At 33.6% G+C, this 70,963-nt stretch overlaps 7 protein-coding genes across 8 annotated transcripts; all 7 read right to left on the bottom strand.

The window, feature by feature from the left end:
* Positions 1–12,836: 12,836 nt before the first annotated feature.
* Positions 12,837–16,907, bottom strand: LOC133320255 (O-acyltransferase like protein-like). The gene is made up of 13 exons (XM_061528114.1): positions 16,749–16,907; positions 16,542–16,681; positions 16,160–16,472; positions 15,976–16,087; positions 15,483–15,567; positions 15,245–15,411; positions 15,093–15,171; positions 14,846–14,949; positions 14,491–14,664; positions 14,189–14,339; positions 13,584–13,770; positions 13,367–13,509; positions 12,837–13,234 (listed from the first exon to the last, which is right to left on the bottom strand). The coding sequence occupies exons 1-13, from the start codon at positions 16,831–16,833 to the stop codon at positions 13,091–13,093; spliced, it is 1,884 nt and encodes a 627-aa protein (XP_061384098.1). The 5' UTR covers positions 16,834–16,907; the 3' UTR covers positions 12,837–13,090.
* A 3,113-nt stretch (positions 16,908–20,020) lies between these two features.
* On the bottom strand, positions 20,021–22,262 carry LOC133320272 (O-acyltransferase like protein-like). The gene is made up of 7 exons (XM_061528155.1): positions 22,117–22,262; positions 21,871–21,974; positions 21,516–21,689; positions 21,214–21,364; positions 20,611–20,797; positions 20,394–20,536; positions 20,021–20,259 (listed from the first exon to the last, which is right to left on the bottom strand). The coding sequence occupies exons 1-7, from the start codon at positions 22,219–22,221 to the stop codon at positions 20,116–20,118; spliced, it is 1,008 nt and encodes a 335-aa protein (XP_061384139.1). The 5' UTR covers positions 22,222–22,262; the 3' UTR covers positions 20,021–20,115.
* A 528-nt stretch (positions 22,263–22,790) lies between these two features.
* LOC133320302 (uncharacterized) lies at positions 22,791–23,985 on the bottom strand. Its single transcript, XM_061528248.1, has 5 exons — positions 23,774–23,985; positions 23,567–23,706; positions 23,185–23,497; positions 23,001–23,112; positions 22,791–22,917 (listed from the first exon to the last, which is right to left on the bottom strand). Exons 1-5 carry the CDS (start codon positions 23,856–23,858, stop codon positions 22,791–22,793), a joined length of 777 nt encoding a protein of 258 aa, XP_061384232.1. The 5' UTR covers positions 23,859–23,985.
* A 1,946-nt stretch (positions 23,986–25,931) lies between these two features.
* On the bottom strand, positions 25,932–28,174 carry LOC133320270 (O-acyltransferase like protein-like). The gene is made up of 7 exons (XM_061528153.1): positions 28,029–28,174; positions 27,783–27,886; positions 27,428–27,601; positions 27,126–27,276; positions 26,522–26,708; positions 26,305–26,447; positions 25,932–26,170 (listed from the first exon to the last, which is right to left on the bottom strand). Exons 1-7 carry the CDS (start codon positions 28,131–28,133, stop codon positions 26,027–26,029), a joined length of 1,008 nt encoding a protein of 335 aa, XP_061384137.1. The 5' UTR covers positions 28,134–28,174; the 3' UTR covers positions 25,932–26,026.
* A 2-nt stretch (positions 28,175–28,176) lies between these two features.
* LOC133320301 (uncharacterized) lies at positions 28,177–29,838 on the bottom strand. Its single transcript, XM_061528247.1, has 6 exons — positions 29,686–29,838; positions 29,479–29,618; positions 29,097–29,409; positions 28,913–29,024; positions 28,419–28,503; positions 28,177–28,347 (listed from the first exon to the last, which is right to left on the bottom strand). The coding sequence occupies exons 1-6, from the start codon at positions 29,768–29,770 to the stop codon at positions 28,177–28,179; spliced, it is 906 nt and encodes a 301-aa protein (XP_061384231.1). The 5' UTR covers positions 29,771–29,838.
* A 1,711-nt stretch (positions 29,839–31,549) lies between these two features.
* LOC116771941 (uncharacterized) lies at positions 31,550–41,434 on the bottom strand. The gene is made up of 19 exons (XM_061528246.1): positions 41,275–41,434; positions 41,068–41,207; positions 40,686–40,998; positions 40,503–40,614; positions 40,009–40,093; positions 37,124–37,369; positions 36,283–36,548; positions 35,758–36,150; positions 35,382–35,691; positions 35,019–35,253; positions 34,579–34,888; positions 34,169–34,357; positions 34,017–34,095; positions 33,770–33,873; positions 33,415–33,588; positions 33,113–33,263; positions 32,509–32,695; positions 32,274–32,416; positions 31,550–32,141 (listed from the first exon to the last, which is right to left on the bottom strand). The coding sequence occupies exons 1-19, from the start codon at positions 41,357–41,359 to the stop codon at positions 31,998–32,000; spliced, it is 3,666 nt and encodes a 1,221-aa protein (XP_061384230.1). The 5' UTR covers positions 41,360–41,434; the 3' UTR covers positions 31,550–31,997.
* Positions 41,435–49,169: 7,735 nt separating this feature from the next.
* Positions 49,170–53,102, bottom strand: LOC133320252 (O-acyltransferase like protein-like). 2 transcript variants are annotated; one of them, XM_061528105.1, is made up of 13 exons: positions 52,943–53,102; positions 52,736–52,875; positions 52,354–52,666; positions 52,170–52,281; positions 51,676–51,760; positions 51,438–51,604; positions 51,286–51,364; positions 51,040–51,143; positions 50,685–50,858; positions 50,383–50,533; positions 49,777–49,963; positions 49,542–49,684; positions 49,170–49,408 (listed from the first exon to the last, which is right to left on the bottom strand). In XM_061528105.1, the coding sequence occupies exons 1-13, from the start codon at positions 53,025–53,027 to the stop codon at positions 49,265–49,267; spliced, it is 1,884 nt and encodes a 627-aa protein (XP_061384089.1). In that variant the 5' UTR covers positions 53,028–53,102; the 3' UTR covers positions 49,170–49,264. The 2 variants fall into 2 exon arrangements, with proteins under 2 accessions (XP_061384089.1, XP_061384090.1); XM_061528106.1 differs by lacking the exon at positions 52,736–52,875.
* Positions 53,103–70,963: the final 17,861 nt, after the last annotated feature.

The raw sequence follows: 70,963 nt of genomic DNA, 5'->3' as shown, positions 1-70,963 counted from the left end.
AAAATCGTATTTTTAAACAATTATTTACAAACTATAATTTGATTACTTTGATTCAAAGATTAAAAATAAATACAGGACAATTGAGAGATTAACACCATTCAATGACGACAAGAAATACATTTATATTTTTAATTTTAGATAAACTCTGAGATATTTTGAAAGAGAAAAGAGTAAACATTGTAATATCACTATTTATAGACAGTATATCACAACCAAATTTGTAAAAAAAATTAAGAATTAAAAAAATTGGTTTCGTTCGAACAAATCTTTTCAGATATTCCCATTTAATTTGACTTCATATATAGGACAAGAATTTCAAACAAATACTAATATTAATAGTTTCAATTATATAAAATATGATCTATCTGTCCATAGCTTTGCTAATGCTGTCTATAGCTTGGAAATGAACTAAAAAAAGACGAAATAAAAACATTATGTTCATTCGTGTTTCGACTTCCTTTATAAATAAAGTTTATATTTCGATAGCAAATAGTTTCAATAGATTTCAGATTTTTCAGATTAACTTGCAAATAATAAAAAAATAGCTGAATTGAATTAAATGCAAGTTGTGTCTGAAAAACAAGTATTAATTGTATTGTCAATGACTGCTACTACTTATTTATATTTTGCTTTTATTCGGGAACGCTATAATGAATAAAAATACCTTCAAATAAAATTAAATTTATTCTTAAAACGCCTACCAATGAACCGAAAAAAGTACGAGCAGTGGATTTAACAGTAGAATAATTTTAATAACAATATACATTGCATATAAAAATTCACGAATGTGAAATAATATTTTAGTAAATAAACAATAGTGCCATTTTTCTTGGTTGAACATAAATTTTTATTGCCAACCGTTCACGCTTGTATTTAAAGTAAGCGATGAGTTCATATGAGTAAATATTGTCAAAATATATTGTTACATAATATGAAAAATTTAACAAATTAGAATCCATCGTAATATTACCACGGAAGAACAGACAGATAGAGCAAAATAAAATTGTTTATGAGTCACAGCCGTTTTCCTATACACATATCTCTTTTGGAAACTTTAACATATATATTTTATTTTATGTTTGTTTGATTGGTAGTTCCAACTTGTTACGCATACCTGCTTGTAATTTGTTACTTACAAAATAAATCAGTCTGTTTTTAACATCGAAGAAGCAACAGAAAAGACCATATTATACTATAAACCGAAAATTGAAACGTAATTCTTAACAGGAACGAAATTAATGAGCTCAGCTTGTATGAACAACATAAATATTTTGTGAAGGATTTTAATAAATAAGCACAATATTTATTACTAGGTGATATTGAATTATTTTATAATATTTTTTTATTAAACTCGGAAAATATAGAGCTTTTTTTTAATAATACGATACATAAATTGTTGGTAAATTTTTGTTAATAATTTTATATATTTTCACCTATAAACTAAACTATGAATTTAAATAATTTTAAGGCTTATTTTATTTTTAATTTAATAACATTTAGATGAATTTATTGAATATATATTTTTGTTTTTAGGAAGTCGTGGTGGCCTGGAGGTTAAAAGGCCCGCCTTTCACACGTGAGGGCGCTGGTTCGAAACCTGGCAAGTACCAATGTGATCTTTTCCGAATCATATGTACTTTCTAAGAGTATTTAGACACCACTGACAGACGATGAAGGAAAACATCGTGAGGAAACCTGGTCGTATAATTTCTAATTATAAGATTAAATCGCCAACCCGTCTTGAGCAAGCGTGGCGATTAATGCTCTAACCTTCTCCATATGAGAAGAGGCCTTTGCTCAGCAGTGGGCTTCGACAGGCTGATGATGATGATGATGATTTTTTTTTTATATAATTAATTTATTTTAATAAAATAATTGAACAATTTATTTCAGAATATCATCTGAACGTATTCTTTGAAATTACAATTTAAATAAAATATTTTTTAGACTGCCGCATTCACTATTTTAGTATGGAAATATTTTACAGAATAATTTAACTCAAACGAGGCTTTTTGAATATATTAATTGTTCGTTCATTCAAAAAGAATTGAACTTTATTTTTTAAATATCTAAATGCAATCCGTATATTAGTAAACCGTTTGAAACGGCTTTTAAAAATATGTGTAACATTATAATGTAGTGTAATTCAATTTGTTTTAGAACAAAAGAGAAGTTTAGAATTAATAGAACGATAAATTTTGATCTAGGCTACGTAGTATAAATTTATTTAATAGTTTTTATGATAAAATAACAATATCGTTTCATAAACCCTCAGACTCGTAGTTTTTAAATTCCTTTGCTGCGTGTATCGTGGAGCTACGAACAGTGCCTCTTGAGGTCGTCGGTCAGGGCGTTCTGTGTGAAATAATGGGCGAGAAACTTAACAGTTATTCTGTTCTAAATGTATTTAAAATATTTTATTTTTGTTCGTGACTTTTTTAATGTTGAATCTGCAAATAGTTTGTAATTTTTTTTTAAGTTCAATCTGCAAATTCACTTAAACAGAATTTGAAGTTGATGTACGACCTTGAAAAGAGATATAAAATTAAATATTTTAGTATTCCCGCCCCATGACATTCCTAAATTCATAATCTTTATCTGCTTTAGATTCCGCAGTTTGCCCTCCAGTGGGACGATTTAAATAAAAAGTGCAAATTAATTATGTGTAACTTTAGCACAATATCGATTGAATATTAAAATAGGTAATTAATTATATTCTTAACAAGGATTTTACTATAAGAAATAATTAAAAATAAACTATTAATTTTGGAACAGAATCAATTTGCATTTAATATAATAACAGGCAATAAAAAATAAATTATTTAATAATATCATAATATCCCTTCATTACCCACAATGCTTTTACTTAGAGCATAAATAAGAATACTGTATTTTTTATTTGTTACTCTCTAAATCCGGTTATAAATTGTATGTGTACTAAATATTTTCGTATAATTATTTTTTAATACATATACCAAAAACTTTTTACCATGAAACTATGTTTCAATGAAATGTTACAAAAACCATCAATGAAATGATAAAAAATTATGTTACTGACTGTTATCGAAACATGTAAAACCTCAAAATCTACGAATTATAACTGTGAGTAACATTTATAGACGAGCGTTTATTCGCGTGTAGTGTCTAATAACCGCAGTCTAGCTATCATTGATCTTATAGACGGAGATACATCATCATGAATACACATTATGATAAGCTATGTCACTATAGTTCATAGCTAACATTCATCATCATCATCAGCCTATCGGAGCCCACTGCTAAGCAAAAGCCTCTTCTCAATTGGAGAAGTTTAGAGCATTAATCACCACGCTTGCTCAAGACGGGTTGGCGATTTCAATCTTATAATTTGAAATTATAAGATCAGGTTTCCTCACGATGTTTTCCTTCACCGTCCGTCAGTGGTGTCTAAATACTCATAGAAAGTACATGTGACTCGGAAAAGATCAGATTGGTACTTACCAGGTTTCAAACCCACGCCCTCACGTATGAGAGGCGGGCCTTTAACCTTCAGACGACCACGACTTCTGCTAACATTATTATAGCTAATAATGTTAGCAGAAGTCGTGAAGAACATTAAAAAGTATAAAATATTTCAATATCCTACCTATCGATCTGGAGGAAAATGGGAACGTGAGAGGGTTTTGCTGAATGTTTTTGTTAAAAAAAACATCGTCATTTGAAACGGAATAAAATAAATAAATTAAATAGCTCCGGTAATGATATGATAAGCTCTCAAACAGGAAATTCAAATTAACTATTGAAAATATTTTATCAAAATCGTTTCACTAGAATTTATGACAGAGTTGAATGTGTGTATTTGCATCTGTATGAAGGATATATTGTGTAAAAATATTGAAAGGGTTTAAATAATATAAATTATTTATAGAGAATTTTTGCAACACGTCGGCATTTTATTTTAAAAATTATAATACATAAGAATAACTAACCTGAAATTAATTTGGTATATTAATGTCATTTCATAGAAAAACGGCAGTAGAAAATGTAAATATCTTGAAATCTCTTATTTTCCAATTTCCTATTAATAAATACAAAAACAATATTGCCAGGGTTAAAAATCTTTTGTATTTTAACTAAAAACCAAAGCATTCTATTGTTTTATACATTTTTGGCAAAGGCTTTGTATTAATCAGGTAGAGTTATATAAAAACATACAATGTACCAGTGAAAACTGTAAAATGAGACTAAACCTCCTAGCATTCAATGGATTCACCATGCGGGTGCTGGGTCCATCGCGTTGCAGGGAGAGGAACTTCAACAGTGCAGTGTAGGTTTAAAGGGCCCTATCTAACGCGCGTTAAACGCTAACCTCTACCGTCCAAGTTGTCCCTCTACCTAACCAAATTTGAAAAGAACCTACTAGGGCTGGCTTCGAAGTACGTTCCAAGAATGAATTGATATTAGTTCTGGACAGACCCATGACTTTTAGTAGGTTGTAGAGAGATTTTACCGTTATACCTCTCGCTCCCACTTCTATCGCTTACAAATCCACGACGAACCTATTTCGAGTGAGTTCGTTTGTCAGCTCGTAATATTTATTTAACTTGATGGCATGGTCTTTGGAGATGTTGGTTTCCCAAGGAACCGTAAGCTCTATTATCACAACGCGCTTTAAAATTTGCGAATACATAAATATGTCTGGTCTGGAGGATGACGCACAAATATCTTCTGGGATTTTGTATTGTTTTTCATACGTATCCATCATTATAGTCCAATCCGAAGCCGCTTCAAGGATAGAGTAAGACTTGAAATTTGATTTTGTAGCCTTACTGCCTTCTCTCACAAAACCTACTGATCGCTCTTTTGTGGTTACTTTTGTTTTGTTATTCTTCAATATTTATTTGATTAATATTGTCGATTTTTTTTTATGTCAGGCTGTGAGATAAAAAAAACTGAAGCGTTTTTCAGTCTCAATTTTTATTGTTAACACTCAGCCCCGCAATAATTATTGGAGATAAGTTATTACAAAATTCCTTCATACCTAATATATACATCACATATAGAAGATTTCTACTAAATTTGGAGCATGTACGAGTTATGTTTTAAAAACGGGAATTTATCATTGTTAACGCTGTTAAAACAAACCTTGTGAGTGGAAAACTTTAAAATTCGTTCTTAGCTGACCTTTATTCGGCGTAAGGAATATTCCTCGCAAATTTCGAGTCTCCGAACCGCTTGGTTCCAGAGATTTAGTGATGATTCTATATATTGGCGGAAATCTATTATATATAAATTAATTAATTATTAATTAATTAATCGAACAGGTCCAATCCCTATAACAATTTGAGCGAGATTGTTTTTAATCTGTACCCTCGCCTCTATTTATATCAACTCACATTCATTGTTGGGACTGCACTTGCACAGGTGACTACTCAGGTAGATATGCAGGCAAAACGCGACAATTTTAACTATCCATAATTATTAATTACTTTAATATACTTTCCATATGTATGTATACCAGTGAACTAGTAGAATCAGCGATTTTTAAAGGATTTGAAAATGAATATTCAACTGGACAAACGGTTTAAATTACAGTGAGTAGTCGTTAGAACATACATGAAGGTAAAAAAATATGTACATCAGTATAAATGTAATAACCAGTTCATAGATTTCTTGATTAGCGCCACTTTTAAATAATCACAACATTCATAACATTTTGTACAGACATTTCAGTCACGTAACTGATAAATACACGTCCTCGCTCCATGAAATGCATAAAAAATTACTTCCAACAATTGGATTTTTGTTAATATTATTACTTTATTCATTTAACAATTTTCATTTTCAGAAATAGAATTATTCAAGATAGGGAAAAACACATTCATCACTCACTCGCTGTTCTCTATTGGAGTAAGATTTGATAAAATCATTAATAAATCAATATATAGAAAAAGAACAAAAATGTAATGTCAGACACAACATTAATATTTTTTTTCCTAAAATCCTTATAGGAGGAATAGCATCATAACGTTAGAGAGGAATAGTATGGAAGTTTTTATACCCAGTATATACTTGGAAAATTGTTTAAAATATCTAAATTGCTATGTCATCTAATTAAATTTTGAAAATTTTTTTTTAATTACTTTATCATCAAAAAGAATATATATTCTTTTATAATTAAAGTTGATAAATTTCGGCTTGATCAAAAGGCACAAAAAATTTTAAAACTTTTCTCAACATTATTTGCTTGTGCTATGAAAAAAAATTTAATAATTTCAAAAAAAAAAATCTAAGAATCCTCAATATAAGTTATTTAAATTCGTATTCTCAATGTTCCTTTTAAGCTATAATCATCTTAACGAGTGTTGAAGACTATTAGCTCAACAATATTTAAATATTTAAAAATAAGCATCGTTTTATAATTTCAAGAATATTTTAAGCCATTTGGTGTGATTAATTTTATATATTAAATTATTATCAGTAATTCCGAATATTTTATTCAGACATCCATTCGACATTATAAGGCATTTAATATTAATATACAAAAAAATTACACAATCATTTCCCATGTTTGTTAAATAAGTATGAAAATATCTTAGTCATTTTGCAATAGATTGTGTTTATTTTGTTTCGGTCTTAATGTAACATAAAATGTATCGCGGAAAATGTAACATATAGCATGACATTAACTGAACAACTCTTGAGTTCTTAATAAAATAAAGCGTAATGGACCCCCATGTCATGAGAACCACTCTCGAGCTTTTAACAGCTTAATATTAGGGATCACTTCGTGCTTTTATTTTCTTAGAAGTATTATGTATATATTTGGTTATATTTTATAAAAATATACATAAAGAGTTGTTAAAAGACTTATTAAAGGTATATATAACTGATTTTTAAAAAAAATATTTATATCATATTGCTGTAAGTTAGTCATAGAGTAGGGTTAAATTGATCAGCTGACCGTCTTGCTTTGATTATTCTCATTCATTCTATGTCAAAATATTAGCCTACCATCCTAATGATTGTTCACACTATGTACAGTTTGATGTCTTATTCTGTCTTGACATCTATTGTTATTCCCATTTTACATAAGGTATTTATATAAAAAAGCGCACGGAGCTCAATACCGTCAATCTTATAATTTCAAGGAAATTTTCATTTTAATCTAAAAAAATTAACTTACATGGTTGTTTTATGTTTTAGTAATCTCCGGCACTTAATGTATGCGTTCATGTATCTTAGTAGTTTTTTTAAAATATAATTTATTAATATTATATATTTTTTTAATATATCTCAATATTTACGATAAGATCCAATGCTATAATTTTCTCTGTAAAAAACAACATGAATATGAAAGTAATACTGAAGCTTTCAAAATTTTTAACATTTATTTTCAGCCTTCTCATCTCTGTCATAATATGTTTTAAAATAAAAAAAAAACAATCAGCTAGAAGGATATACGACGTTAAAACGAAAAAAGAACAATAAACACACTTATTATATTAAAAAATAAGGTAAAAACAAGGCCCTTTTAGTTCCAAAACCGTTCTTGGTATTTTTTAAAATCATATTCTTGAAATTTTTCCTTCTTATTTGACTAAAATAAGAATGTAGTACAGTAATGGGTTTGTCACAGAAGAGTCGAATGTAGGAACTGTCTTCTCTAGAGGCTATTACTTCCAAAATATCTTTGGGACATGCTCGCATCCCTCGCAACAAATCATGGCATAAACTGCGAATTACAACTTTAAAACAGTCATTGTGATAGAACAGTGAACTTTTGTTATGAACTACAAAAGCGAGGAAGGCCCAAACTAACCTAACCCAACATGTTATTGTTTGGAATCTGAAAATTATTATATGTTTTTAGTAGTAATTAATCCACGCAATGCACCTATAGACACAAGCAATATAGTTGCTCTGCACCGCGTCAACCTACATGCTTCATATTGTACTCTAAGTCTAAGTGTATACTTTCATCGGCTGGTAATAAAAAAAAACCTTTTTTTATAATAAATTAAGTATCTTAGAAAATGTTTTAAAAATGGATTATCAAAAAAAAAACCTGAGAAAAATATTTATAATTATTTTTTAAAAATGATTTTTTATATATCAACGTATTTGGAGTGTTGAGAATGCCCACTACTCTTTCTGCATTCGAATTATCATTAAAGGACTCTGAGATTCGTCGGCCCACATGATTAAATTCATCCACTCTCGAGTAAAAAAGCTGGATGAATTACGAACTAAGCATACGATCTTATATAAATGTGTCCTGAATAAGTTACATAAGATAATATACATAATCCTGATTAAAAATAATAAAATTATCCGATTATTACTAGAATAGGTATTGATTTATTGCGCTGTCAGTCGTGACAAATGTATAATATGCTAATTTTGATGCACAAACGATTTAACATAATTTATCAATGCTTCATAAGATCATAATTTATTTATTATATGATTAGTGTAACAACAGATAATTTCTAAACGAAACAAACTACCGATTGTGTGCTTATGTTATTTAATAAAAATATATTTTCCATTGAAATTACAAAAAGACCACACTTAAATAATGTTATTGTCTTTACATCATTGCCTTTTTTATATATAAATCTTCAATTTATTTTTCGAAAATAACAAATTAAACCTCTATGACAATCCATTGTAAGAACATGCAATATACACATAGAGATAATAGCGAATTTTACATCAATATTCTAATTTTCAATTTTTATTTTAAATTATATATTTTTGTATATTGCACCAGAAACATTGAAAAAGTGAATAAGACAATAAATGATCCCGGTGTAATTCATAACAAATTGCTGTAAAAACTAATCCTTTCATGAATTCAAAGCTGGTGATATTTCTATTACAAATCCTCTTTCACTCTTGGTGTATTTATTTATTTTGATATTTTAAATAACTTTTTGTATAACATTTAAAAAGAATTTAAAGAAAAGGTGAAAGTAGTCGTAATTTAAAATATTCACATCTTCACCGTATAATACAAAAGTTTAATCTGTACAATCATTATAGAATGAGGTCGAAAACAAAGTTCATAAATAAATATAGTATCAATGAATAAAACATGCTTTAAAGCGACATATTACCTACCGTAATACTTCGTGACGGTCGTTTTAAAATTCAGAGATGTAAATTCTAACATTTCCATGTTTTAAGGAACGAACTTAAATAAAATGAACAGGCAGGCTAGGACATCAAAAAATATATTATATACATTTTCTTATTTTGTTTCTTGTGTGAAATAATTAGTTTGTAATACAATAACTGACATCGTCTTGGGTTTTAATATGCTGTTTTAACGTTATAGTTCTTAGGAACTCAAATAAGATGGTGCGTGAGGCAGACTTAAATTAAAAATTTTAAATTAGAAAGAAGTTTCTTGAAGATTCTAAGTTTATTGGACAGTCGATAATTACTTATTAAGACTCGACTGTTTTATATATCAAAGACATTTTAATTAAAAAAATTATAACAACTATCAACACTTCAGATTTAGAGTGTTGGGGAAGTATTTGCGTGTTTTTCATGTACAAAACTTCATCGATACGAATATAATAATTATCAATTGCTGGATAAAATATTGGTATGTTACTTATCTATTAAGACATAAATACTCTTGAAAAACTATCATATACACTAAATTGTTTTAGTAAATATTGTAATACATACACGTACATAAACATATATTTTAATACCTTTTGTTTGTTCATAACTCGACTTCTAATGGATAGTATGACCTTTTGTTTCTTTATTGAAATTATTTTTGGAAGAAAATCTATGACTTTGTTGCAAACTCATTGTTCAATGCCGCCTCTGTGATATACAAGATTATATTATTGGTCTCCGTTGCAGGCCGTTGCTGTGTAATCACGTAAAATATATAACGATCACTTTTATCTCCCTGATATAACAGTGTCGTTCATTTTTAAAGAATGAATTGTGTTAATCCTTTCATATATTAAAGTAAACTTAAACAATTCAGTAACTTTTAACCCTGCAAGCTGTTTGTTGTGGGAAACATCGAATGGTTATTCTTTTGGGAAATTCCTACACATGTCAATTTCTTTACGAATTTAGTAAGGCAATGAAAATGTTTAAAAACACTAATTTTTTTTTGTGTTTCACCATTCGAAAAAATATATTTTTATATTTGTCTAGATTAGACCTGTGGCTCAACATATCATTTCCTCGTGTTTTTTTTTTTGAATTTTGTTACAAGGTGAACCACTTCCTTGTGGCTCGATTAAATAAAGTTATAATAATAATCATGCTTAGTCTCATTTAATCTATAAACGAGTAACAAGCGCACCCGCTCTTCATTTAAACGCCATTTAGACTGTTAAACCCACGTTATTTCGTTTCAAGTATCAGGATATATGATATAAATATATCATAATATAATAAAATAATAATTAATTTTCATCTTTATGTAATTGAATAGAAAGTTAGATTGGATGATTATAAGATCTACAATTTGAAAGTTTTTCGTATTCTATCACATTATATATTCTTGGATGTTTGTCTTTACAACAATTGAAACACTAAATCCGTTTTACGAAAAAATTACACTGCCTTTAACCTAATTTTCTTCTCACTTGACAAGTATTAAAGTCCTTCCATCAAAGCTATGGCGCTATTATTTCCGAAATGTTTGGTTCATTGTTGTTTTAAGTATTTGTGTCTGTTATTTAATATATGTGTTTTAATATCAGTCATTTCATTTAATTAATAGATTTAATTAAATATTTCAAGAAATTTACTCTTCTTAACACTTTGTTATATATGAAAGCCAAGGAATATATTTTTTCAAACAGTTTATTATTATTTTGTTGAAAGTTTGTATCAACTTTATTGAAATTACTTTTCGTTCATATGACATTCGCTTCTGTGTTTAGTTTTCAATAACGAATTATCTAGCAAACTTATAAACTTAACATCCTCATTGAAAAAAATACATTTGGAATGATAGTCAAAGACTAAAATTTATTTTGGTTTTAAAATCCTTTTCGAATTTTAGGTGATTTTCATTAGCATATAGTTTAAGGAACTTCGTCAACCTAAAGCCTTCAAAGCATTAAGAATGAAAATTTGAAACTTTAAAAAATATATGGAAACTTAAATCAAGCTCGAAATATTAGCAGCAACAAACTGCTGGCTTTTAAAGAAATATCCATAAATATATAGATTATTTTAAAAACAGTATACCGTGCTATGCCATTTTGATATCTCGCATCCTTAATAATTTAGTTCTTGTAAAACGATTTTTATAACATTTAATTTATAGAGGGCGAAGCAAGGGTCTTTCGAAAACAGTCTAGATTCAATCAAAATATTCTTATACAAAATTCTGCAGCATTCGTGAGCTAGAAATGTGTTGTGGTTATAAATAATGACTCCGTTAAGATTAAACATATCAGACTACATGAGAAATATGAAGTGGGGAAAAATATGTGGAAAAAAGCGACTCGTCTTGTAGATGCTATACATCTTTAAGCAGAGGAAAAATTTTCTGATAAAACACTCGGCAATAACTATTTTATATAGAAAAAATCGGTAAAGGGCTCAGATTAGGTTGGACAGAGCTCAAAGCGTTGTGTATAAAGAGACATCAGAGGTGAGCCGCTGCGCTATGGCTTTCAACAATTAGCATACTGTTTGAATTTAGTATGTTATGTTTATTTGTTTCCAAGTTAAATTAAAACGTGGCACAAGTTCATTTATACTTACTTTTTTTGTAATATATTGCCCAATCATGTGGTTTCATCAGTTTTATCTGTCTGTAGACAATCAGACACCTTGTAACACTTGACTCCCGTGTGACGAAATGTATTGCGGGCTACTTATGTACTACTACTACGGGCTACTATTGTATTTAATAATACTGATATTTAAACTGTATTTTAACTATCAATAGCATGTTCGGAATCAATAAAAGCTTAATTTTGAATCATATAAGTAATTTATTTACAGTCACATTGGTCTACCGCAACTGAGGTTAAAATGTTATCTGTTTTATTATGCTTAAAATATCTTCGTTACACGACATACATATGTAGGGTTTCTCCAAATATACATATATATCGGCGCTATCGGCTTTAATTACGAGGCTGTCATCAATTATTATAAAAACTAATTGGTATTCATAATTACTGTTAAAAGTAAAACGAAATCAAAGACTGTTAAAAAGGAGTATAGAACTATGTTTGAATTCTGGTATAAATACGACCTCTGGACGCACGACAGCAGAGTTCAGTGAGTGACCATTGAAGAATATGACGATGAAGAACTTTCGAGAATTACAAGAACATTTAGAAGAATTGAAGTTTCATTTTAAAATAACATGGAACGTACTGAAAGAAGTGACATTAGTGACGTAAGCGAGGCTGGCGTCTCTCTTTCTTTAAAAACAATGCTTTGTATTAAATCCTATAAATATTATATAATGAGTTAATTATGATTTAATTAATTTTGAATTTAAAAGATCATTCTCATAATATTTTGTTTTATTTGTTGTTTTTTTGTAGTGTTTGGTTTTGGTAGTTTTAGCTTCCCATAAGTGTGCTAATGTTTCTAATGCTTTTTATGAAAAATAATCATGAGTTCATTTCATTGGCCGTATTAAAAAGGGATATATAAATTTTCTTTTTGGTAATATTTATTGAATATCTCTTAAATAACAATGTAAACAAGATAAAACTCTTAAAACATCAAACCTTATAAGAACCACAACTTGTAACAAATGATTATAATCCTACTTTTTCTATTGAAACTATGTAACTCAATTTTTAAATGAAAGTTACTATCGTTGTAGTATACCAGATTGTTTGTCGCTAAACAATCTAAAATTATTATTATTAAATAATACATCTCAATCAATTAAAATAAACAAACAAAAAAGTAATTATTACGAAATCAATATAAAATTCAGTAAAAATTACTTGAACTAAATTAATATTCTACTATCATATAGCTATGTTCGTTATAACAATAATGTACTTTGTATCAAACAAATATGCAATTTCATCTTAGTCTTTTGCTTTAGCTTTTTGTCAAAGATATTATTATTATTATTTCTTTACAATGATTTTTCAATTTCTTTTTTCTTATTATTTCCAATCATGTAACATTTGAAGACTTGGAGAAATGGAATCTCAATCAGCAAACACAGTGGAACGGCGACGATTAATGATACTAACGTCACGCCAACAGTCAACAAATTCTGAAAAAAAGAAGAAAGATTACTTAATTATTTTTTTGATAATTTTCTGACATTAAAAATAGACACATAGGAGCTGATAATGATCGAGTACGTCACAAGCATGTATAGTGGAAAATCAATTTAAAAACTAACCATGTTCGTATGGGAAACAAAAAATAAAGAATGGCTCAATCCTATATACAGTCTTATTAATACCATGTGATTTATATAGACGGAATAAGACAGACGGCTTGGTATTATCCACATGTCCCATTCTAATACTCTCCGAAAAACATCTGAAAAATACAATTTTATCGACACAAATCTTAAAGTGGCCATACGAAATAAAATATTCAGTAATGAGTCTTACTTTCTATTTTAAATATCATTCCTAATAAAAGCATGGCTATCAGGGATGAGAATATGGGTTTGATTAGAGCCGCATACGCGACGCGGACTGAAAGTGGATCGCGGGGCGCATCACGATAGAACAGCTCTCCTGAGAACATGACAGCCATTGCCAGGGGTACTAGCGCCCAGTAAATATATCTTAGCCCCTGTAAATAATAAAAACCTATTAGAGGAGTAGAGAATAATGCTTACATATATCAGTAGATGTTAAGCGATTAAAATTAGTTAGAAGTTCATTGATTAAAGTCGTTATTGATTTTTTTTAATTAAAAATCCATGCAATTTATGTTGAAAGTAAAATAAACAAAAAGTTATTCTTTGAATTTTAATATAAAATTTGTAGTATAGAACGTTTGAAGGAAATTGTGTCAGCCAATTATTCTTAAAATGAGACATAATGATCTCCATGATACATACATGCTCAAAATATTCAAGAATATAAAGAAATATAACTTTGGACGTAAGGAAAATTATTGGTCATTAGGTGTTTATTTAATCTTTAGCAAACAATCATTCATAAACCATATTAAAACTACAATATAGAAGCACATTTCCATAACTCACTCTACTCTTTGGTACTTGTAATCCGGTTTTTCGTTTTTCATATACGTAGTAACCAAGCATCATACCAATGATAAAGCTGGGTATATTAGCGTGGCCCATTTTATACGTCTCGTTGAAAGTGGGAGCGGTCCAAAACAGCGTCTTAACTTCTCTAAAATATACGTAACATGTAAAAATAAAAGTAAGCTGAACTTATAACACCTAATTAGTTTGAAAATAACTAATTTATAATAGTATTTTGATTGTAGGCAGTAATTTATTTATTTATTCAAATAATCTATCATAATAAATTACATACATACCCCGGAGACAAAATTAATATTGGATCTAAATCACGAACGTAAGTGTGAATAGCTATCGCAGCAATCCCTAATAATAAAACACCAGCCAACACAGGTTTCCTCAGACTTTTCTTCTTCAAAATCACGCATAGAATTATTCCCAAGCAATACAATTGCATATCCGCTCCAAGATACCTACGGAGACATTATCCTGTATTTATTTGATATATAAAATTTTATTGTTGAATATAAATTATTAGTTGTCACAATTTATAGGTGGTATTATTTACAATAACTGTTTTAGTGCGGAAAGAGTTAAGAATTTAGACGTTTCATTTTCTCATATCTTTATAAGAAGATAACTCTAATGTCATACCAAGAGTGCGGTAAGCATTGGGAGTTATATTTGTAGTTGTTTATGTACAGTAGATTGCGCCACCATCCACTCCTACAGTGAGAGTACAGCACATTCCCAGTATCCTAACAGTTATATAAAAAAAATAAATAATAATATTGAATTATTTATATGTAATAGTAAAGGACATTGCCTCATTTTGAGAACAAAAGATAATGAATAATAAAAAAGTCAATTTATGAGGATCACAATAAAAATCTTTAGTTACCTGCCACAGTGGCCCAGGTCCTAAATATTTTATCCAAGTAGCACTTACTGCTATAACCACGGCATAAACTGGTGTTATTCTGATAAGACATAAATTGCCGTGCATTATTTAAAATATAGGTACAAGAGCTACACATATAGAGTGGATGTTACCTGAAAAATCGCGATATAATACTTTTAGGGATGGAGTACCAGTTAATGCTATTATTTTCCATATACATCTCGGTATTGTGTGCCAACAGAAATCCCGAAATAAGAAAATTTATCTGAATTCCAAGTGATCCAGTCATCAATATATTCTGTCGTACTTTATAAAATGACTGTAACAAACAATAGTTGAAGTGAGTAAGAAGTTAATTGATTTTTTTCTAATCTACGTTAGGTTACTAACTAGTTCCAAAACATGAAGATTTTCTCCTGCTCGCATGTATGGCCACGTGTTATGAACCATTATCACACCGACGAGAATGATACATCTAAAAAATATGGAATCAGTTTTTTATAACATTTTTTTAAGATATTCTTTATAATGTCATTAGTATCTATTTTCATCATCATCAAGAAGATTGCACACCACGCTTGCTCAAGGCGCATTGGCGATTTCAAAAGTATAATTTGAAATTATAAAGTCCAGGTTCTTCACTATGTTTTCCTTCACCATCTGTCAGTGGGTTCTAAATACTCTTAGAAAGTACGAATGACTCGGGAAAATCACATTGGTACTTGCCAGGTTTCGAACCCGCTACCTCATGCACTAGAGGCAGGCCTTTAACCTCTAGGCCACCACTTCTGTTTTTGTATCTATGTTATTAATAATTTCTTAAAACGTATCGACGGCAATCAAAATGTTGTCAGAAAACGTATGTATGTTTAATTTTTTATACCGAATTCCATTTAGTCCCTTAAGGTATTCTATTTGACTTTCTGCATTTGAATTATAAGATGTAAGCTTCTTCCAGTTTCGTGCAATTGAGAAACAAAGAAGATATTTTTTTTCTGTAACAAATGTTTATTTTATACGTATACTAAACATTTATAATAAATAATACCTTAGTTAATAATTAGTACCTTTTATATTTTCTTTTCTGTTGTAATCATAGATAGTTCCAGCAACGTTTAACAAGACAATCGTCAATAGAAGGATAGCGACTGCTATATCGGATTTGTCAAGCTCTCGCTTAGTGTCAGATAGACCGTGACAATTGAATCTTGTCACTTGAGTACTCAAACCATATTCCTTCATAAACGTATCATTAAGGCATTTTTCAATTGATGTCTTCATCTTCGTATGGTCTATGTAATTTTGGCATCGCTGAGTATAGCAGATACCGTGATTCAGTTGGGAATGATTGTAATGTGTGCATGTGTGTTCCGAATATTCCTAAAATATTGAAATTGCTTCAATAGACGGTGATTTAAAGTAAAAATATATTAATAAGGATAAACATACGTGAATCATTGTTAGCCGTTCATTTTCTGTGTCGGAAATCAAATTGAAATCCACGTTACAATAAACATCGGTTGGCTTTTCAAGACAGGTTTTGTAATCATCAAGTTTATAAACAGGAGGCATACGGTTATACTCAGTGTCTATTAATAAATTAGAATTAATAATATAGATATATTAAATAACTCAGTGAGAGTGATATTTACTCACCATTTAGAAAATAAATCACCCCTTTTATTTCGGTTACTAGCATCGCTATTGTTAATAAGCATATCTTTGGACACATGTTTAACATTTCACTTATCAAAACACTATTAAAAGTTTGAATATCACAAATGCTGCATCCTTAATATATAAGCGTGTGTACGGTTCAGCTAAAAGTAACAAAGTAAAAATTTTTATTTAACGAAACTCCTTATAAGACCCACGTAACTGATGAGAGTAATATTTTTCAAGGACTGAAAAAATATATACTAATAAGTCTAAACTTTTATTCGGATATGGAGACTTGAGATTTTATTTATTATATTAGGTCTTTATTTTCATTTTGGGCTGATCGCCCGATGAGCCGCGGGGTTAAGGCCCTTCTGCGCTCGGCGCAAAGGGTGCCCGCGGTGAGGGTGGTTAGGGGGTACCGTACGGTCTCCTGGGCCGCTGCGACGGCTCTTGCCGGCGATTTGCCTTGGGATCTTGTGGCGTCGGTTCTCGCCGAGGTGTTCTCTTACGTCTCGGGTAGGAGGGCTCTCGGAGAGAACCCTTCGTCTGAGGAGATTCGGGCGGTCCACCGGCAGGGGGAGTCGCGCCTAATGCGGGAGTGGGGGGAGGACCTAGCGGGCCAGCCGTACGGTAAACGTACAACGGCTGCGCTTCGTCCGGTCCTAGAGCGTTGGATGAGGCGGAAACGCAAACCCCTCACTTTCCGTCTGACGCAGGTATTCACCGGGCACGGCTGCTTCGGGGACTACTTGTGTCGGACGGCCAGGAGAGAGCCGGCTGTAGGCTGCCATGAGTGCGGCGCTGCGGTGGACTCGGCCCAGCACACCCTCGAGGTGTGCCCGAGATGGGCTGCGCAGCGCCAAGACCTTGTGGCGGCGCTCGGCGGAGTGGGCTTGTCGCTTTCGAGTGTCGCGGAGAAATGCTTGAGAGTGACAGGTCCTGGATGGCGGTGTCCTCCTTCTGTGCGACGGTCATGTCCACGAAGGAGGCATCTGAGCGGGAACGGGAGGTTGCGGCTGATGCACCCTCCCTCCGCAGACGACGGACCGGGTTGCGCCGGAGGAGATATTCGCAACGCCTCCACTAGCGCCCCTCCACTACGGGCTGGGTTCGGACTGGTAACCCGGCTCCTGTGAAAGCCCAGCGTCGTCGGGGCGATCCTAATTGCCGTGATCTTTTCTCCGTGGGAGTAAGTCCGGTCTTTGCCAGGACCGGCCAGTCGCTGGTGTGCCCTGTCGCTGACAGATCCGGGGTGCACCAACGTAGCGGCCGATGGCTTTCACAGTGGTTTTAGTGAGTAGGGACCTGCCCAGGTCGAGTCTCACACATCCTCTCCGGCCCCACCAAGGCCGGCGAGACGGCTCGCAAAAAGAGTTTCCCTGCGTCATTAAAAAAAAAAAAGGTCTTTATTTTCATCCTATAAAATAAATATTTATCGACAACACAACCAAAACAACAATGTATATAATTGATTTCAAATACATAATAATAATTTTTAAGATTTTTATTAGTACCTACTTAAATAAAACTGTATTTTCGGTTTACTTATTTTTCATTTTACCGTTTTGATTACGATAAAGTAAGTGTTGGACATTTTCGTCACATTTTATAGGTTTGTAAATATTTATCGAAACGTCTCCGCTTTGAATAAAATGAATAATAATAAATAAATTTTGTTTAAATTCATTATTTTCTGTTTGTCAGCCCTTTCATAAATGTCGTTAATTTAGAAAAGTATATATTTTTCCTTTCATCCGACTGTAAAGGAAGGATCTGATTTTCTCGCGTATTTAAATTTATAGTTGAGTTATGAAAAGTTTGAGGAATGAAAAGTTTTTTGGTAAAAATATGATTTATTCCCTTGGATCAGAATATGTGGTCTTCAAATAATGCTAATATATAAATATAGCCGAACTTACCTAACTGCCAGGTAGATTCAGTGGTGTTTTTTCTCGGTCAATTTGAGTAATGTTCACATAGGTAGATTAAAGAATCTGATGTTTATAGATTATGATTACGGTTTTATGATGATGATCACAAAACGCTAACATTTGTATCGTGATTTTTTTTGTAAGAATCAAGGGTTTTGATGGGGAAATATGAGATACTGGTCTGGTATTTCGTAGGTGATGAATACTAGATGCAAGGTTCGTGCACATCACGTGGTTTTATGAGATTCACCTTTGGGCAGTTCCAGCTGCTCAGGTTTCGGGGAGGCTGATGTATAATCCGCAGACATCCTTGAAATAAAACTATCAGCTCGAGATAAAACTCAGTCACAATTTAAGACAGCTAGGAATTGATTTTATTCCATCTAAAGATAGAAAAAATAAAAAGTTAATCAAGGTAAAATGATAAACAAGGATTTACAACAACATCATGGGATCGCTTTTCGTTTCGATGGTCTCAAGTAGGGGCTTTCAGAGAACTGTTACTTCTTTTTATTTTTCCATTTATATAGAAAAAAAAAAATGTCTATAAGAGTACACATGTAGAGTCTGAATAAGTGGTTTATTAAAATAGTTAACCTTCAAAGAGGTGGAATTCTTAGTAGAAAATACTTCCTAATAGATTTATTACAATTTTATAGTATACGTTGCTATAAAACATAAGTGTGAAATATAAACTTTGTAGTAAAATATTGTGAAAGCAAAATATAAATAAGGAGGTCATAATTTGAGCTCATCGGATTATGAGCAAGGTATAATAAATTCGATATTTGTATTATCTTTTTAAATAGTAAAGCATTGATATTAAACGAATCTCATGATAAAAATAATTTGTTTGATGGCGTTTTTAACATTGCAGTAAAGTCTAGCACATATTTGATTAAAAATGTAAACTATAAAATGGTATAAAATGAAAATTTCAACGAGCACCATTTGAACCTACAACCTGTTTTTAACAACAATATAAAACTAATCTTCTTGTTAATGTTTATTGAATATCTCTTAAATTACAATGTAAACAAGATAAAACTCTTAAAACATCAAACCTTATAAGAACCACAACTTGTAACAAATGATTATAATCCTACTATTTCTATTGAAACGATGTAACTCAATTTTTAAATGAAAGTTACTATCATTGTAGTAGTACCAGATTGTTTGTCGCTAAACAATTTAAAATTATTATAATTAAATAATACATCTCAATCAATTAAAAAAAACAACAAACAAAAAAGTAATTATTACGAAATCAATAAAAAATTCAATAAAAATTACTTAAACTAAATTAATATTCTACTATCATATAGCTATGTTCGTTATAACAATAATGTACTTTGTATCAAACAAATATGCAATTTCATCTTAGTCTTTTGCTTTAGCTTTTTGTCAAAGATATTATTATTATTATTTCTTTACAATGATTTTTCAATTTCTTTTTTCTTATTATTTCCAATTACGTAACATTTAAAGACTTGAAGAAATGGAATCTCAATCAGCAAACACAGTGGAACGGCGACGATTAACGAAAATAGCGTCACACAAACAGTCAACAAATTCTGAAAAAAAAGAAGAAAGATTACTTAATTTTTTTTTTTGATAAGTTTCTGACATTAAAAATAGACACATAGGAGCCGATAATGTTCGTGTACGTCACAAGCATGTACAGTGGAAAATCAATTTAAAAACTAACCATGTTCGTATCGGAAACAGAAAATAAAGAATGGCTCAATCCTATATACAGTCTTATTAATACCATGTGATTTATATAGACGGAATAAGACAGACGGCTTGGTATTATCCACATGTCCCATTCTAATACTCTCCGAAACACATCTGAAAAATACAATTTTATCGACACAAATCTTAAAGTGGCCATACGAAATAAAATATTCAGTAATGAGTCTTACTTTCTATTTTAAATATCATTCCTAATAAAAGCATAGCTATCAGGGATGAGAATATGGGTTTGATTAGAGCCGCATACGCGACGCGGACTGAAAGTGGATCGCGGGGCGCATCACGATAGAACAGCTCTCCTGAGAACATGACAGCCATTGCCAGGGGTACTAGCGCCCAGTAAATATATCTTAGCCCCTGTAAATAATAAAAACCTATTAGAGGAGTAGAGAATAATGCTTACATATATCAGTTGATGTTAAGCGATTAAAATTAGTTAGAAGTTCATTGATTAGTCGTTATTGATTTTTTTTAATTAAAAATCCATGCAATTTATGTTGAAAGTAAAATAAACAAAAAGTTATTCTTTGAATTTTAATATAAAATTTGTAGTATAGAACGTTTGAAGGAAATTGTGTCAGCCAATTATTCTTAAAATGAGACATAATGATCTCCATGATACATACATGCTCAAAATATTCAAGAATATAAAGAAATATAACTTTGGACGTAAGGAAAATTATTGGTCATTAGGTGTTTATTTAATCTTTAGCAAACAATCATTCATAAACCATATTAAAACTACAATATAGAAGCACATTTCCATAACTCACTCTACTCTTTGGTACTTGTAATCCGGTTTTTCGTTTTTCATATACGTAGTAACCAAGCATCATACCAATGATAAAGCTGGGTATATTAGCGTGGCCCATTTTATACGTCTCGTTGAAAGTGGGAGCGGTCCAAAACAGCGTCTTAACTTCTCTAAAATATACGTAACATGTAAAAATAAAAGTAAGCTGAACTTATAACACCTAATTAGTTTGAAAATAACTAATTTATAATAGTATTTTGATTGTAGGCAGTAATTTATTTATTTATTCAAATAATCTATCATAATAAATTACATACATACCCCGGAGACAAAATTAATATTGGATCTAAATCACGAACGTAAGTGTGAATAGCTATCGCAGCAATCCCTATTAATAAAACACCAGCCAACACAGGTTTCCTCAGACTTTTCTTCTTCAAAATCACGCATAGAATTATTCCCAAGCAATACAATTGCATATCCGCTCCAAGATACCTACGGAGACATTATCCTGTATTTATTTGATATATAAAATTTTATTGTTCAATATAAATTATTAGTTGTCACAATTTATTGGTAGCATTATTTACAATAACTGTTTTAGTGCGGAAATAGTTAAGAATTTAGACGTTTCATTTTCTCATATCTTTATAAGAAGATAACTCTAATGTCATACCAACAGTGCAGTAAGCATTGGGAGTTATATTTGTAGTTGTTTATGTACAGTAGATTGCGCCACCATCCACTCCTACAGTGAGAGTACAGCACATTCCCAGTATCCTAACAGTTATATGAAAAAATAAATAATAATATTGAATTATTTATATGTAATAGTAAAGGACATTGCCTCATTTTGAGAACAAAAGATAATGAATAGTAAAAAAGTCAATTTATGAGGATCACAATAAAAATCTTTAGTTACCTGCCACAGCGGCCCGGGTCCTAAATATTTTATCCAAGTAGCACTTACTGCTATAACCACGGCATAAACTGGTGTTATTCTGATAAGACAAAAATTGCCGTTCATTATTTAAAATATAGGTACAAGAGCTACACATATATAGTGGATGTTACCTGAAAAATCGTGATATAATACTTTTGGGGATGGAGTACCAGTTAATGCTATTATTTTCCATATAAATCTCGGTATTGTGTGCCAACAGAAATCCCGAAATAAGAAAATTTATCTGAATTCCAAGTGATCCAGTCATCATTATATTCTGTCGTACATTATAAAATGACTGTAACAAACAATAGTTGAAGTGAGAAAGAAGTTAATTGATTTTTTTCTCATCTACGTTAGGTTACTAACTAGTTCCAAAACATGAAGATTTTCTCCTGCTCGCATGTTTGGCCACGTGACATGAACCATTATCACACCGACGAGAATGATACATCTAAAAAATATGGAATCAGTTTTTCATAACATTTTTTTAAGATCTTCTTTATAATTTCATAAGTATCTATTTTCATCATCATCAAGAAGATTGCACACCACGCTTGCACAAGGCGCATTGGCGATTTCAAAAGCATAATTTGAAATTATAAAGTCCAGGTTTCTTCACTCTGTTTTCCTTCACCATCTGTCAGTGGGTTCTAAATACTCTTAGAAAGTACGAATGACTCGGGAAAATCCCATTGGTACTTGCCAGGTTTCGAACCCGCTACCTCATGCCCTAGAGGCATGCCTTTAACCTCTAGGCCACCTCTTCTGTTTTTGTATCTATGTTATTAATAATTTCTTAAAACGTATCGACAGCAATAAAAATGTTGTCAGAAAACGTATGTATGTTTAATTTTTCATACCGAATTCCATTTAGTCCCTTGAGGTATTCTATTTGACTTTCTGCATTTGAATTATACGATGTAAGCTTCTTCCAGTTTCGTGCAATTGAGAAACAAAGAAGATATTTTTTTTCTGTAACAAATGTTTATTTTATACGTATACTAAACATTTATAATAAATAATACCTTAGTTAATAATTAGTACCTTCTATATTTCCTTTACTGTTGTAATCATAAATAGTTCCAGCAACGTTTAACAAGACAATCGTCAATAGAAGGATAGCGACTGCTATATCGGATTTGTCAAGCTCTCGCTTAGTGTCAGATAGACCGTGACAATTGAATCTTGTCACTTGAGTACTCAAACCATATTCCTTCATAAACGTATCATTAAGGCATTTTTCAATTGATGTCTTCATCTTCGTATGGTCTATGTAATTTTGGCATCGCTGAGTGTAGCAGATACCGTGATTCAGTTGGGAATGATTGTAATGTGTGCATGTGTGTTCCGAATATTCCTAAAATATTAAAATTGTTTCAATAGACGGTGATTTAAAGTAAAAATATATTAATACGGATAAACATACGTGAATCATTGTCAGCAGTTCATTTTCCGTGTCGGAAATCAAATTGAAATCCACGTTACAATAAACATCGGTTGGCTTTTCAAGACAGGTTTTGTAATCATCAAGTTTATAAACAGGAGGCATACGGTTATACTCGGTGTCTATTAATAAATTAGAATTAATAATATAGATATATTAAATAACTCAGTGAGAGTGATATTTACTTACCATTTAGAAAATAAATCACCCCTCTTATTTCGGTCACTAGCATCGCTATTGTTAATAAGCATATCTTTGGACACATGTTTAACATTTCACTTATCAAAACACTATTAAAACTTTGAATATCACAAATGCTGCATCCTTAATATATAAGCGTGTGTACGGTTCAGCTAAAAGTAACAAAGTAAAAATGTTTATTTAACGAAACTCCTTATAAGACCCACGTAACTGATGAGAGTAATATTTTTCAAGGACTGAAAAAATATATTCTTATAAGTCTAAACTTTTATACGGATATGGACACGCTTTTTATATATTATATTAGGTCTTTATTTTCATCCTATAAAATAAATATTTATCGACAACACAACCAAAACAACAATGTATATAATTGATTTCAAATACATAATAATAATTTTTAAGATTTTTATTAGTACCTACTTAAATAAAACTGTATTTTTCGGTTTTATTTTTCATTTTACCGTTTTGATTACGATAAAGTAAGTGTTGGACATTTTCGTCACATTTTATAGGTTTGTAAATATTTATCGAAACGTCTCCGCTTTGAATAAAATGAATAATAATAAATAAATTTTGTTTAAATTTATTATTTTCTGTTTGTCAGCCCTTTCATATCTGTCGTTAATTTAGAAAAGTATATATTTTTCCTTTCATCCGACTGTAAAGGAAGGATCTGATTTTCTCGCGTATTTAAATTTCTAGTAGATTTATGAAAAGTTTTTTGGTAAAAATATGATTTATTATCAAAGATGTGGTCCTCAAATAATGCTAATATATAAATATAGCCGAACTTACCTAAATGCCAGGTAGATTCAGTGGTGTTTTTTCTCGGTCAATTTGAGTAATTTTCACATAGGTATATTAAATAATCTGATGTTTATAGATTATGATTATGGTTTTATGATGATGATCACAAAACGCTAACATTTGTATCGTGATTTTTTTTGTAAGAATCAAGGGTTTTGATGGGGAAATATCAGATACTGGTCTGGTATTTCGTAGGTGATGAATACTAGATGCAAGGTTCGTGCACATCACGTGGTTTTCTGAGATTCACCTTTGGGCAGTTCCAGCTGCTCAGGTTTCGGGGAGGCTGATGTATAATCCGCAGACATCCTTGAGATAAAACTATCAGCTCGAGATAAAACTCAGTCACAATTTAAGACAGCTAGGAATTGATTTTATTCCATCTAAAGATAGAAAAAATAAAAAGTTAATCAAGGTAAAATGATAAACAAGGATTTACAACAACATCATGGGATCGCTTTTCGTTTCGATGGTCTCAAGTAGGGGCTTTCAGAGAACTGTTACTTCTTTTTATTTTTCCATTTATATAGAAAAAAAAAAATGTCTATAAGAGTACACATGTAGAGTCTGAATAAGTGGTTTATTAAAATAGTTAACCTTCAAAGAGGTGGAATTCTTAGTAGAAAATACTTCCTAATAGATTTATTACAATTTTATAGTATACGTTGCTATAAAACATAAGTGTGAAATATAAACTTTGTAGTAAAATATTGTGAAAGCAAAATATAAATAAGGAGGTCATAATTTGAGCTCATCGGATTATGAGCAAGGTATAATAAATTCGATATTTGTATTATCTTTTTAAATAGTAAAGCATTGATATTAAACGAATCTCATGATAAAAATAATTTGTTTGATGGCGTTTTTAACATTGCAGTAAAGTCTAGCACATATTTGATTAAAAATGTAAACTATAAAATGGTATAAAATGAAAATTTCAACGAGCACCATTTGAACCTACAACCTGTTTTTAACAACAATATAAAACTAATCTTCTTGTTAATGTTTATTGAATATCTCTTAAATTACAATGTAAACAAGATAAAACTCTTAAAACATCAAACCTTATAAGAACCACAACTTGTAACAAATGATTATAATCCTACTATTTCTATTGAAACGATGTAACTCAATTTTTAAATGAAAGTTACTATCATTGTAGTAGTACCAGATTGTTTGTCGCTAAACAATTTAAAATTATTATAATTAAATAATACATCTCAATCAATTAAAAAAAAACAACAAACAAAAAAGTAATTATTACGAAATCAATAAAAAATTCAATAAAAATTACTTAAACTAAATTAATATTCTACTATCATATAGCTATGTTCGTTATAACAATAATGTACTTTGTATCAAACAAATATGCAATTTCATCTTAGTCTTTTGCTTTAGCTTTTTGTCAAAGATATTATTATTATTATTTCTTTACAATGATTTTTCAATTTCTTTTTTCTTATTATTTCCAATTACGTAACATTTAAAGACTTGAAGAAATGGAATCTCAATCAGCAAACACAGTGGAACGGCGACGATTAACGAAAATAGCGTCACACAAACAGTCAACAAATTCTGAAAAAAAAGAAGAAAGATTACTTAATTTTTTTTTTTGATAAGTTTCTGACATTAAAAATAGACACATAGGAGCCGATAATGTTCGTGTACGTCACAAGCATGTACAGTGGAAAATCAATTTAAAAACTAACCATGTTCGTATCGGAAACAGAAAATAAAGAATGGCTCAATCCTATATACAGTCTTATTAATACCATGTGATTTATATAGACGGAATAAGACAGACGGCTTGGTATTATCCACATGTCCCATTCTAATACTCTCCGAAACACATCTGAAAAATACAATTTTATCGACACAAATCTTAAAGTGGCCATACGAAATAAAATATTCAGTAATGAGTCTTACTTTCTATTTTAAATATCATTCCTAATAAAAGCATAGCTATCAGGGATGAGAATATGGGTTTGATTAGAGCCGCATACGCGACGCGGACTGAAAGTGGATCGCGGGGCGCATCACGATAGAACAGCTCTCCTGAGAACATGACAGCCATTGCCAGGGGTACTAGCGCCCAGTAAATATATCTTAGCCCCTGTAAATAATAAAAACCTATTAGAGGAGTAGAGAATAATGCTTACATATATCAGTAGATGTTAAGCGATTAAAATTAGTTAGAAGTTCATTGATTAAAGTCGTTATTGATTTTTTTTAATTAAAAATCCATGCAATTTATGGGAAAGTAAAATAATCAATAAGTTATTCTTTGAATTTTAATATAAAATTTGTAGTATAGTACGTTTGAAGGAAATTATGTCAGCCAATTATTCTTAAAATGAGACATAATGATCTCCACGATACATACATGCTCAAAATATTCAAGAATATAAAGAAATATAACTTTGGACGTAAGGAAAATTATTGGTCATTAGGTGTTTATTTAATCTTTAGCAAACAATCATTCATAAACCATATTAAAACTACAATATAGAAGCACATTTCCATAACTCACTCTACTCTTTGGTACTTGTAATCCGGTTTTTCGTTTTTCATATACGTAGTAACCAAGCATCATACCAATGATAAAGCTGGGTATATTAGCGTGGCCCATTTTATACGTCTCGTTGAAAGTGGGAGCGGTCCAAAACAGCGTCTTAACTTCTCTAAAATATACGTAACATGTAAAAATAAAAGTAAGCTGAACTTATAACACCTAATTAGTTTGAAAATAACTAATTTATAATAGTATTTTGATTGTAGGCAGTAATTTATTTATTTATTCAAATAATCTATCATAATAAATTACATACATACCCCGGAGACAAAATTAATATTGGATCTAAATCACGAACGTAAGTGTGAATAGCTATCGCAGCAATCCCTATTAATAAAACACCAGCCAACACAGGTTTCCTCAGACTTTTCTTCTTCAAAATCACGCATAGAATTATTCCCAAGCAATACAATTGCATATCCGCTCCAAGATACCTACGGAGACATTATCCTGTATTTATTTGATATATAAAATTTTATTGTTCAATATAAATTATTAGTTGTCACAATTTATTGGTAGCATTATTTACAATAACTGTTTTAGTGCGGAAATAGTTAAGAATTTAGACGTTTCATTTTCTCATATCTTTATAAGAAGATAACTCTAATGTCATACCAACAGTGCAGTAAGCATTGGGAGTTATATTTGTAGTTGTTTATGTACAGTAGATTGCGCCACCATCCACTCCTACAGTGAGAGTACAGCACATTCCCAGTATCCTAACAGTTATATGAAAAAATAAATAATAATATTGAATTATTTATATGTAATAGTAAAGGACATTGCCTCATTTTGAGAACAAAAGATAATGAATAGTAAAAAAGTCAATTTATGAGGATCACAATAAAAATCTTTAGTTACCTGCCACAGCGGCCCGGGTCCTAAATATTTTATCCAAGTAGCACTTACTGCTATAACCACGGCATAAACTGGTGTTATTCTGATAAGACAAAAATTGCCGTTCATTATTTAAAATATAGGTACAAGAGCTACACATATATAGTGGATGTTACCTGAAAAATCGTGATATAATACTTTTGGGGATGGAGTACCAGTTAATGCTATTATTTTCCATATAAATCTCGGTATTGTGTGCCAACAGAAATCCCGAAATAAGAAAATTTATCTGAATTCCAAGTGATCCAGTCATCATTATATTCTGTCGTACATTATAAAATGACTGTAACAAACAATAGTTGAAGTGAGAAAGAAGTTAATTGATTTTTTTCTCATCTACGTTAGGTTACTAACTAGTTCCAAAACATGAAGATTTTCTCCTGCTCGCATGTTTGGCCACGTGACATGAACCATTATCACACCGACGAGAATGATACATCTAAAAAATATGGAATCAGTTTTTTACATCATTTTTTTAAGATCTTCTTTATAATGTCATAAGTATCTATTTTCATGATCATCAAGAAGATTGCACACCACGCTTGCTCAAGGCGCTTTGGCGATTTCAAAAGCATAATTTGAAATTATAAAGTCCAGGTTTCTTCACTCTGTTTTCCTTCACCATCTGTCAGTGGGTTCTAAATACTCTTAGAAAGTACGAATGACTCGGGAAAATCCCATTGGTACTTGCCAGGTTTCGAACCCGCTACCTCATGCACTAGAGGCATGCCTTTAACCTCTAGGCCACCTCTTCTGTTTTTGTATCTATGTTATTAATAATTTCTTAAAACGTATCGACAGCAATCAAAATGTTGTCAGAAAACGTATGTATGTTTAATTTTTTATACCGAATTCCATTTAGTCCCTTAAGGTATTCTATTTGACTTTCTGCATTTGAATTATAAGATGTAAGTTTCTTCCAGTTTCGTGCAATTGAGAAACAAAGAAGATATTTTTTTTCTGTAACAAATGTTTATTTTATACGTATACTAAACATTTATAATAAATAATACCTTAGTTAATAATTAGTACCTTTTATATTTTCTTTTCTGTTGTAATCATAGATAGTTCCAGCAACGTTTAATAAGACAATCGTCAATAGAAGGATAGCGACTGCTATATCGGATTTGTCTAGCTCTCGCTTAGTGTCAGATAGACCGTGACAATTGAATCTTGTCACTTGAGTACTCAAACCATATTCCTTCATAAACGTATCATTAAGGCATTTTTCAATTGATGTCTTCATCTTCGCATGGTCTATGTAATTTTGACATCGCTGAGTGTAGCAGATACCGTGATTCAGTTGGGAATGATTGTAATGTGTGCATGTGTGTTCCGAATATTCCTAAAATATTAAAATTGTTTCAATAGACGGTGATTTAAAGTAAAAATATATTAATACGGATAAACATACGTGAATCATTGTCAGCAGTTCATTTTCCGTGTCGGAAATCAAATTGAAATCCACGTTACAATAAACATCGGTTGGCTTTTCAAGACAGGTTTTGTAATCATCAAGTTTATAAACAGGAGGCATACGGTTATACTCGGTGTCTATTAATAAATTAGAATTAATAATATAGATATATTAAATAACTCAGTGAGAGTGATATTTACTTACCATTTAGAAAATAAATCACCCCTTTTATTTCGGTTACTAGCATCGCTATTGTTAATAAGCATATCTTTGGACACATGTTTAACATTTCACTTATCAAAACACTATTAAAAATTTGAATATCACAAATGCTGCATCCTTAATATATAAGCGTGTGTACGGTTCAGCTAAAAGTAACAAAGTAAAAATGTTTATTTAACGAAACTCCTTATAAGACCCACGTAACTGATGAGAGTAATATTTTTCAAGGACTGAAAAAATATATACTAATAAGTCTAAACTTTTATTCGGATATGGAGACTTGAGATTTTATATATTATATTAGGTCTTTATTTTCATCCTATAAAATAAATATTTATCGACAACACAACCAAAACAACAATGTATATAATTGATTTCAAATACATAATAATAATTTTTAAGATTTTTATTAGTACCTACTTAAATAAAACTGTATTTTCGGTTTACTTATTTTTTATTTTACCGTTTTGATTACGATTAAGTAAGTGTTGGACATTTTCGTCACATTTTATAGGTTTAATATTTACATTTATCGAAACGTCTCCGCTTTGAATAAAATGAATAATAATAAATAAATTTTGTTTAAATTTATTATTTTCTGTTTGACAGCCCTTTCATAACTGTCGTTAATTTAGAAAATATATATTTTTCCTTTCATCCGACTGTAAAAGAAGGATCTGATTTTCTCGCGTATTTAAATTTATAGTTGAGTTATGAAAAGTTTGAGGAATGAAAAGTTTTTTGGTAAAAATATGATTTATTCCCTTGGATCAGAATATGTGGTCTTCAAATAATGCTAATATATAAATATAGCCGAACTTACTTAAATGCCAGGTAGATTCAGTGGTGTTTTTTCTCGGTCAATTTGAGTAATGTTCACATAGGTATATTAAAGAATCTGATGTTTATAGATTATGATTACGGTTTTATCATGATGATCACAAAACGCTAACATTTGTATCGTAATTTTTTTTCTAAGAATCAAGGGTTTTGATGAGGAAATATCAGATACTGGTCTGGTATTTCGTACGTGATGAATACTAGATGCAAGGTTCGTGCACATCACGTGGTTTTTTGCGATTCACCTTTGGGCAGTTTTAGCTTCTCAGATTTCGGGAGGCTGATGTATAATCCGCAGTCATCCTTGAAATAAAATTATCAGCTCGAGATAAAACTCAGTCATAATTTAAGACAGCTAGGAATTGATTTTTTTCCATCTAAAGATAGAAAAAATAAAAAGTTAATCAAGGTAAAATGATAAACAAGGATTTACAACAACATCATGGGATCGCTTTTCGTTTCGATGGTCTCAAGTAGGGGCTTTCAGAGAACTGTTACTTCTTTTTATTTTTCCATTTATATACAAAAAAAAATATAAAAAAAAATATTATTGTCTATAAGAGTACACATGTAGAGTCTGAATAAGTGGTTTAATTAAATAGTTAACCTTCAAAAAGGTGGAATTCTTAGTAGAAAATACTTCTTAATAGATTTATTACAATTTTATAAGATACGTTGCTATAAAACATAAGTGTGAAATATAAACTTTGTAGTAAAATATTGTGAAAGCAAAATATAAATAAGGAGGTCATAATTTGAGCTCATCGGATTATGAGCAAGGTATAATAAATTCGATATTTGTATGATCTTTTTATATAGTAAAGCATTGATATTAAACGAATCTCATGATAAAAATAATTTGTTTGATGGCGTTTTTAACATTGCAGTAAAGTCTAGCACATATTTGAATAAAAATGTAAACTATAAAATGGTATAAAATGAAAATTTCATCGACACGAGCACCATTTGAACCTGCAACCTGTTTTTAACAACAATATAAAACTAATCTTCTTGTGAATATTTATTGAATATCTCTTAAATTACAATGTAAACAAGATAAAACTCTTAAAACATCAAACCTTATAAGAACCACAACTTGTAACAAATGATTATAATCCTACTATTTCTATTGAAACGATGTAACTCAATTTTTAAATAAAAGTTACCATCGTTGTAGTATACCAGATTGTTTGTCGCTAATTGTTGTCGCTAAACTATTTAAAATTATTTTTATTAAATAATACATCTCAATCAATTAAAAAAAACAAACAAAAAAGTAATTATTATGAAATCAATAAAAAATTTTGTAAAAATTACTTAAACTAAATTAATATTCTACTATCATATAGCTATGTTCGTTATAACAATAATGTACTTTGTATCAAACAAATATACAATTTCATCTTAGTCTTTTGCTTTATCTTTTTGTCAAAGATATTATTATTATTATTTCTTTACAATGATTTTTCAATTTCTTTTTTCTTATTATTTCCAATCACGTAACATTTAAAGACTTGAAGAAATGGAATCTCAATCAGCAAACACAGTGGAACGGCGACGATTAACGAAAATAGCGTCACACCAACAGTCAACAAATTCTGAAAAAAAGAAGAAAGATTACTTAATTTTTTTTTTGATAAGTGTCTGACATTAAAAATAGACACATAGGAGCCGATAATGATCGTGTACGTCATAAGCATGTACAGTGGAAAATCAATTTAAAAACTAACCATGTTCGTATCGGAAACAGAAAATAAAGAATGGCTCAATCCTATATACAGTCTTATTAATACCATGTGATTTATATAGACGGAATAAGACAGACGGCTTGGTATTATCCACATGTCCCATTCTAATACCCTCCGAAACACATCTGAAAAATACAATTTTATCAACACAAATCTTAAAGTGGCCATAAGAAATAAAAAAAAAAAAAAATCCTTATAATTTAGTTATGAGTCTTACTTTCTATTTTAAATATCATTCCTAATAAAAGCATGGCTATCAGGGATGAGAATATGGGTTTGATTAGAGCCGCATACGCGACGCGGACTGAAAGTGGATCGCGGGGCGCATCACGATAGAACAGCTCTCCTGAGAACATGACAGCCATTGCCAGGGGTACTAGCGCCCAGTAAATATATCTTAGCCCCTGTAAATAATAAAAACCTATTAGAGGAGTAGAGAATAATGCTTACATATATCAGTAGATGTTAAGCGATTAAAATTAGTTAGAAGTTCATTGATTAAAGTCGTTATTGATTTTTTTTAATTAAAAATCCATGCAATTTATGGGAAAGTAAAATAATCAATAAGTTATTCTTTGAATTTTAATATAAAATTTGTAGTATAGTACGTTTGAAGGAAATTATGTCAGCCAATTATTCTTAAAATGAGACATAATGATCTCCACGATACATACATGCTCAAAATATTCAAGAATATAAAGAAATATAACTTTGGACATAAGGAAAATTATTGGTCATTAGGTGTTTATTTAATCTTTAGCAAACAATCATTCATAAACCAAATTAAAACTACAATATAGAAGCACATTTCCATAACTCACTCTACTCTTTGGTACTTGTAATCCGGTTTTTCGTTTTTCATATACGTAGTAACCAAGCATCATGCCAATGATAAAGCTGGGTATATTAGCGTGGCCCATTTTATACGTCTCGTTGAAAGTGGGAGCGGTCCAAAACAGCGTCTTAACTTCTCTAAAATATACGTAACATGTAAAAATAAAAGTAAGCTGAACTTATAACACCTAATTAGTTTGAAAATAACTAATTTATAATAGTATTTTGATTGTAGGCAGTAATTTATTTATTTATTCAAATAATCAATCATAATAAATTACATAGATACCCCGGAGACAAAATTAATATTGGATCTAAATCACGAACGTAAGTGTGAATAGCTATCGCAGCAATCCCTAATAATAAAACACCAGCCAACACAGGTTTCCTCAGACTTTTCTTCTTCAAAATCACGCATAGAATTATTCCCAAGCAATACAATTGCATATCCGCTCCAAGATACCTACGGAGACATTATCCTGTATTTATTTGATATATAAAATTTTATTGTTCAATATAAATTATTAGCTGTCACAATTTATTGGTGGCATTATTTACAATAACTGTTTTAGTTTGGAAAGAGTTAAGAATTTAGACGTTACATTTTCTCATATCTCTATAAGAAGATAACTCTAATGTCATACCAACAGTGCAGTAAGCATTGGGAGTTATATTTGTAGTTGTTTATGTACAGTAGATTGCGCCACCATCCACTCCTACAGTGAGAGTACAGCACATTCCCAGTATCCTTACAGTTATGTGAAAAAATAAATAATAATATTGAATTATTTATATGTAATAGTAAAGGACATTGCCTTATTTTAAGAACAAAAGATAATGAATAATAAAAAAAGTCAATTTATGAGGATCACAATAAAACTCCTTAGTTACCTGCCACAGTGGCCCGGGTCCTAAATATTTTATCCAAGTAGCACTTACTGCTATAACCACGGCATAAACTGGTGTTATTCTGATAAGACAAAAATTGCCGTTCATTATTTAAAATATAGGTACAAGAGCTACACATATATAGTGGATGTTACCTGAAAAATCGTGATATAATACTTTTAGGGATGGAGTACCAGTTAATGCTATTATTTTCCATATACATCTCGGTATTGTGTGCCAACAGAAATCCCGAAATAAGAAAATTTATCTGAATTCCAAGTGATCCAGTCATCAATATATTCTGTCGTACTTTATAAAATGACTGTAACAAACAATAGTTGAAGTGAGAAAGAAGTTAATTGATTTTTTTCTAATCTACGTTAGGTTACTAACTAGTTGAAACATATTATCTTGTTCTTAGTGTTGTCGTTGGCGTTTGTTATTGTTTGGAGTTGTCTGTGAGTGTGTTTGAGTGTGTAGAGATGGATGATAGAGAGGATGATGGAGGGGGGATGTCCGGGGGGGGAAAACGGGCAATCGGTTAGAGGATGGTTTTGGTGCCGACGACTCAATGTCATCGCGCCCAGAGTCGGTGTTAGGAGCCAAGCGCCTCTTTTCGGAGGTGTCGGGCTCCGACACCGAGACTGGGGGCGGGGTTTTACGGGGAAAGGATCCGGTGGGAAGGCGAGGCCGCGGACGTACGTTGGCCAAGGCGAGGAAATTCCTACGGGATCGTGAGGAGGAGGACTCGGAGGCCGCCTTCGAGGCCTGCCTTGAAAGGAGCCTCGGGAAGGGGAAGAGTGGGGCGAAAACTAAGAAGAAGGAGCTCCCACTGGAGCTGGAGAGTATGGGAGCGGAAAAGATAATGCTCGAGGCTGAGAAAAGCCTCGACATTATTAAAGAGTTGGTTGGGAAGAGTACCAATCTGAAAGGGGGGTACTCTTCCAAGATAATGAAGGCCTCTGCTTTCCTTCGGGAAGCGCTGGACGTGCTGGTGACACGTACAGAGGCAGAGGAGACCCACCGTCTGAGAGCCGACATTGGGCGGCTCCAGAGAGAAAATGCGGGTCTCAAGGAGGAGGTACGTGCTCACCGGCTCCAATATGAAGAGATGCGGAGGGAGAAGGCAGCGGCTTCTAGGGTGGCCTCGGATGGCCCAACGAGCCGGGACCAGCTCGAAGTGTTGGAGGCCAACATTGCCCGAATGGTTGGCAATTTGGTGGATGGGCGGTTGGCCGCACTAGAGTCCCGGCTCAAACAGGAAGTAGTTGCCCGACCTCCCCTGGCGGGTGACAGCTCGGCCGTCGCCGTAGAGGCCAGAAGGGCGATCCGTCAGGCAGCCCTGCAAAGGAGAGCCAAGGTGTGTGCCCCTTCACAGGCGGCATCAGCGCCGGCGATATCCTCCGACGAAGAGTTCCCTTCCCTCCCTGCGCCTTCCAAGGGGAAAGGCCAAAAGTCTAAGGGGGGGAAGGAGGTGGTTTGGACTGCGTTCGGTCCATCCACGTCTGCTGGAGGGGCCGAAAAGGGTAAAATGGGGAACGGGGCCAAAGCGGCAGGATGGACGGAGGTGGTCCGCCGCAAGGCCCCAAAGAAGAAGGAGGTGGTGCCGGTACACAAGACGCCGGCGCCACAACCTAAGAAGAAGGCGGGCCCTAAGGAGGGCCCCAAAAAAGTGGCGCTCCCACGCTCACAGGCCGTAATACTTAAGTTACGGCCTGAAGCAGCGGCCAAGGGAGCGTCTTACTTGTCGGTCCTTCTCAGGGCCGAGAGGGAGATAGATACGAAGGAGCTGGGCATCGGGCCCCTAAGGATACGCTCGACGGCCACAGGGGCCCGGATAATCGAGGTGCCCGGCACAGCCAGTGCGGACAAAGCAGATGCTCTGGCCGCGAAGCTGAAGTCCGCACTGGCGGAGGAGGTGGAGGTTTCGAGGCCCGTGAAATTCACGGACATGAGAGTCACGGGCCTCAATGACGCGACGACCGCGGATCGCTTAATAACCGCGGTCGCGCAGGAGGGGGGCTGCACCGAGGCCCAGGTTAGGGTTCGTAGCGTGCGACATGGGCCTCGCGGCACAGGTTCTGCCCTGGTGGAGGTGCCGGCTGCGGCGGCTAAAAAGCTGCTGCAGTTGGGCAGCCTGTCGGTCGGGTGGAGCCAAGTGCGGCTCTCGCACATGGAGGCACGACCCAAGCACTGCTTCAAGTGCTTGGGAACGGGGCACGTTGCGGCCGCGTGCCCCAGCCCAAAAGACCGCAGCGGTTTGTGCTACCGCTGCGGCAAGGAGGGCCACAAGTCCGCCCAGTGCTCCGCGTCACCGCGCTGCGCTGTGTGCGCTGACGCGAGCAAGCCGGCGGACCATGTGATGGGGGGGCATTCATGCTGCCCCCCTTCCACCCGTGGGAAACTCCCGGCCCAGCCACAAAGGGCGGGGGTTTCGAGGCGGGCGTCGGGAGCTGAGATGTCCGAATAATGGCCGGACATCTCAGTTTCCTGCAGGCCAACGGGAACCACTGCGCCGGGGCTCAGGACCTCTTCCTGCAGTCCATGGTGGAGTGGGCCGTTGACGTGGCGGTCATAGCGGAGCCGTACTATGTCCCTGCCCTACCTCATTGGGCGGGAGACACGGGCGGCTCCGTGGCGATCGTCACGCGGCCGGGCGCCGTGCCCCCCCTCGCAGTCAAGGCGAGGGGCCACGGGTATGTGGCGGCGGTTCGGGGGGAGATTGCCATAGTCGGGGTATATTTCTCCCCGAACCGCGACCTATCGGCCTTTGAGAGTTTTCTCGACACTCTCGGGCCGGTGGTAGGGCAGTTAGCGCCTCTCCAGGTGGTTGTGATGGGGGACCTCAACGCCAAGTCCACGGCGTGGGGAAACCCCCTCACAACACCCAGAGGAAGGGAGCTGGAGGAATGGGCGCTAACTGCCGGGCTGTCCCTACTGAACACGGGGACAGTCCAGACGTGCGTGCGAAGGTCGGGAGGTTCAGTGGTGGACGTCTCGTTCGCCACTCCGACCATCGCACGCAGAGTGGAGGGATGGAGGGTTGAGGCAGGAGTGGAGACGCTTTCTGACCACCGCTACATACGGTTCGAAGTGTCTGCCACTCTTGCCGGTCGCCGGAGTCCAGCGTCGAGTTCCTCGTCGTCTCGGGAGAGAAGTCGGTTTCCGCGTTGGGCATTATCAAAGCTCAACCGGGAACTGGCTGAGGAAGCGGCCGTTGTCGGCCGCTGGAGTCTCCCGGGAAGTTGGGAGTTGGGGGCGGAAGAGGGGGCTAGTCGCTTTGGGGACGTTCTCCGTAACGTCTGCAGAGCCGCGATGCCCCCCGTTGGATATCCACCCCCACGGGGTGCGGTGTACTGGTGGTCGGACCACATTTCCGACCTCCGGGTCGCCTGCAATGGGGCCAGGAGGGCATACACCCGGAGCAGGCGACGCCGCCCCCAGGACGAGGAGCGTGATGGCCGGCTGTACAGGGTCTACGTGGCGAAGAAGTTGATCCTGCAGCAGGCCATCCGCCGAGCCAAGGAGGCAGCCTGGCTGGAGCTGGTGGAGGGGCTCGATCGAGACCCCTGGGGCCGACCGTACAAGCGGGCGCGGAATAAAATCTGCGCCCAGTCGGCCCCCATCACGGAAGTGCTCCAGCCGACTGTTCTGAGGGGGATCGTCGGGGAACTCTTCCCCGACGCCCCGGCGGGATTCACTCCCCCCAGAATGGCTCGGCAGACGCTGGAAGAGGGCGACCGCGTTCCACCTACCGTCACGGAATCTGAAATGGAGGCAATTCTGGCTCGCCTCCAGAGTAAGAAGAGCGCACCGGGTCCAGACGGGGTGCACGGGAGGGTTCTGGCCCTCTCCCTGGTGCACCTCGGAGGTGCCCTCAGGGAGCTGTTCGACCTCTGCCTGAGGTCCGAGCAGTTCCCGAGGGCCTGGAAGGAAGGCCGGCTATGCCTACTTCCGAAAGGCAGCCGGCCTCCGGACTCGGCTTCGGCGGTGCGACCGGTGGTCGTGCTGAACGAGGCGGGGAAGGCTTTTGAGAAGATCATAGCCACCCGTCTTGTTCGGCACCTGGAGGAAGGCTCGGGACCGGGACTTTCAGAGTTTCAGTTCGGGTTCCGAGCCCACCGGTCGACCGTCGATGCCCTCAAACGCCTGAGGGCGGTGACGGAAGAGGCGGAACGCAGAGGAGAGGTAGTGTTGGCGGTGTCGCTGGACATCGCCAACGCCTTCAACAGCCTCCCACACAGCGCGATACAGGCGGCACTCGAATACTTCGGAGTGCCCCTGTATCTGAGGAGGCTGTTAGGCAGCTACCTCTCCCAGAGGAGGGTGGCAGTCGAGAACCGGAGGGGGTCCATAGAGTGGTGGACAGTCGACAACGGCGTTCCACAGGGTTCGGTATTGGGACCTGTCCTGTGGAACGTCGGGTATGACTGGGTCCTGCGGAGTCGCCTCCTCCCCGGGATGGGTGTCATTTGCTATGCAGATGACACCCTCGTCTTATCCCGGGGACGGAGCTACAAGGAGGCGGTGCGGCTGGCCGAGGTCGGAACTGACCTTGTGATCAGCCGCATAGAGAAGTTGGGGCTTCGGGTCAGAATCGACAAGACCGAAGCCCTCCTCTTCCGCGGGACTGGGCGGAAAGGACCCCCACCGGGTGCCACCCTCCTCATAGGAGGAGGGAGGGTCAGGGTGAGCCCAACCATGAAATATCTGGGGCTCACCCTTGACGGAGGGTGGACCTTCGTGCCCCATTTCAGGGAGTTGGGGCCGAAGGTCATGAGGACGGCAGGTGCGCTGGGGAAATTCCTCCCGAACCTCGGAGGTCCCAGCGCAGCTTGCAGGCGGCTATACTCTGGGGTCTGTCGGAGTATAGCCACGTACGGTGCTCCCGTTTGGGCTGATCGCCCGATGAGCCGCGGGGTCAAGGCCCTTCTGCGCTCAGCGCAAAGGGCGCCCGCGGTGAGGGTGGTTAGGGGGTACCGTACGGTCTCCTGGGCCGCAGCGACGGCTCTTGCCGGCGATCCGCCTTGGGATCTTGTGGCGTCGGTTCTCGCCGAGGTGTTCTCTTACATCTCGGGTAGGAGAGCTCTCGGAGAGAACCCTTCGTCAGAGGAGATCCGAGCGGTTCGCCGGCAGGGGGAGTCGCGCCTTATGCGCGAGTGGGGGGAGGACCTGGCGGGCCAGCCGTACGGTAAACGTACAACGGCTGCGCTCCGTCCGGTCCTAGAGCGTTGGATGAGGCGGAAACGCAAACCCCTCACTTTCCGTCTGACGCAAGTTTTCACTGGGCACGGCTGCTTCGGTGACTACTTGTGTCGGGTGGCCAGGAGAGAGCCGGGAGGGGGCTGCCATGAGTGCGGCGCTGCGGTGGACTCGGCCCAGCACACCCTCGAGGTGTGCCCGAGATGGGCTGCGCAGCGCCAAGAGCTTGTGGCGGCGCTCGGCGGAGTGGGCTTGTCGCTTTCGAGTGTCGTGGAGAAGATGCTTGAGAGTGACAGGTCCTGGATGGCGGTGTCCTCCTTCTGTGAGACGGTCATGTCCACGAAGGAGGCATCTGAGCGGGAACGGGAGGTTGCGGCTGATGCACCCTCCCTCCGCAGGCGACGGACGGGGGTGCGCCGGAGGCGATATTTGCAACGCCTCCAATAGCGCCCCTGCACTCCGGGCTGGGGTCGGGCTGGTAACCCGGCCCCTGTGAAAGCCCGGCGTCGTCGGGGCGATCCTAATTGCCGGGATCGCCCCCTTTCTCCGAGGGAGTAAGTCCGGTCTTTGCCAGGACCGGCCAGTCGCTGGTGTGCCCTGTTGCTGACAGATCCGGGGTGCACCAACATAGCGGCCGATGGCTTTCGCAGTGGTTTTAGTGAGTAGGGGCCTGCCCAGGTCGAGTCTCACACATCCTCTCCGGCCCCACCAAGGCCGGTGAGACGGCTCGTAAAAAGAGTTTCCCTGCGTCATCAAAAAAAAAAAAAAAAAAAAAAAAAAAAAGGTTACTAACTAGTTCCAAAACATGAAGATTTTCTCCTGCTCGCATGTATGGCCACGTGTTATGAACCATTATCACACCGACGAGAATGATACATCTAAAAAATATGGAATCAGTTTTTTATAACATTTTTTTAAGATCTTCTTTATAATGTCATTAGTATCTATTTTCATCATCATCAAGAAGATTGCACACCACGCTTGCTCAAGGCGCATTGGCGATTTCAAAAGCATAATTCGAAATTATAAAGTCCAGGTTTCTTCACTATGTTTTCCTTCACCATCTGTCAGTGGGTTCTAAATACTCTTAGAAAGTACGAATGACTCGGGAAAATCACATTGGTACTTGCCAGGTTTCGAACCCGCTACCTCATGCACTAGAGGCATGCCTTTAACCTCTAGGCCACCACTTCTGTTTTTGTATCTATGTTATTAATAATTACTTAAAACGTATCGACGGCAATAAAAATGTTGTCAGAAAACGTATGTATGTTTAGTTTTTTATACCGAATTCCATTTAGTCCCTTAAGGTATTCTATTTGACTTTCTGCATTTGAATTATAAGATGTAAGTTTCTTCCAGTTTCGTGCAATTGAGAAACAAAGAAGATATTTTTTTTCTGTAACAAATATATTTTTATACGTATACTAAACATTTATAATAAATAATACCTTAGTTAATAATTAGTACCTTTTATATTTTCTTTTCTGTTGTAATCATAGATAGTTCCAGCAACGTTTAATAAGACAATCGTCAATAGAAGGATAGCGACTGCTATATCGGATTTGTCAAGCTCTCGCTTAGTGTCAGATAGACTGTGACAATTGAATCTTGTCACTTGAGTACTCAAACCATATTCCTTCATAAACGTATCATTAAGGCATTTTTCAATTGATGTCTTCATCTTCGTATGGTCTATGTAATTTTGGCATCGCTGAGTGTAGCAGATACCGTGATTCAGTTGGGAATGATTGTAATGTGTGCATGTGTGTTCCGAATATTCCTAAAATATTAAAATTGTTTCAATAGACGGTGATTTTAAGCAAAAAAATATTAATACGGATAAACATACGTGAATCATTGTCAGAAGTTCATTTTCTGTGTCGGAAATCAAATTGAAATCCACGTTACAATAAACATCGGTTGGCTTTTCAAGACAGGTTTTGTAATCATCAAGTTTATAAACAGGAGGCATACGGTTATACTCGGTGTCTATTAATAAATTAGAATTAATAATATGGATATATTAAATAACTCAGTGAGAGTGATATTTACTTACCATTTAGAAAATAAATCACCCCTTTTATTTCGGTTACTAGCATCGCTATTGTTAATAAGCATATCTTTGGACACATGTTTAACATTTCACTTATCAAAACACTATTAAAAGTTTGAATATCACAAATGCTGCATCCTTAATATATAAGCGTGTGTACGGTTCAGCTAAAAGTAACAAAGTAAAAATGTTTATTTAACGAAACTCCTTATAAGACCCACGTAACTGATGAGAGTAATATTTTTCAAGGACTGAAAAAATATATACTAATAAGTCTAAACTTTTATTCGGATATGGAGACTTGAGATTTTATATATTATATTAGGTCTTTATTTTCATTTTGGGCTGATCGCCCGATGAGCCGCGGGGTCAAGGCCCTTCTACGCTCGGCGCAAAGGGCGCCCGCGGTGTGGGTGGTTAGGGGGTACCGTACGGTCTCCTGGGCCGCTGCGACGGCTCTTGCCGGCGATCCACCTTGGGATCTTGTGGCGTCGGTTCTCGCCGAGGTGTTATCTTACGTCTCGGGTAGGAGGGCTCTCGGAGAGAACCCTTCGTCTGAGGAGATTCGGGCGGTCCGCCGGCAGGGGGAGTCGCGCCTTATGCGGGAGTGGGGGGAGGACCTGGTGGTCCAGCCGTACGGTAAACGTTCAACGGCTGCGCTCCGTCCGGTCCTAGAGCGTTGGATGAGGCGGAAACGCAAACCCCTCACTTTCCGTCTGACGCAGGTTTTCACCGGGCACGGCTGCTTCGGGGACTACTTGTGTCGGACGGCCAGGAGAGAGCCGGGAGTAGGCTGCTATGAGTGCGGCGCTGCGGTGGACTCGGCCCAGCACACCCTCGAGGTGTGCCCGAGATGGGCTGCGCAGCGCCAAGACCTTGTGGCGGCGCTCGGCGGAGTGGGCTTGTCGTTTTCGAGTGTCGCGGAGAAGATGCTTGAGAGTGACAGGTCCTGGATGGCGGTGTCCTCCTTCTGTGAGACGGTCATGTCCACGAAGGAGGCATCTGAGCGGGAACGGGAGGTTGCGGCTGATGCACCCTCCCTCCGCAGACGACGGACGGGGTTGCGCCGGAGGAGATATTCGCAACGCCTCCAATAGCGCCCCTCCACTACGGGCTGGGGTCGGACTGGTAACCCGGCTCCTGTGAAAGCTCGGCGTCGTCGGGGCGATCCTAATTGACGGGATCTTTTCTCCGAGGGAGTAAGTCCGGTCTTTGCCAGGACCGGCCAGTCGCTGGTGTGCCCTGTCGCTGACAGATCCGGGGTGCACCAACGTAGCGGCCGATGGCTTTCGCAGTGGTTTTAGTGAGTAGGGACCTGCCCAGGTCGAGTCTCACACATCCTCTCCGGCCCCACCAAGGCCGGCGAGACGGCTCGCAAAAAGAGTTTCCCTGCGTCATTAAAAAAAAAAAAGGTCTTTATTTTCATCCTATAAAATAAATATTTATCGACAACACAACCAAAACAACAATGTATATAATTGATTTCAAATACATAATAATAATTTTTAAGATTTTTATTTGTACCTACTTAAATAAAACTGTATTTTCGGTTTTATTTTTTATTTTACCGTTTTGATTACGATTAAGTAAGTGTTGGACATTTTCGTCACATTTTATAGGTTTAATATTTACATTTATCGAAACGTCTCCGCTTTGAATAAAATGAATAATAATAAATAAATTTTGTTTAAATTTATTATTTTCTGTTTGTCAGCCCTTTCATAACTGTCGTTAATTTAGAAAATATATATTTTTCCTTTCATCCGACTGTAAAAGAAGGATCTGATTTTCTCGCGTATTTAAATTTATAGTTGAGTTATGAAAAGTTTGAGGAATGAAAAGTTTTTTGGTAAAAATATGATTTATTCCCTTGGATCAGAATATGTGGTCTTCAAATAATGCTAATATATAAATATAGCCGAACTTACCTAAATGCCAGGTAGATTCAGTGGTGTTTTTTCTCGGTCAATTTGAGTAATGTTCACATAGGTATATTAAAGAATCTGATGTTTATAGATTATGATTACGGTTTTATCATGGTGATCACAAAACGCTAACATTTGTATCGTGATTTTTTTGTAAGAATCAAGGGTTTTGATGGGGAAATATCATATACTGGTCTGGTATTTCGTACGTGATGAATACTAGATGCAAGGTTCGTGCACATCACGTGGTTTTATGAGATTCACCTTTGGGCAGTTCCAGCTTCTCAGATTTCGGGAGGCTGATGTATAATCCGCAGTCATCCTTGAGATAAAACTATCAGCTCGAGATAAAACTCAGTCACAATTTGAGACAGCTAGGAATTGATTTTATTCCATCTAAAGATAGAAAAAATAAAAAGTCTAATCAAGGTAAAATGATAAACAAGGATTTACAACAACATCATGGGATCGCTTTTCGTTTCGATGGTCTCAAGTAGGGGCTTTCAGAGAACTGTTATTTCTTTTTATTTTTCCATTTATATAGGAAAAAATATAAAAAAAAATGTCTATAAGAGTACACATGTAGAGTCTGAATAAGTGGTTTAATTAATAAGTTAACCTTCAAAAAGGTGGAATTTCTTAGTAGAAAATACTTCCTAATAGATTTATTACAATTTTATAGGATACGTTGCTATAAAACATAAGTGTGAAATATAAACTTTGTAGTAAAATATTGTGAAAGCAAAATATAAATAAGGAGGTCATAATTTGAGCTCGAAAGGGTGGCGCCACTGTGCCTTTGTCAACATCATCTCTGCAATAAAATAAGTTTTTAAAATATTAACAAGTCCTTTAGAAGTGTTAAAAGTGCTAATTGTTTTAAAGAACTGTACGAAAAATATCATATATTGGAGACTCGGTGCAAAGTGCTGTCATATTAACAGTATATAACAAAAACCAGAGGACAGTCTCATCAACAGTGTTTTTCTTATAGGAATCCAGTGTACCTATCAAGACTTATGAACAACAGTGTACAAGTGCCATAAATCTGCAAAACACGTATAATCAACAGCAAAAAACAACCCCAGTGTATTTCCCAATAATAAACATAACCTCAAAATCAAGTGATTTGCAAAATTCGAACAATACGACAAATCTCTAAGAAACATACGAATAGCGCCATCTATTGTATAACGCCCGAAGCAGGTCGTCTGTCAATAGCCATCAAGTACTGAACGCACGCGCACCACTAGCGTACTACGTGGGCGCAGTAGCGCAAACACCTAACAAGAGAGGGCAGCACCTCTACCAAAAACAAAGCTAACCATGTATATCAACCATGGAGGAAATTATGAACGCACTTAAAAACATCCAAAAAGAACTCGACAATCAAAAAATAGCAATTAAAAAAAGCGGAGAAGACGTTGCGAAACAAGTCACAGAAAATATTAATAATTATTTAGAAGAAAGGTTCTTCAATTGGGAGAAAAATCAAGAAATACTGAAAGAAAAGGTAGAAAACCAAGAAAAAAGAATCTATTTCTTAGAAAAGCAAGCGAGAGAGAGAAACTTAGTCTTTTTTGGAATTGAAGAAAAAGAAAAATCCTATAATGAGCTACAAACCAACATAACCAATTTTATTAATGAACGCTTCAATATTACCTTAGAAGCTCGCGATATCCAAGGAATAAAAAGAATAGGCAAACGAGGAGATAGACCACGCCCAATAATAATAACCTTTGTAACTCTCGGTCAGAAAATTCATATTTTGAAACAGAAAAGAGTTTTGAAAGATACTCAATTTTACCTGAAAGAAGACTTTCCCAAACAAATATTAGAGAAAAGAAAGGAGCTGCTAGAGCAAGCGAAAATAGAGAAAGAGAAGGGAAATAATGTGAGAATTCAATATGATAAACTAGTCATACAGAAATCTAACAACAAAAGGCCACTCCCTGTGACACCAGTTGATACCTTCAAACCACAAAGCGACAATACCACACAGGCCACAAAGAAGAATAAAACTCTGAAAACACATGCACCCATACTAAGTTCGAACAGCTTGCCCGAGGGTATTGTAAAGCCAAGCATGCTCCAGTTCCTAGTCAACAAAAATACTAACAGTACAACCCAAAGGCAAAATACTGAAAATAGAGACAATAAAGCATAGCAATTAAACCACCCCCATTGCACGAACTACACATATGAGCAAAATGAGATCAGCAACAATAACCATCTTCCAAACCGGTTGGTCGCCGTGGAAGATTACGACCAAAACCCTCCAAAGAAAATAATTAACATCAAAACTCAAAACTCCACTTCTAGATCAAACAATAAACTCTACATAATAACATACAACGTCAGAACGTTGTCGTCGTACAGTCGACTACTAGAGCTGACAGAAGCTCTTAAAAGCATTAATTTTGATATAATTGGATTATCAGAAATGCGTCGCATGGGTACAAAGATCGAAGAATACGATAACTGTATACTCTGCTACACAGGACGGACTCAAGGGCAATACGGTGTCGGATTTCTAATCAATATAGAACACAAGAGTAACATAGATAGCTTCATGGGTATATCCGAAAGAGTCGCACTACTGAACATAAGTATACAGGACAAAAAGTTGTCCATAATACAATTGTATGCCCCAACAGAGGCAACAAAAGATGAAGAACTAGAAAACTTCTATGCAGACTTGTACAAAGCCATCAACCTAGCTTATAGAATATACATAATCATGGGCGACTTCAATGCCAAAATAGGTCAACCAAAGGCAGATGAATACTTGATAACAAAACCAAACGGCTACGGTACAAGAAACAACAGAGGACAAAGGCTTATAGATTTTGCACTCGAAAATAAAACAGCAATTTTAAATACCTACTTTTCAAAGAAACCGAAGCGAAGATGGACGTGGCGTTCACCAAGTGGGGACTACAAAAACGAAATAGACTACATTCTGTCTAACAAACCCAATATGGTACAAAATATAGAAGTGCTAAATCTTAATTTTCCTTCTGACCATAGACCCGTCAGAGCAACAATAAAATCGCTAAAAACGAAAAAGAACCGGTCTGGCTACTCACAACACAACTATAACTCCAGCCTGAAGAATGATGATGAAGAAACCCTATACCACGAGTACCTCTCAGCAAGCCTACCAAATCCACTTGACCCTCACGATAATGTTCCAGTGCAATCCTATTACAATAACATAGTAAATGCAATCACCCAAAGCCTCCAGAACGCAAAAATACCACCTAGTAAAAAACCACATAAAAGACATAAGATATTATCAGATAACACGGTAGCTCTCATGGAGAGAAGAAAGCTACTACTAAACACTAAAAACAAAAACAGGTCTATGAAAAACGAACTCTCAGCGCTATACAAATTAGTAAGCAAACGTATAAAGCAAGATTATGCAAGATACAGAGCGGATACCGTCGAGAAACACTTAATTCAATCAGGCAGTTCAAAAAGAGCGTTTAAAGAGCTAAGAGCAAACAGGAAATGGATCGACGGTCTAAAAAGTGAAGGAAAAACCGCAAACAGTCGCCACGAAATCAAAGAAATTGCAACAAAATTCTACAGATCACTTTATAGCACGCAAAATCAGAAAAGCTACGAGGAAAATCCCGATCTAAGTAACACATTCAGAGCTGCAAATTCAAATGAATGCATACCATTCACTACAACAGAAGTAACCCAAGCAATAAATAGACTAAAAGCAAATAAAAGTCCCGGCTCCGACAACATTACAAATGAAGCATTAAAATCGGCAGTATTACTACTGGCTCAACCGCTGACTGTCCTTTTTAACCGAATATTGAAATCCTCAACAACACCAACACAATGGTCCGAGTCAGATATTATACTCATCTATAAAAAAGGAGACCCATGCGAGGTTGGGAACTATAGGCCAATAAGCCTGTTGCCCAGTACCTACAAACTATTCTCCTCTCTCATAAACCAAAGAATAGGCACCATAATAGACGCCGAACAACCCAAAGAACAAGCTGGATTTAGGAAGAATTATTCGACTATTGATCATATCCACACCCTTGAACTAGTTATGGAAAAATACAAAGAAAAACAAAGAGCACTGTACATCGTCTTCATCGACTATAAAAAAGCTTTCGACTCAGTTTCACATTCAAGTATATGGAAGGCGCTAGCCGAACAAGGCGTACAAGACGGGTACATTCAAATATTAAGAAATATTTACAAAAACAATAGAGGTAGAGTCAAATTGGAAAGTGCAGGCCCATGCTTCCCCATAGAGAGAGGGATGAGACAAGGCGACCCAGGCTCCCCGACTCTGTTTATTGCCATTCTAGAGTCCATAATAAGAAAGCTAGACTGGAAAACTAAAGGCATCAACATAGACGGAAACTATCTGAACCACCTACGATTCGCTGACGATTTGGTACTCTTATCAGAATCTAGCGTACAATTACAGGCTATGATTCATTCCTTAAATGTGGCAAGCAAAAAGGTGGGCTTAGAGATGAACCTCACAAAAACAATGTTGATGACAAACGGTTCAGAAAAGACAATATCAGTCGACAAGGAAACATTGAAATATACAAATAAATATATATATCTAGGCAAACAAGTCAGCTTTGATAGTAGTAGCAACCATCTAGAAATCGAGAGGAGAATCCAACTTACCTGGAACAAATATTGGAGTCTGCGTGAAATTTTTAAAAGCAGTATGCCAGTAAGTATAAAGACAAAAGTAATGTCTAGCTGCTTGTTACCTTGCCTAACTTACGCTTGCCAGACCTGGAAGCACACGACCAAAGTAAAGAAGAAAATTGTCGCTTGTCAAAGAGGTTTAGAACGAAGCATGCTAAAAATCAAAAGAATCCAAAAAATACGTCACACCAAAATAAGGAGCATAACTAATGCCACAGATGCGCTGAACTATTCACAGAAACTGAAATGGAAGTGGGCAGGGCATGTAGCGAGAATGACTGACGAAAGATGGACAAAAACGGTAACTTTATGGTGAGGTCCGTGGGGAAAACGTCAAAGGGGAAGACCGCTCACGAGATGGGAAGACGATATCCGCAAAATCGCTGGTCAGAGTTGGATACAAACAGCCCAAAACAGAGACATTTGGGCTTCTTTGGAGGAGGCCTACACCCGTGGAGGGGTTCTTGTAGATTAGATTAAGTATTTAAATCATAGGGTAATTAGAATTTTGTCTAAATTCGTCAAAATATTATATTGTTAATCAAATAGTAGGCAAATGCAAATGGAAGAGAATAAAAAGAAGATACTCATTAGTTAACAATGGAAGCATAAATCAAATACTCTGTTACTTTTTACAAGAAATAAAAAGGCTTTTTATTTATTATTATTTAATTTGAGCTCATCGGATTATGAGCAAGGTATAATAAATTCGATATTTGTATAATCTTTTTGAATAGTAAAGCATTGATATTAAACGAATCTCATGATAAAAATAATTTGTTTGGTGGCGTTTTTAACATTGCAGTAAAGTCTAGCACATATTTGAATAAAAATGCAAACTATAAAATGGTATAAAATGAAAATTTCATCGACACGAGCACCATTTGAACCTGCGACCTGTTTTTAACAACAATATAAAACTAATCTTCTTGTTAATGTTTATTGAATATCTCTTAAATTACAATGTAAACAAGATAAAACTCTTAAAACATCAAACCTTATAAGAACCACAACTTGTAACAAATGATTATAATCCTACTATTTCTATTGAAACGATGTAACTCAATTTTTAAATGAAAGTTACTATCATTGTAGTAGTACCAGATTGTTTGTCGCTAAACAATTTAAAATTATTATAATTAAATAATACATCTCAATCAATTAAAAAAAAACAACAAACAAAAAAGTAATTATTACGAAATCAATAAAAAATTCAATAAAAATTACTTAAACTAAATTAATATTCTACTATCATATAGCTATGTTCGTTATAACAATAATGTACTTTGTATCAAACAAATATGCAATTTCATCTTAGTCTTTTGCTTTAGCTTTTTGTCAAAGATATTATTATTATTATTTCTTTACAATGATTTTTCAATTTCTTTTTTCTTATTATTTCCAATTACGTAACATTTAAAGACTTGAAGAAATGGAATCTCAATCAGCAAACACAGTGGAACGGCGACGATTAACGAAAATAGCGTCACACAAACAGTCAACAAATTCTGAAAAAAAGAAGAAAGATTACTTAATTTTTTTTTTTCATAAGTTTCTGACATTAAAAATAAACAAATAGGAGCCGATAATGATCGTGTACGTCACAAGCATGTACAGTGGAAAATCAATTTAAAAACTAACCATGTTCGTATCGGAAACAGAAAATAAAGAATGGCTCAATCCTATATACAGTCTTATTAATACCATGTGATTTATATAGACGGAATAAGACAGACGGCTTGGTATTATCCACATGTCCCATTCTAATACTCTCCGAAACACATCTGAAAAATACAATTTTATCGACACAAATCTTAAGGTGGCCATAAGAAATAAAAAAAAGAATAAATCATTATAATTCAGTAATGAGTCTTACTTTCTATTTTAAATATCATTCCTAATAAAAGCATAGCTATCAGGGATGAGAATATGGGTTTGATTAGAGCCGCATACGCGACGCGGACTGAAAGTGGATCGCGGGGCGCATCACGATAGAACAGCTCTCCTGAGAACATGACAGCCATTGCCAGGGGTACTAGCGCCCAGTAAATATATCTTAGCCCCTGTAAATAATAAAAACCTATTAGAGGAGTAGAGAATAATGCTTACATATATCAGTAGATGTTAAGCGATTAAAATTAGTTAGAAGTTCATTGATTAAAGTCGTTATTGATTTTTTTTAATTAAAAATCCATGCAATTTATGTTGAAAGTAAAATAAACAAAAAGTTATTCTTTGAATTTTAATATAAAATTTGTAGTATAGTACGTTTGAAGGAAATTGTGAAATTGTGTAAATTCTTAAAATGAGACATAATGATCTCCATGATACATACATGCTCAAAATATTCAAGAATATAAAGAAATATAACTTTGGACATAAGGAAAATTATTGGTCATTAGGTGTTTATTTAATCTTTAGCAAACAATCATTCATAAACCAAATTAAAACTACAATATAGAAGCACATTTCCATAACTCACTCTACTCTTTGGTACTTGTAATCCGGTTTTTTGTTTTTCATATACGTAGTAACCAAGCATCATGCCAATGATAAAGCTGGGTATATTAGCGTGGCCCATTTTATACGTCTCGTTGAAAGTGGGAGCGGTCCAAAACAGCGTCTTAACTTCTCTAAAATATACGTAACATGTAAAAATAAAAGTAAGCTGAACTTATAACACCTAATTAGTTTGAAAATAACTAATTTATAATAGTATTTTGATTGTAGGCAGTAATTTATTTATATATTCAAATAATCAATCATAATAAATTACATAGATACCCCGGAGACAAAATTAATATTGGATCTAAATCACGAACGTAAGTGTGAATAGCTATCGCAGCAATCCCTAATAATAAAACACCAGCCAACACAGGTTTCCTCAGACTTTTCTTCTTCAAAATCACGCATAGAATTATTCCCAAGCAATACAATTGCATATCCGCTCCAAGATACCTACGGAGACATTATCCTGTATTTATTTGATATATAAAATTTTATTGTTGAATATAAATTATTAGCTGTCACAATTTATTGGTAGCATTATTTACAATAACTGTTTTAGTGCGGAAAGAGTTAAGAATTTAGACGTTTCATTTTCTCATATCTTTATAAGAAGATAACTCTAATGTCATACCAACAGTGCAGTAAGCATTGGGAGTTATATTTGTAGTTGTTTATGTACAGTAGATTGCGCCACCATCCACTCCTACAGTGAGAGTACAGCACATTCCCAGTATCCTTACAGTTATGTGAAAAAATAAATAATAATATTGAATTATTTATATGTAATAGTAAAGGACATTGCCTCATTTTGAGAACAAAAGATAATGAATAATAAAAAAGTCAATTTATGAGGATCACAATAAAAATCTTTAGTTACCTGCCACAGCGGCCCGGGTCCTAAATATTTTATCCAAGTAGCACTTACTGCTATAACCACGGCATAAACTGGTGTTATTCTGATAGGACAAAAATTGCCGTTCATTATTTAAAGTATAGGTACAAGAGCTACACATATATAGTGGATGTTACCTGAAAAATCGTGATATAATACTTTTAGGGATGGAGTACCAGTTAATGCTATTATTTTCCATATACATCTCGGTATTGTGTGCCAACAGAAATCCCGAAATAAGAAAATTTATCTGAATTCCAAGTGATCCAGTCATCATTATATTCTGTCGTACATTATAAAATGACTGTAACAAACAATAGTTGAAGTGAGAAAGATGTTAATTGATTTTTTTCTAATCTACGTTAGGTTACTAACTAGTTCCAAAACATGAAGATTTTCTCCTGCTCGCATGTTTGGCCACGTGACATGAACCATTATCACACCGACGAGAATGATACATCTAAAAAATATGAAATCAGTTTTTTATATCATTTTTTTAAGATCTTCTTTATAATGTCATAAGTATCTATTTTCATCATCATCAAGAAGATTGCACACCACGCTTGCTCAAGGCGCATTGGCGATTTCAAAAGCATAATTTGAAATTATAAAGTCCAGGTTTCTTCACTATGTTTTCCTTCACCATCTGTCAGTGGGTTCTAAATACTCTTAGAAAGTACGAATGACTCGGGAAAATCACATTGGTACTTGCCAGGTTTCGAACCCGCTACCTCATGCCCTAGAGGCATGCCTTTAACCTCTAGGCCACCTCTTCTGTTTTTGTATCTATGTTATTAATAATTTCTTAAAACGTATCGACAGCAATAAAAATGTTGTCAGAAAACGTATGTATGTTTAATTTTTTATACCGAATTCCATTTAGTCCCTTAAGGTATTCTATTTGACTTTCTGCATTTGAATCATAAGATGTAAGCTTCTTCCAGTTTCGTGCAATTGAGAAACAAAGAAGATATTTTTTTTCTGTAACAAATATATTTTTTATACGTATACTAAATATTTATAATAAATAATACCTTAGTTAATAATTAGTACCTTTTATATTTTCTTTTCTATTGTAATCATAGATAGTTCCAGCAACGTTTAACAAGACAATCGTCAATAGAAGGATAGCGACTGCTATATCGGATTTGTCAAGCTCTCGCTTAGTGTCAGATAGACTGTGACAATTGAATCTTGTCACTTGAGTACTCAAACCATATTCCTTCATAAACGTATCATTAAGGCATTTTTCAATTGATGTCTTCATCTTCGTATGGTCTATGTAATTTTGGCATCGCTGAGTGTAGCAGATACCGTGATTCAGTTGGGAATGATTGTAATGTGTGCATGTGTGTTCCGAATATTCCTAAAATATTAAAATTGTTTCAATAGACGGTGATTTTAAGTAAAAAAATATTAATACGGATAAACATACGTGAATCATTGTCAGCAGTTCATTTTCTGTGTCGGAAATCAAATTGAAATCCACGTTACAATAAACATCGGTTGGCTTTTCAAGACAGGTTTTGTAATCATCAAGTTTATAAACAGGAGGCATACGGTTATACTCGGTGTCTATTAATAAATTAGAATTAATAATATAGATATATTAAATAACTCAGTGAGAGTGATATTTACTTACCATTTAGAAAATAAATCACCCCTTTTATTTCGGTTACTAGCATCGCTATTGTTAATAAGCATATCTTTGGACACATGTTTAACATTTCACTTATCAAAACACTATTAAAAGTTTGAATATCACAAATGCTGCATCCTTAATATATAAGCGTGTGTACGGTTCAGCTAAAAGTAACAAAGTAAAAATTTTTATTTAACGAAACTCCTTATAAGACCCACGTAACTGATGAGAGTAATATTTTTCAAGGACTGAAAAAATATATACTAATAAGTCTAAACTTTTATTCGGATATGGAGACTTGAGATTTTATATATTCTATTAGGTCTTTATTTTCATCCTATAAAATAAATATTTATCGACAACACAACCAAAACAACAATGTATATAATTGATTTCAAATACATAATAATAATTTTTAAGATTTTTATTAGTACCTACTTAAATAAAACTGTATTTTCGGTTTACTTATTTTTCATTTTACCGTTTTGATTACGATAAAGTAAGTGTTGGACATTTTCGTCACATTTTATAGGTTTGTAAATATTTATCGAAACGTCTCCGCTTTGAATAAAATGAATAATAATAAATAAATTTTGTTTAAATTTATTATTTTCTGTTTGACAGCCCTTTCATAACTGTCGTTAATTTAGAAAATATATATTTTTCCTTTCATCCGACTGTAAAGGAAGGATCTGATTTTCTCGCGTATTTAAATTTATAGTTGAGTTATGAAAAGTTTGAGGAATGAAAAGTTTTTTGGTAAAAATATGACTTATTCCCTTGGATCAGAATATGTGGTCTTCAAACAATGCTAATATATAAATATAGCCGAACTTACCTAACTGCCAGGTAGATTCAGTGGTGTTTTTTCTCGTCTATTTGAGTAATGTTCACATAGGTAGATTAAAGAATCTGATGTTTATAGATTATGATTACGGTTTTATCATGGTGATCACAAAACGCTAACATTTGTATCGTGATTTTTTTTGTAAGAATCAAGGGTTTTGATGGGGAAATATCAGATACTGGTCTGGTATTTCGTACGTGATACTAGATGATAGATGCAAGGTTCGTGCACATCACGTGGTTTTATGAGATTCACCTTTGCGCAGTTCCAGCTTCTCAGATTTCGGGGAGGCTGATGTATAATCCGCAGTCATCCTTGAGATAAAACTATCAGCTCGAGATAAAACTCAGTCACAATTTGAGACAGCTAGGAATTGATTTTATTCCATCTAAAGATAGAAAAAATAAAAAGTCTAATCAAGGTAAAATGATAAACAAGGATTTACAACAACATCATGGGATCGCTTTTCGTTTCGTTGGTCTCAAGTAGGGGCTTTCAGAGAACTGTTACTTCTTTTTATTTTTCCATTTATATAGGAAAAAAAAAAACAAAAAAAAATATTATTGTCTATAAGAGTACACATGTAGAGTCTGAATAAGTGGTTTATTAAAATAGTTAACCTTCAAAGAGGTGGAATTCTTAGTAGAAAATACTTCCTAATAGATTTATTACAATTTTATAGTATACGTTGCTATAAAACATAAGTGTGAAATATAAACTTTGTAGTAAAATATTGTGAAAGCAAAATATAAATAAGGAGGTCATAATTTGAGCTCATCGGATTATGAGCAAGGTATAATAAATTCGATATTTGTATAATCTTTTTGAATAGTAAAGCATTGATATTAAACGAATCTCATGATAAAAATAATTTGTTTGATGGCGTTCTTAACATTGCAGTAAAGTCTAGCACATATTTGAATAAAAATGTAAACTAGAAAATGGTATAAAATGAAAAGTTCACCGACACGAGCACCATTTGAACCTACAACCTGTTTTTAACAACAATATAAAACTAATGTCTAGTCATTAACTTTTTTGTAGCCTCTTTTTAGAGTAATAATATGTCAGAAAAGAAAAATTTACATAGAATAAACATACACACATATATGTATATGTATATATATATATATGTTACAAATGGACTATGAGAGGAGTGAAACACATCACTTGGGCAGTTGGATGGAAGCAACCGTGACAGCTAAGCTATAACTGCTGGTGCATTCCAAAGTACGACAGCGTTCAGCTCAGGAAACCGGAGGAGACAGTATGAGAACCAAATTTTGTGATAGTTTTACGGATCAGATTCCTGTCTGGAAAGATTAATTCGTTTCGTTTCAATTCGCTGCTCACTTAGTGGTGTTTCGTCTCCTAGTTTTGATCAAGCGCGTCACTTATAAACGAGATTGTTATATATTCGTCCTCTACCTGCTACTCGATCACCCTAAATTACATTAATAAGGTCTGAAAATGATAGCGGCCGTGTTGGCTATCTAAAACACAACATATTTAACACTCAAACTTTAAGCAGTTTTAACAGAAAATTAAAATTTTCTCTAGCCAACCACACATAAGCCATAAGGTAAGTATAAGAATAGAAGAAATATGTTTCCATCATATCCAAAAAGATATTTCGTTTATTAAGTAAAGAGGACATCACTTAACTGTTTCTTATCATTCCGTGTTTGAAGCACGTAAAGTTGCACAGTAATAAACAAATGTTATTAGGATTTTTGACATGAGAATCACAATTAAAGCCTTATGTATGAAATAATGGACAAAGTAACGAATAGCATAAATTAAATGTTCGTAGTATACAATGTTATATACTACCCTTGAAGTCTCTTTTACGATCATGAACTAATATCAATTCGTTCGTATCTTTTAATATATTATATATTTTAGAATTTTTTCTTTAGTATTTGATATTTATGTATTGTGGTCATACTATGTAAATATACAAGGAGTTAGTTTTCCACAAGAGGTATGAATATTTTTATAAAAGGAGTTTTGGATATAAAAATTATATTGACGGAAAAACCGAGACAAAACAACCTCAAAAGTCACGAGAATATTAAGAACTGCATATCATCTACTATCAAGGGTAATGATATGTGTATTTTTGGCGTGTACACATTAAAATGAATTTAGTTTTTGGATACTTCACGTTTTTTTATTATTTTATATCTACGTGATCCAAGTCTTTCGGTTCCTTTACAGCAACATTAATCACGGGTAGACGAGATAAAAGAGTTTGATACTTAAGACTTCCTTTCTTTTACTATCAAGTGTACTGACAACGCATCACAATTTATTATATGGAACTGCCCTAAATATTGATTAAAAAAGTGTCATACATATCTCAATTGAGTGTATGAATATTGCATAATAACATTATTTTCTTACGCTGATCCATTAACTGTTTTTGACGTAATCCTTTTTAGCTCTTTTTAAACACTATTACAATAAATATATATTTAAACTGGTTTATACACCATAGATATAATTCAATGATAGGAACAAACTTTATATTTTGATTTTATATCACCAATATTTTAATCACACTCCAATATTGATATATAACTAGCATTAGGTTTTGTACCATACGTGATACGAACTCAAACAGTAAATCAGCACTAAAAAAGTTAGCGGTAGCTTTTTTACTACATAGTAAATTATGTCACTTCTATAGAGTATAGTACAATATAATATATTGTACGTCTATAGAAAACAGTATGTAATAAAAATATTAATTTATGTTGTATCGTTACGTTAATTTCAGTAATATAAAGATTTATTTAAAAAAATGACAACACTCATTTTATTAAAGACCTTAAAGGGTTTTAAGATGTGTTTTTTTTTTGTTTATGACAAAATATTTTAGAAGGTACTTTGATTAGTTTATATGTGAACTTTTTGTAAAAAATTATGAAAATATTACCAGATAAGACTAAAAGTAGAAGGGCTATAATATATACTTGCTAAGTGTTAGACTTTCTCAATAAACTATCATCATCATCATCATCAGCCTATAGGAGCCCACTGCTGAGGAAAGGCCTCTTCTCACATGGAGAAGGTTAGAGCATTAATCACCAAGCTTGCTCAAGACGGGTTGGCGATTTCAATCTTATAATTTGAAATTAAAAGACCAAGTTTCCTCACGATGTTTTCCTTCACCGTCCGTCAGTGGTGTCTAAATACTTTTAGAAAGTACATATGATTCGGAAAAGATCACATTGGTACTTGCTTGCGGTTTCGAACTAAGGTTCGAGCTAAGGTTTTGAACCCGCGCCCTTACGTATAAGAGGCGGGCCTTTTAACCTCCAGGCCACTACGACTTAAACTAACGACATTAAACTAACTATTTATTTATTGTTGTTGGCGAATGAATAAAATAACTTCAGGCGTTGGTCGCTTGTTTCCTCACATGTATGTATAACAATATCATCAAATGTCTATTACTCTATAGGAACTTTTTCAGACCAACAATTTTATTGGCTCTGAAAGAAAAACATTTGAAAATATTTTTGTAACTTCAACATTGTGTCGATAGTTATTTCATAAAAACATTTTTCAAACTCTTTGGACTACGATATTTATCGATAAATTGGATTACTTTCGGTGATATTTCACATTCCCAATTCGGCGACGTCGGTTAGTGAAATAAATTGAGAAGAAGTCGTTTCTAAAAATTAAATTCCTTTTATATAACGATATCACACTTTATTTTGAGTAGTTATTTACTTTTTTTTCTATCGACACTGACCAAAAAATAAATTTGGTTACAGTGTGTAAGCTGAAAAACACAGTAAACAATATCTGTTGCCAGAGGCTTTGTCTTAATATCAAACTTTCTTTGAGATATCATCATTATGAGGTGTCATTCGGTTTCTCAAAGATGCCTAAGTCAAATCCTGATTTAGTGACAGCGGGACTACCTGAGGACGATGCATAACTGAGGACAATTGCTTTATGGAAAATATTTTTGAAAAATCATTTCAAGTCATTTAATTCAAGGAGTAATAGCCTAACTGATATTTAGGCAAATTGAGACGAGCCGTTTTTTTGAAGTCTGCAAAAGTACCCTAAATTATTTCTTATAGTATTTCAACAGTTCCATTAATCAGCCTAATCAAAAAATACACAAAAAAAATTAAAAATTGCATTTTTGATGTAGGTGTCGTAAAACTTTATATGCGCTTTGTGAGAAGCTGTTAAATTGGAATTACTAAAATACATTCTAACAAGTTTGCCTTCATTTGAACTATTTGTATTTTAGTGAACCATTCACTATTGAATTCCCTTATGATTAATGAGTTACAAAAAGTCGATAAAAAGCAGCGAGGTGATCAAAAAGGGTTAAACTCTACTGCAAAGGAGTTAAAAGCTGGTTTTGCTTCCTTTGTGTCTGCAATTTTTTAATAAAATATTTTCAATTTTGTTTTTCTTAATACTTTTTTTTTGATAAAATTTAGTTCAGTAAATGAAAACTTTCATTATTATTTTGTTACATAAATACTAAAATGTAATATCATTTCTAATAGAAAACACGTTACGAGAAAATCATAAACACGTGATTGAGAGTTCTCCCCACTTAACGTTATTAAATATCAAATAGTTGTAAAAATGAGGCACGTTTCACGATTCAAATGAGGTTTATATGTAAATTACTATAAAGCTAAATACCTTATCATGCATAATACTATACTATTCTTTCCTGATACAACACGCAAGTCAAAAATATTTAAATTTGTTCTCATCAATAGTGTTGGAAATCTTATCGAAAATATTATTAACACTAATTCATTGGTTACTCTATGATCTTTCGTTTTTTTTTGTTTTCAATTTTACTTTCAATTATAATAATTGGGAAATTAAATAGTTATAATAAAAGTCAGTGCCGGGGTTTTCAATTAACATGGTAATTATCTATTGATTCATTACACATAAGCCGTGTTTAGTATAGAAATTAAGTGTTATCAATAGACTAATTGAGTGTGGTTATTTCAGTAGCTTGCTATATAATCCTATTACACTTATATGTTTGCATGTAGCGTGTTACTTATTAATGAAGAAATACCCTTCACAGCTGTAATTGTATCGGTCTAAAGTTTTGTATATAACAAGGAAACAAATAAATTATACTTAATGTTCATGAATAAAAAAAAACGACTAAAGATTTCAACTTGATAAAATATACATAAAGATATTCAAATTGCAATTTTGCAATTATTAACTTCACAAGATACGTATATAATATATTTATATGTGAATATCGATACTAAATTATGTTAAGTACGTAACTGCTTAATAAAAACATTACTGTGGCTCATAATTGACGAACCATTCATACAAATTTACATTTACAGACGGTGTTTTGTGCCCGCGCGTTTTTGAGAAAGCAGCAAAGTTGTTACTAATAACTTTGTTACTTTGGGCTCCATACGTTGGTTAAGAAACTGAATCACATTAAAAAATATAAATATAAGCTTAAATAAATGAATAAATAAGATAAAAAATATATTTGTGTCATCTTTTAGTCTAACTTTCGAGGCATAGGTAGATAAAATACCTTATTTACAAGAAGATAATGTATGTGAACAGTGTTTCAAAAAATATATATATTTTGTTCGGGTTTCGGTAATTCCGTTTATAAAAAATATTTGTAAATTAAATAAGAGATCCTGTTAAATATGAAACCTTTTATACATTGAAGTTTAAGAAAACTTTCGCTAGTTTTATTCATTGATTAAAACTACATACGCCCGACGTTTTGGTAAAATAAAGCACGCGTAGTATATCCGAAAAATATTAGTTTCATTTTAATTTTCACATTTACTTTACCAGATATTGTTGCCTCCATTTTCGGGCTAAAATAAAATAAATTAAGCTCTCACTATTGAATTTCAAACTATGCAATTTTGAGTTTAGATCTCTGTTTATTTATATCTGAAGATATCAAGATAAATTAACACTGAACATTCAATCCCATTCGGTTAACCCGTATTTGATTAGATCACAAGGGATAGCATATAAACACACTAGCCACTTTATTAGGTAGAAACATAATACAATATGTCTTAAAACAAGAAAAATTTAATGTTTATCCTTACATCTATTTGAATCTTACTAAATTGCCTCAAATTTCAGATTTCAATTCCTGAATCACTTTATCAAAAAGGCAGGTTGGTCTCCAAGAGTCTTGGTGTGCTGAACAGTTCGAGGTGGTACTTCACAACGGAGTAAATATTGTTCTATAAACAGCAAGTCCAATCCCGCAGGGAATACTGCTCTCATCTCCAGAATGATGTACCTTCATACCAACTTAAAATTTATTGTTCCGTTCAAAGATGAGGTGTGGTAATAGTTCATGTACCATGCCCATAGATGGTTTTGAACTCTTAAGTCTCAGGAGAAATCTTGCCTCCGTTTGTGCCTCCGTAGTCTTTCCAATATACATGATATTAGAAAGTTTTCCGAAACACTGTTTGACATGACGACGTCTCTAGTTTTTGTTATCAAACTTTTCTCCTTAATGGTCCTTTGCACCAATGCTGGCGAAATAGAAGAAACTCCCTGCTGATGTTTTCCATAGGGACTACTGTATAGGGCTCTCCAAGAGAGGAGCGAATAGGTATTTGAAGAGTCGGCACTGTGCAAATAATGCCGGTATTGCAGGTGTCCGTAAGCTACTGTGACCACTTAATATCCGGGGATCGTATACCTGTGTGCCACCATCATGGTATAAAAAAATGTAAGAGTTTTTTATTGTGTTCTATTTTGGTTCTCGTTAATCTCACTATGTGCATGAGTTAATTCTTAAATGTATAAAAAGTAAATTTAAAAAAGACAATACAATTATTAAACATAATACTTATTTGAGTGAATTCAATTAATTTCCGTCTCAGAAAAAATAAATAAATACCATTTTTAATGTAACTCGAAAAATAAATTTGTTCTTGTGAAAAATATTATTTATCATTTTATGATCATTTTGTTATATGAAAAAAAAGCCATCAATATAAGTAGTTTGTATTTTCTTCTCTTGCTGTAATTTTTGTACTTGACCGATTTCAACGTCAGGATTTTTTTGCACTATCTACTATCAACATATAAGATCACTAATATTATCCTATGACAATTTAAAATTATCTTCATTCCAAAACAACACATGAAACTTAAACCTACATAAATATATTATTTTTTAATGATTAATCTGTTGCTCCATCAAAGGGTAAGGATACGGTTACGTTGTCTCTCTTGGGGGAGAATGTGCTATGTTGTGGTTCAGTAATTGATCTCTCCTATGCTGTAAGTGGGATTAATGGATTGCGAACTGAATAACGATTTGTTTTATCAAAACCGTATCAATGTTCAATAGTTAGCTACAATAATATTAAAATTTACTGGTCCACATCGCAGGATACAATTTTAGATGAATATAAATAATTAAAATTTCATAATGATTATAAAATCATTACAAGCTTTCAGTTTTTTTTTTAAATATGCCTTTATATAAAATAACAATAGAATTTTTTTTTAGACTTTAGAGCCTAGTTGTGGTCATATAACTACAGCTCAAACATGGGCTGGCTCGACCGGGGAAGTACCACCCTCTCACAGAAGATAGGCGTGAAGTAGTCATTAATGACTGCGCTTCGTCCGATGAGTGAGAGAACCGGTTGCCCTTTCCCTGTTCCCACCCTTTCCTGTCATTTTCTTGTTCTCATCCTTCCCTTTTCCTCTACAACTAAGGTTGGCAACGCATCGTCAACGTCAACGTTGTGGATGTCCATGGGCGACGGTGACTACTGCTCATCAAGTAGGCCGTCTGCTCGTTTGCTAACTTTTACACAAAAAAAGAAAAGAAAAAAACAAGTGAACAATATAAAAAAATGTCAAAGGTATGATAATCATAAATAAATTAAGATCCAAGGAGTTATCCACTGCTTTAGTCATAAAAAAACTCTTTTAAGTATTGGTATTATTAAGTATTTTTTCGATGAAATTTAAAATGAAATAATTTCAAACAGTTCAAGAAACCAATTAATTAAAAAGTTAGGAAAAAAAATACTTACAGTAAAAAAATAATAACCAGATGTGATGATGACGATGTGAGAGTGTTCCCAGAACGTCTTTTAAAATTGCTTATTGCCTGTCTCTTAACGACTATAAAACTATGGACTTAGTGATAAAACTACAGAAGAGTGATTTTTCATTAAACTTTTAATTAAATAGCTTTATACCGTTTTAACAACTTTTAAATTGAAATAAATTTTATTTAAGATAATCACTAACTTGAACAAAATGTAAAATAAAAATGTCATCTACCTTTTAAAATCAATAATTAAGTTAATAAAGGCAAAAAATAAAAATATGTCCAATACATTTAAGATTTTTATCTTTGTAATTTTTTTTAATAATTTATTAGTTAATTTGACTGTAACATGTACAACGTTCAGACACATCATAAAATATATCAGAATTCATTTATTTTTTATAGTTTTGATACGTTACAACATTCGTCAGAAAGAAAATTAATAATATATCTTTATAAAAGTCTGTTGTTCGTTTGCTCTCCTCCATCTCTCGCTGATACATTAACACGCGAGCAGTGTAACCTCGGCATTCGATGGCATAAAATTGACAGGAAATTGCTGTAATTTATCTGCACTATACTTCTCATTTATCAGTTTTTGCATCTGTACTCGTAAATTTTTATGTAAATTTGGTTATCTATATAAAATACGCACGTACTATTTTCCGTTCATATTTAATAAAAAATATAACCAGGAAGGAATATATGCAGGCACTTCTGTGAAAAATTGGAAAAATATTTTTGTTAAAAAATTTATATTAAAAGAAGTTGATCTATGTCGTGAATTTAAATTAACAAATCACTAAACAGACTTAATAAACTATTATAATTATTTGTTTTATGCACAGCAAGCCATGAATGAGACTATGAAATGAAGAAATATCCACTTTTATTTTTATTTTCAAAATAATATTACTTTATTTTTCTATAAAGGAAGTAAGTTTCTATTAAATGCAATCAATTTGTGTAGTAAGAAATTATTCTGTCTAGAATATTAATAATAATGACTAATTATATATATTTTTATTTAAAGTTATTTTTACATGTTTTAATTTATTTTTAATGAAGGTATAAGGTATAATATTCCTTGACGATACATCAAAGCAATCAATCAAGTTTAACGATTTGTGAATTACTTATATCAACAAGCAAAAGTATTTTATTCTACCTCAATAGTTACTTTATAAAAAGATTTTTATATTCCACATAAAAATTTCAGCCAAATATGAACGTGACACGGAGAAACAAATTTTATTAAAAAATCGTTTTCATTTTGTATATTCGTGTCAAACGTGTTCCACTAATATATTTTTTTTAACAAAATGAGGAGTTTTTCATATATTTTTTTGATAAAACTTGATTTTAGACAATTTTTTTAAATTAATGTTTAGTAAACTTTGTAACGGCTTTTTAATTTTAATATTTTTTTTTTACAAATCCATTATTTAATATTGTACAAAGGGCAACGTTGATACTAAAACATATATATGTTCCGCCTTAACACAGGTTGAAAATAATCATAAAGGTATAAAAAACAAAGATATAAAAACATACTTATATTTCATGACAACATATGAGTCGAGGCATGCTTAAAAGTTTAAAACCTAAACCTTATATTTTGCCTCCTATTTGTTGCAAGGAATTGTAACGTTTGGAGCCCGCGTTCTGTTCAACTAGCAATAATATTTGATTTATGCAGTTGGGTGACGTTATGTCCATTCCCTCTGTGAGTAGATTTTCAGCAATACAGTCCAGTATTAAAAATTCTTTAAAGGCTTGCACAGTGAGCGCGAACGAAAGATTTAAGACATTTTGTGATTTTGTCAAAAGCATCAAGTTGCAATTTCCTACTTTTAGTTTTTATTGTTCTGGTAATATTTCATCATCATAAAATCTGCACAAAAAAAAAATAGATTGGCATAAAAAATTTACCCCTTTTATACATAAAAACCGTACCTTTCCTGAAATTGTATTACAGTATTATTTCAGTAAATTTAGGGCAAATACAGCTTTAAAATGAGCTTAGTTTTTTGGAAGATGAGATAAAATTAAAAAAAAGTATAGCAAAAAAAAAACTGCAACTGTTCTTCGTTAAGTCGCGGTTATCACTTTCTATCGTGTTACACATAAAAAGATACGAGTTTTCATAGTAATAGTTAATTTAATAAAATCTCGTGATGTAACTTCATTAAGCAAAGTAGAAACTAATTTTTTATTTGTTTAAATGAAACTAATATATTTTCGGATATACTACGCGGATTTTATTATCTTAAAACTACATAATCATGACGTTTTTTATTTGTTTAAATTTTTATTTGAATCGCCTAAATTCCAATATTAATTGTAGTTTCTAAAACAACTCAGCCAAATAACAGATAGTCAATAAACAAACAAATTACTTTTAATTACAATATGCAACGTTTAACGCCATTTCTATTAATGGCAACGGAATTTGTTCCGAATTGCCGATTCTGTTCCATACATAAATGAGGATTAAAGTTATCACTGCTCGCTTGCAGTGCGCATACAGAGAGCATTGGCTGTTGGATTTATTTTAAATATCAAGGCAACTTGTTTATTTTGTGATATCTAACTGTATATTGAGAGATCTGAATACACACGTAATTAAAATCATCTGAGAGCCCAGAAATTAAAACCCTTGATTTTATTTTGCAATATTTTGATCGTTTTGTCTTATTTTATATTTTTGTTCATGGACTGGATAGTAGTTTTACAGAAATTGATAAGTTTCGGCAAGTTCACCTCTCTCATAATGTCTATATATATATATATATATATGGTGATATATGAGCAGAGGGCCTACTTGATGGGCAGGAGATACCGTCGTCCATGGACATCTGCCATCCACAACATTTATGTTGTGGATGCGTTGAAAATCTTGATTGTCGAAGAAGAGGGAGGGGTGGGAATAACGAGATGGCAGGAAAGGATGGGTATAGTGAAAGGTCAACCGGCTCTCTGACTTATCGGACGAAACGCAGCAATTAAAGACTTCTTTATGCCGATCTACTGTTAGAGGCCTGTTGTACTTTTTCGATCGAACCAGACCATGTTCAAGCTGCAGTAACTTGTCCACAGCTAGGCTCCACTACCTCTACATTTATTTATTTCCCTCATATATATTCTTTTTACGTACGTATTGCCATATATTAGTAAAAAAAAGTTGAGGAACCATGGAAGAAGATTGTTTAAACTAGATCGGAAGTCAATTGAGTCGTCTTTAAGTGATATGTAAGACAAGTGTCCTCGGCAAATTGAAATTTTACACTCTGTAATTGCTTTAGAAAGGGTGTTTATAGAGGTAATGTAATAAAGGGACCCAGAAGAGAGACCAGAGCCATACCTTCAGTTACCTTTGTGAAATTGTTATAGGCAATACTGTTGTTTATTGAGCTCATTTTGTCGTGAAGATATTTCTTACATCAGGACAACAGCTTCCTTCTGACTCCACTATCATGTACTGTAGAAGGTAATTGTAATTTAATGTATGAAATGCCTGACTATAGTCTACAAATTTTAAAATCATACGCTCTTCATTCTCCAGATGCTTATATCGGTAGTAGCTGATAAGAGTTATGTAGTGTTTAAGGAGCCCAAAATCCATACCAATTAATAGTAAACATTTTAATACTCTCACAAAAGTCTTATTATTTAAGTTTTTAAACCAGATAGATATTTTTTTACCACACAGGTATTAATTAGCAAACTTAAATTTGAGGTCATTTCATTAGAAATGTTTTAACATAAATAGCTCCAATTTCATCTGTACTGGGCGACTTATAAGGGCCTAAGGATTTAATTAATGATTCGTTACATAGAATTGGTATAAGCTTGTGTGTATCTCATGATCACATTCGATGTTGAACTATGTACTGATTTATTAATCAGGGTTAGCTTTATGGATCTAGACTTATGATCTAAAGCACTAAAATATTATTTATTTGATATTATCTTTTAAAAAATAAGCAAAATTATTTGCAATAATCCTTCAATTTTTCTTCCTTATCTTCAAAAGTATTGCGTACAACTTCAGCTATTATAATCCACCCTTAATGCTTTGTATAACTTGTCACATATGACTATTCCTTTCAATATTTGATTTGATATTAATTTTCTTCTTTTTATATAAATATTTAATATATTCCTATATTATTTTTTTTAATAAATAATACGAAATTAATAAATAATAATAAAAGTGGGATAAATATCAAGAGTTATTATTGTCAAAAACGTTAATTGTGATATAACAAAGAACTAACTCGATTATTACGACCGACTGAAAATAATATTTTCTTTTTTTGCAGTGCATAGTTCCCGGCGAGTTCGCTTTATTACTTTCAACGGACAATTGTAAAGTCATTCGCCGTATTTAATAAAATAAAATTTTGTCAGTACGCCTTATATAATTTATGTTTCCTAATTTTTATTATAAATATCTTATCCATATCCAATTTAACTAATGTAGGTACTTTTAATAGCAAATATTTTATAAGTTATTTATAATTCTATCACCCAGACCTTTTTGACATTGTATGACATCTTGTAGAGCGAATGCATGATCTTGTTAAATATTTGGCAAGTAGATTTTAGAGTCAAGCAAATAACAGAACTGTTGAGAGTTCATTTTGGAGGTTTTCATTTCATGTGGTAACAGATTTTTGTTCGTTTATTAAACTTAGTCTCACTCAATTTTCAATAGCTTAAATACGTAATATCCAATTTTGAATTGGAGATAGGTATATAATGTTTCCTAACTTATTCGGAGGCTTATTGTGGTTTATTAACATATTTTCATCCATATAGAATTGGTTTCAACCCCACCGTTACGACCGGCGTGACTCATCTGGTCTGGTCTGGTTATTGTAAAAGGTCCTCAATATAGTGTGATCAGTCACTGTTTCAAAATTTTCAATCATTTCATCACACAACATATTTTTTCGCTATATCTAACTAAGCTTAAGTTATACATACACTAACATATACTGTCTATACTGATCTATAATATCGTTTTTTCTGAGGAGAAATGTATCTTAACACAACCGGAGGAGTTAAGAAAATCCGTACTCTTTTATTATCGGTACATGATTCATGACGTTTATAATTTTATTAGTAAAATCATTGACGTATGTTGTTGTAAACCTTGTCAATGATTTGTGTATATAAAAATTTATATATTATTCGCGATTAACAGCGAATGATTGTTAACAAATATAAGGAAAAATAGTCTTGTTTTGAGTTTAAAGTAAGAAGACGAGAAGATCGTTTCAAAATATGATGTTTACGATATCCTAATGTTTCATTTAAGAGTCATGTTTTTACATAGCGAAGTATAATTTCTAGTGAAAAAAAAGACAGTAATTAATGAGATCTAAGACTTTCGCGAGTTTTATTCATTTAAATGAAACTAATATTTTTCGGATATACTACGCGTGCTTTATTTATCGTTAACAAAAAAATAATAAAAAAAAATAAAGAGACTTGATTAAAAAAAAATTATACAGTAAATAAAATATTGAAATAAACTTACTACAAAGCAGGTTTCCACAATAAATTCTTGTAGTATATAGATATCATGGAGAATATCGTTAATGTAGAAAACAGTAATCTTGGATTTTATGAAATTCTTCATAAAAGATTGAGTAATAGATATAGAAAAACATTACAGAGATATTTTTATACCCATAAAACTATATACACTTTTAGAGAATATTCTGGTTTGAATTTAACTAATAAAATATTTTTTTAAAATCACGTCATGACACCATGACAGGTAACCAATATAGCCTTATTTTGCTTTTAAATTCTATGCATTGTGATAAATTGTATTTCTACTAACTTTATTATTTTTAACTTTGTGTGTATGAGTTTATTGAAATAAAAAAAAAAATTGCTTTACATGTTAAGGGTGGTAATACCAAGCTTGCAAAGTAATTGAAAAATGTCAGCCGTTGTTCTGTTAATCTACATGTAATATTATCTAAGACAACAATATATTAAACAGAAATATTAAGTTATAAATATTTTGTTTCTAAAGTTAAACGGCTGGTGTAGAAATTTAAAATGTTGTTTTTAAGATTTGATGTATATTGAATTAAATGGGTTAAGATTCTTAAAGATATCAGAGTTCCTATATATTTTGCTACGAGTTTTAAAAACATGGAAATGAATAGAGGTCTTTTTAATTAATAAAAGGCAGAAATCAGAATCTACTGGCGTGTCAATTTAGTAGAATATCGGTGTAAGGAAATATGACAATTAATCATCCTAATGTATTATACATTAAACATTGTTTTTAATAGGATTAAGTATAGTCATTATTGTCATATAATATATTTCTATTTTCTTTCAGTTTGTTTCGTTTGAAAAATTCGTTTTACGAATTCTTTTTTGTATATTACAACAGTATTTCAATTATAGTAGTCAGTTTTTGATTTCAGGATATGCTCTCGCAGAATGTCAATACACCACTATACTTTTGAACTAAGATTAGAATAAAAAAAATCTTCTGTTATTTGTAGAAATAAAATATGTTTATATACTTTATTTGTGTTATTTTATGGTATTAATGAAATAAAATAATTAAATTTAGAACTTTAGAGAATATTTTTTGTTCGCTTTTTACGTTCAAGGTGAAATTAATTTTTACATTTGATAAAAAATCTACTTTCAATTTCAAAGTTAAAATATCGCTGTGCAACCACCATTTATGTTGAGAAAAAAATAGAAAAACCCTTTTATTAAAGTTCATCAATAAAGAGAATAAATAATTCTTATTACTATTTCTTGTTTAAAGAGAAAAAAAATAAACTATTCTTGGATTTTATTCCCTTCAGATGTATTTTTTAAAACTTTGCCAATACGTAATAGAGATTACTTATTATTTTGAATAGAAAAAAATATTTATTTATTTTATTTGTAAATCCCATTAGGCTGTGTACTCTGATATAATGCGACTGGTTTTAGCGAACCTTATAGTTTGATTATGAAAAAGTAATGAGGTAGTAATAAAAATGATTAATCAATCATCAATAAATATTATAAAAAAAAGGACCTCGCCAGGTCTGTCTGTCTGTCTGTTCGCGATAAACGGAAAAACTACTGCACCGATTATCAAACAGTTATCACCACTCGACAGCGTGGTTCTCGAGAAAGGTTTTAGTATATAATTTGTTAAGTTTTTGTATTTACATTAACGATATTTGTTGAAGATTTCGGGAAAAAATGAGCCGTCTAGGAGCTTTTAACGAAAACGCTGCCGAAAGTCTTTGAGATATAACAAAATAATATATCGTGGAGTTGTGTATCTTAAATAGTTCTACAGAAAAGTCTGCATTGGCATATGTCTATTTCTTAAGGATAACATACTGTATCCATTTTACAACTTTTAAATATTGGCATTCCTAAAGCGTTTATTGGAAAGCTATTTTCATAAATACGATATTAAGTCTTATCAAACTAAAATACTTCGTTTTTAAGCCTACCTCAGTATCTGACTGTAACTTTTTGAATCATTTAAATCGGACGTACCATTTGAGAGTTATCATAATATAAGTTTAATCATTGTCAAAATTATATCCGCCCGATAGGTTACTCAAGTGCTTCGCCTAACGCGCTAGCTGATCCTTCCCCAGCACAGTCATGCATACTGTTTCTTCAGCTAATAAGCTGAACTACAATACACACGACTGATGACTGTCTGTTCTTTCTTTTGGTTTCGTTAGTTAGTTCATAAAATCCTATTGCAAATTATTCAAAATTATTAATAATTTTAAAAATTAAATAGGATATTTTATATTTCACGGCTATAGGCTATTTTATGTTGTATATATAAGCCTGAATGGATCATAACGAATAGACTTCTCGATGACTCATTTGGTTTACCGAGAACATTGTCCATTTTACTCTAAACATTTATATATTCGCATTTCGCTATAAATAAAGTTTTGTGACTGGTATCATTTAAAGTCAATATTTTATTTATGTGACAAAGTATTAGAAGGGCTATTCACATATGTATAAATATATTTGTTTTGTTTTTATATACATATATTTTAAATATGAATTTAAATCTAATCAAACTGATAAGTTTGATTAGATATAAATTTATTTTAAATATAAAGATAAAGAAATATCTATGAAAGCGAGTTTAAAAAATATTTAAATAATACCTTTGGAAAAAACATGGCAATTTATATTGCTTGCTTACAAGGTGAATGTTCAAATAACATATCATAGTAGATCAATTTGTATAATATAAATTTAACTCCTTTTAATTATATTTTATTCTTAAAAGATTTAAAATTTAAATTTTTTAGCTAAATATCTTATAAAATACGAAAATGAATCGACAAGATCGTTAGCGGAGAAATCAAACAGTCAAAAGAACAAGCGTTACGCGCTTTTAGGTTTATAGAATTAGCCATTGAAATTGATTATAATATTGTATGACTGAAATAGCACTCATTACTTAGTTGATGTTCAAAAAAAAATGTTTTCAAATAAACTGTTTCTTTCAATTTAGTAAATTGAAACACTCTTTTTACTTTTAAATGTCACTCTTTCCTTAGTGGAATTTACTTTAATGAGAGCTTTCTGAGCACATACAGTATTACAGTTTGGCTCGCAGCTCGGAAATTCTTGTTTATTTTTTTTCACTTCCTCTTGCCTCTGAAAATTTTGTTAAATTCTGGTACATTAACAGCTTTTGTCGCGAAATAAATGAATAATATTTTCAAAGCATTTTTAGAAAATATCTCACCAAGTTCCCAGATAGTGCTTGATACTAGCGCTACGTACGGGTTGTTTTAAATAAAATAATTTTTGTCTCTCATTACTATTAATTTCTTAGACAAGAAAAGTTAACATTTAGATTTATCCCCAAAGATATCATAAAACCAAAAATTTTTATATATTGAATTAATTTGTATGTTCACAACATTAATATATTAAATATTTTTTTCAAACAAATGCCTTTATACTAAGTCAGTGTGCTATCCATACGAGATGACAAAGAAATATATCTCTGAAGCCAACTTCAGTTTCATTGCAGACAGAA

Source organism: Danaus plexippus, assembly GCF_018135715.1.
Source record: "Danaus plexippus chromosome 16 unlocalized genomic scaffold, MEX_DaPlex mxdp_23, whole genome shotgun sequence".
NCBI classification, from domain to species: domain Eukaryota; kingdom Metazoa; phylum Arthropoda; class Insecta; order Lepidoptera; family Nymphalidae; genus Danaus; species Danaus plexippus.
The sequence above is the reverse complement of the archived record's forward strand: the minus strand, read 5'-3'. Positions and strand labels throughout refer to the sequence as shown.

Excerpts from the sequence above, each read along its gene's own strand:
- LOC133320255 (XM_061528114.1), bottom strand. The coding sequence starts at position 16,833 with ATGTTAAACATGTGTCCAAAGATATGCTTATTAACAATAGCGATGCTA. Across the intron at positions 16,473-16,541 it reads AACGGCTAACAATGATTCAC|GAATATTCGGAACACACATG; the intron begins GTATGTTTATCC and ends TCAATATTTTAG. Across the intron at positions 13,235-13,366 it reads TTGTTTCCCATACGAACATG|AATTTGTTGACTGTTGGCGT; the intron begins GTTAGTTTTTAA and ends TCTTTTTTTCAG.
- LOC133320272 (XM_061528155.1), bottom strand. The coding sequence starts at position 22,221 with ATGAACGGCAATTTTTGTCTTATCAGAATAACACCAGTTTATGCCGTG. Across the intron at positions 20,537-20,610 it reads AATGATATTTAAAATAGAAA|ATGTGTTTCGGAGAGTATTA; the intron begins GTAAGACTCATT and ends TGTATTTTTCAG. Across the intron at positions 20,260-20,393 it reads CTGTTTCCGATACGAACATG|AATTTGTTGACTGTTTGTGT; the intron begins GTTAGTTTTTAA and ends CTTTTTTTTCAG.
- LOC133320302 (XM_061528248.1), bottom strand. The coding sequence starts at position 23,858 with ATGTTAAACATGTGTCCAAAGATATGCTTATTAACAATAGCGATGCTA. Across the intron at positions 23,113-23,184 it reads CAGTAAAGGAAATATAGAAG|AAAAAAAATATCTTCTTTGT; the intron begins GTACTAATTATT and ends CATTTGTTACAG. Across the intron at positions 22,918-23,000 it reads AAGGGACTAAATGGAATTCG|ATACAAAAACAGAAGAGGTG; the intron begins GTATGAAAAATT and ends TTAATAACATAG.
- LOC133320270 (XM_061528153.1), bottom strand. The coding sequence starts at position 28,133 with ATGAACGGCAATTTTTGTCTTATCAGAATAACACCAGTTTATGCCGTG. Across the intron at positions 26,709-27,125 it reads TACAAGTACCAAAGAGTAGA|GGGCTAAGATATATTTACTG; the intron begins GTGAGTTATGGA and ends TATTATTTACAG. Across the intron at positions 26,171-26,304 it reads CTGTTTCCGATACGAACATG|AATTTGTTGACTGTTTGTGT; the intron begins GTTAGTTTTTAA and ends CTTTTTTTTCAG.
- LOC133320301 (XM_061528247.1), bottom strand. The coding sequence starts at position 29,770 with ATGTTAAACATGTGTCCAAAGATATGCTTATTAACAATAGCGATGCTA. Across the intron at positions 29,410-29,478 it reads AACTGCTGACAATGATTCAC|GAATATTCGGAACACACATG; the intron begins GTATGTTTATCC and ends TTAATATTTTAG. Across the intron at positions 28,348-28,418 it reads ATCTTCATGTTTTGGAACTA|TCATTTTATAATGTACGACA; the intron begins GTTAGTAACCTA and ends TGTTTGTTACAG.
- LOC116771941 (XM_061528246.1), bottom strand. The coding sequence starts at position 41,359 with ATGTTAAACATGTGTCCAAAGATATGCTTATTAACAATAGCGATGCTA. Across the intron at positions 40,999-41,067 it reads AACTTCTGACAATGATTCAC|GAATATTCGGAACACACATG; the intron begins GTATGTTTATCC and ends TTAATATTTTAG. Across the intron at positions 32,142-32,273 it reads CTGTTTCCGATACGAACATG|AATTTGTTGACTGTTGGTGT; the intron begins GTTAGTTTTTAA and ends TCTTTTTTTCAG.
- LOC133320252 (XM_061528105.1), bottom strand. The coding sequence starts at position 53,027 with ATGTTAAACATGTGTCCAAAGATATGCTTATTAACAATAGCGATGCTA. Across the intron at positions 51,761-52,169 it reads AAGGGACTAAATGGAATTCG|ATGTATCATTCTCGTCGGTG; the intron begins GTATAAAAAATT and ends CATATTTTTTAG. Across the intron at positions 50,534-50,684 it reads ATATTAATTTTGTCTCCGGG|AGAAGTTAAGACGCTGTTTT; the intron begins GTATCTATGTAA and ends CGTATATTTTAG.